This window comes from Rhincodon typus, chromosome 6 (assembly GCF_021869965.1).
Source record: "Rhincodon typus isolate 14 chromosome 6, sRhiTyp1.1, whole genome shotgun sequence".
In the NCBI taxonomy this organism is placed as follows: Eukaryota; Metazoa; Chordata; class Chondrichthyes; order Orectolobiformes; family Rhincodontidae; genus Rhincodon; species Rhincodon typus.
The window spans coordinates 48,988,878-49,054,326 of NC_063337.1; the positions used below are offsets into that span (position 1 = coordinate 48,988,878).

The window sequence follows — 65,449 nt, forward strand, 5'->3', positions numbered from 1 at the left end:
ATCAAAAGATAAGCATTTTCACTTGATATTTTAGATTTAACCATATCATTTCTTTACTCTGTTTGGCCACAGTGTGATTATATTTTATGCAGTTACTCTGAGGCAGTCCAGAAAGGGAATGCTAAATACAGGGTTGGTATCAGTCTGCATTCCATTGTGCCTTAACTAATTTCCCTTGTCTCTCGCCCATACACATCACACAATAGCTGGCAAAACAAGTTATACAAAGGTGTGCAACTTTTCTATCCCCAGGTTTCAAGTCAACAAGTAATTCCATTTTCTATTACGTTGACAAACAGCAAAGGACTCAATGGGCTGAATTTTACCACAAATTGACACAGTGTCTTTTTTGTGACATTTCATGAAGGGTTTCTCTTTGTAAAGCTGAGCGGGTTTTGCGAAACTCATCCTATTACCTGTACACCATGCCCATCTGGTGCCCCCCCTTCATATGTTTCCTCTTATCCCAGGCAGGCGGTCTCGCCACTGCCAGAACCTCCCAGGTTTTTGGCACTGATGCCATATTTAAAATGTACGTGAGCTGTTGTTCTGGAGCTGCTCTGCAAGGTTTGTGTGAATTGTTCAGATTATGGTGGATAGAGTAAAATTAGCACCCCGCTTTGCCAACAGGGACTTGGGGGGCTGTTGTAGAGGAGGGCTATCCTCTTCTGTCAGGACCGAGAGAGCAATTCACACCATCAGACTGCGTCAGCGTGCTTCAAGGCTGATCTGGGTCAGTGCTGTTTCCACGGTCCAGTGGAACAACGAATAATGCTGGAAGAAATCAAGAAATATTTCTGTTCCTTGGGAGCAAGGTCCTCCACCTTCTGTCTGGTACCAAACACTTACTCCATCCCTGCACCCATCTCCCACCAAGACTCATTGCTGGACCACTTTCCCTGTCACATTGCAACATCTTCCCTCACCCACCCAATCTGCCTACAATACCAACCCTGCACAGTGTCTGGTCACCTGCCCACTCACGAACTTTGCCCCATCTCCACCAGCGCTATCGGATGTGCCTGCCACTTTCATCTCACTTAATCCCTCCTTTTGTGTCATTCCAAGTGAAAAAGGCCTACAATAGAGCTGAGAGAGCCAAGAACGTCCAACATTCAGCTTCTCACACCCCTATATCCTGGCTGAAGACCACTACCATTCGTGGTGATGCCAAAATATTTATGTCCTGGAAGCGGAGTGAAAATGCTTGTTGAATGCTGTGCTGCTTTCATTTTATTACCATTGTGAATGTACCCTTAACTTGAATCCTGAGGGAGAGGATTTAGAGATAGCAGGAACTGCAGATGCTGCAGAATCTGAGATAACAACGTGTAGAGCTGGATGAACACAGCAGGCCAAGCAGCATCAGAGGAGTAGGAAGGCTGACATTTCGGGCCTAGACCCTTCTTCAGAAAAGAAGGATTTACGTGTATTTAGAAAAACAAGAACTGATTAGAGATAGTTAACATGGCTTTGTGCATGGGAAATCGTGTCTCGCTAACTTGATTGAGTTTTTAGAAGAAGAGACAAAGAGGATTGATAAAGGCAGAGCAGTGGACGTTGTCTGTGTGGACTTCCATAAGGCATTTGACAAGGTTCCACATGGTATGCTGGTTAACAATGTTGTATCACATTGAATAGAGGGAGGAAGGGTGGTGTGGTGGCTCAGTGGTTAGCACTGCTGCCTCACAGCACCAGGGACCCGCATTCAATTCCACCCTCAGGCAACTGTCTGTGTAGAGTTTGCACATTTCCCCCACGTCTGCATAGTTTCTGCCAAGTGCTCCAGTTTCCTCCCACAGTCCAAAGATGTGCAGGCTAGGTGAATTGGCCATGCTAAATTGCCCCCGGTGTTCAGGGATGTGTAGGTTAGGTGTGTTAACCATGGGAAATGCAGGAATACAGGGAGAGCATATGGGTATGGTTCTGGGTGGGATGCTCTTCAGAGGTTAGTGTGGACTTGTTGGGCCAGATGGCCTGTTTCCACATTGTAGGGATTCCATGATTCTAACTAGCCATTTGGAATCAAAATTGGCTCAAGGGTAGGAGACAGACGGTAGTGGTGAAGGGTTGCTTTTCAGATTGGAGGTCTGTGACCAGCAGTGTGCTGCAAGGATCAGTGATCGGTCCACTGCTTTTTGTCATTTACATAAATGATTTGGAAATGAATATATAAGGTATGGTTAGTAAGTTTGCAGATGACACCAATATCAGTGGTGTAGTGGACAGTGAAGAAGGTTAAATCAGAGTATAACGGGACCTTAAGCAAATGGGCCAATGGGCCGAGGAGTGGCAGATGGAGTTTAATTTAGATTATTGTGAGATTCTACATTTTGGTAAGGCAAATCAGGGCAGGACTTATACACTTCATGCTAAGGTCCTGGGAGTGATGCCAAACAAAGAAACCTTGGAGTGTAGGTTCATAGTTCCTTGAAAGTGAAGTTGCAGGTAGTCAGGTTGGTGAAGAAGGCATTTGGTACGCTTGCCTTTATTGGTCAGTGCATTGAATATAGGGGTCGGTATGTCATATTGCGGCTATACAGAACATTGGTTCGGCCACTTTTAGAATACTGCATTAAATTCTGCTCTCCCTGCTGTCGGAAAAATGTGGTTTAACTTGAAAGGGTTGAGAAAAGATTTACAAGGATGTTCCCAGGGTTGGACGGTTTCAGCTATAGGAAGAAGCTGAATAGCTGTAGCTATTTTCCTTGGAATGTCAGAGCCTGAGGGGTGACCTTAAAGAACTTTGTAAAATCATGAGGGGCATAGATAGGATGAATAGCCAAGGTCTTTTCCTCAGGATAGGGGAGTCCAAAACTAGAGGGCATAGGTTTAAGACGAGGGCAACAATTTAAAAGGGACCTAAGAGGCATCATTTTTCATGCGGAGGGTGGTACATGTATGGAATGAGCTGCCAGAGGAAGTGGTGGAGGTTGGTACAATGACAACATGTGAATGTCTGCCTCCATGGACAGTTTGGTAGTTGCCATGGACAGCCGGCTCCAGCATACTCAGTGCCTGCCGGATATATACTCAGATCTGCACTACATCACTCCAGCAATTAGTTCTCAGTCCCAACAGCAAGGTGACAGTTTGATGAGGGATTTTGACCTCACTCCAGGTCACCCTTCTTCTCGAGGAGTTGTCCTCCTTCACAATTGTTATCCTCTCCGAATCTCAGTAAGCTGCAAGTAATCCCCACAGCTGAGCTCCCCAGCTTCCCTCCCACAGCAACACCTTTGATAAACCTCTGCCGACATTTAGTTTTGGACACCAGGACTGCCTGTAGCCCATTTCCTTGACTAATTTGGACGGACAGCTCCAATTGATGGGTGTCCAGACCCTGACTGATTTCTATGCAGATTCCCAGTTAATGTATGTGACTCACCAGACTGATGGCACTGCCCCTACAGTGCTGACCAAGGCCTACGCCATGCACTGTAGAGTTTCAGACCCCTGACTTTGGACAGCCTAAACAGCTGACTGACTTGTGCTCAAGCCCCTGGACTGATAGCAAGGCTACCCTTAACTTACTGTACTGAGACCCCCCTGACTGACAGATGTCTCCCTTCACTAGACTGAGGACTACTCAGAATCATAGAAATATTGCAGAGCAGATAGAGGCCATTTGGCAAATTGCTTTTCTCTTGCAAATTACTTTAAATCTGTGCCTTCACGTTCTTGTTCCTTTTACAAGTGGAACATTTTCTCCCTATCTACTCTATCCAGCCCACTTATGATTTTATAAACTCTGCTCTTAGTCTTTGTCTTTCCAAGGAGAATAATCCCAACCTCTCCAACCTATCCTCATAACGGAATTTTCTCATCCCTGGAACCACTCTTGTAAATCTCTTCTGAACACTCTGCATTGTGGGAGCAAGGCTTTACCCTGAAGTGTGTGTGAGTCATTAATTTTTAGAGTAGACGTCAATGCTCATGAACAGTGGATAAGGTTTGAGGAACTGTCAAGTTGTTTGAACAGAACAAGAACTGCAGATGCTGGAGTCAGAGTCAATGCAGTGTGGAGCTGGAGGAACACAACAGGTCAGGCAGCATCAGACGAGCAGGAAAGTCAATGTTTCAGGTTTACATCCTTCACCAATCCTGAAACACTGACTTTCCTGCTCCTCCGATGCTGCCTGACCTGCTGTGTTCTTCCAGCTCCACACTGCATTGACAAAGTTGTTTGAATAGCCTGCCCTTCAAAAATTAAAGAATATACACACAGCTTGCCTGTACCACAATTGAAAAAGTCTATTCTGACCATTTCAAGCAGTGTTTGTTGGCTACCTTTGATGCATGGTGGCTCAGTGGTTAGCACTGCTGCCTCAGAGCACTAGGGACCTGGATTCAATTCCAGCTCTGTGTAACTGTCTGTGTGGACTTTGCAATTTCTCTTTGTGTCTGCATGGGTTTCCTCTGGGTGTTCCACTTTCTTCCCACAGTCCAGAGATGTGCAGGTCTGGCAGACTCGCCATGCTAAATTGCCCATAGTGTCCAAGGATGTGCAGGTCAGGTGGGATTGCCATGGGAAATACAAGGTTATGGAGGGGTTCTGAGGGGCACTCTCTTCAGAGACTCAATGGACTGAATGGCCTGTTTCCACAATGTAGGGATTCTATGAAGGGTAAAAGTATGAATGTTTGTTTTTCATATAGATTATGTACTTGAGTAGATTTAAATATATTGTGGAGGCTTTTATGAATGAGAGCATTTTCGACAGTGAAGTCTAAAACAAATATTTAGAACTTTATTTAACTTTGGAATGGCATCCTGAAGCTTGCCCATGGAAGATGAGTTGATATGGAAGTTGGAAGGGCAAAGGAGGAATGAGTTCACAAGATTATCACTAATTTGGCATGTGCTGTAAGGGACTTTGGTTCTGGGGAAGAGGTGGGGAGTGGTTGGTTATGAATTGGCATAGATTTGCATATATGCACGTTGACTGGGTGGAGGGAGGATGACAGGGGGGAGACCTTGAGGGTCTAATGTTTAAAAATCAGCTGTGTCAACGAACCAAGTTGGAAATTTTGACCCAGCTGATTTTTAAAGTGGCACTGTTTTGGCACTTAGGAACCCCTGAAGCTGCCTCCTATCTATATCTTGGGTCTGGCATCTTCATCCTGATCTACATAGCCACCCAACCCCTTCAGAACAAACACTTTGGTGCACTTTTCCCAAGAAAGATTTCCCAGCTCTGCACTCCCAACTTAGGAGTGAAAATCCAGACCCCAGAGGACTACTCATCCTTGCAATTCAGAAAGGCAGTACAATAATAGCCATAGGCTCGTAAAATTATTGCTTATATATTTGGCTAGTGTGTTAACTAGATTTCAGGCAGTAGTAAATACTACAAAATCATCCCCAGAAGGGCTAACATTGCTTAGAGCCCTGCAACTAGCTGACTTGACTCATTATGACACATTTTCTCATTTCACATCACTGTACCAGTCCTGTTAACCAGAAAACCTACCCTTTGAAATATTGCTTCAGATATTCCGTCCATCCAATAATCATTGGAGAAGCGTGGATTTTAGTTAAGCATTGGGATCAGGCAGAATCTTCTGATGAAACTGACTCTGTGGGAATTGCCTAATAAATTGAAACTTAAGTTGGTTAATTCCCCTGCATCTGTAATCCTCCATAAAAACCTCTTTTAGTCTGAGACCTCCAAGGTTGCTCACTCACTTAAGATTAATTGTTATTCAGAATAAGTGAGAGGGTTAAAACGTTACTCTAACTCTTAGGTAACGATTAAACTGAACTCTGAATTGCCACTGAACCACAAATATACACTTCCTGACCCCTGACACCCACATAGTCAAAACCAACCCTCACCCTGACTTGGTGCGACCCAATTCCCACTCACCAACCCTTGACCCAAACCACCCTTGCCCAACCCAACAGGTGAACCCTCCCCCCATGACCTAAACTGACGGCATCCAACAACAAAACCTCCTCCCACCAGCAGGACAGGTGCACCCCCAGATCCTAAACAGACCACACCAGAGCATTTATATCCCTCCACCAGCCTCAATGCCACACCCCCAGCCTTACCACCCCGTCACGCACATGGAATCGTGGCAACTTCACCCACAGGACACCCTTTCCATCTCACCCACCTAACAGACAATTCCCTTGCCTACCAACCTGCCACCCTGTCCCTTGCTTAGCATGCATGCTCAGCTCTCCTCAGATACCGTCAAATAGCTTTTGGGATCTTGAACTGCTGAAGCATGGCAACAAGTTAAAAAGCTGTGTCCTTAGTTGTAGTGCCGCTCCTGTGCTAAGTGGATTTCAGGCTGCTTTCCTCTGATTGATCTACTCTGGTCAGTTCAGACTCAGAATGTTAGTCTCAAAAGTTGCCCATAGGTAAGTGGGTAACTTTAAAGAGGATTACCATTGGCCAAACAATTCTAAAAGTAACGGGAGAACATAGGAATGTTATAACTGTTTCCATTCCAAAGGGTATAGGGCCATAACATTGAGTAGTTCCCATACAGACAACGTTCTAAAACTGCTGTGAGTGTCATACTTTGAATTATGGACTGCAGCTTGTTGTGACTTGTTTATTCATGCAAGTTGACACTTGAGCAGACATGGTTGCTTAAAATACTTTGGGGAGTGAGTTTGTACAAAACTTTGCATTGCATTTGAAATGATTTGCAAATTTCAACTGTTCTTAATAACTTTAATCAAAGAAACTAAGCTCTAAATAAATCAAATTGTGAAATGATAACACCATAGCATTAAAACAAGCATTCCTACTCAAAAAAGTGAACCTTTCATTTTACTCCATGCTTAAACAAACATACATTTCTGCAAGTTTCTTTGATAATCTGAGCGTTATCCATTAACTTGCTTATTTTTCCAACCATTGCAAAAGATGGTTACAATTTGACATGGATGGTACATTATAGTTTATTTTTGTTTCTACAAATTACACAAGAAGTTCCCCTTAGAAACAAAGACATCAAAATTATAAGCAATTCAACTTGGATCTGAAATCTTTCTCTTAAACAGTCCACTGTTTCTTGATTTTAAGTTTTGGAACTAGTGGATAATGTCTATTTGTCAAAATGCTATGCTGACAGGTCCTCGGAATCAATCTGTTTTTTCCTTCTTCCTGGGCCGACTCATTTATCAGTTATTTTCCAATTTATACCTCGTTTTATTCTCTTCAGGATTTTCAAAGTCTCATGGTGATTTTTTAAATTTCTCTCATTTATGTCTTCAAATGTATTATTAATACCACTCCAACCATCTTTCTCTTCATTGACTACTTTATAAATTAATTTATTTAGTTGTGTTTATTGTTGATTGTGAAATGTGAAACATTGTGAAAGTTGTAAAACACTGCCTGTTCCTCCCACAAATGTTTAATGATTTGCTGACCCCTTTCAGCAGTTTCACAGCATTGCTTGATGGGGCGGGGAATGAGCTATGTTGTGGAGATATTTGGGGGCAGGAATGATGGTAGGGAACTGCTAGATAATTAATTATTTTCAATCATTAACAAACATGTCACAGAAAGCTCTGTTCAACATCAATCGCTTCCCACACTGTTGAGTTGATGGACAGTGGACAGACCAGGAAACACGATGCAACAGCTGAAGAAAATTAATGACTGGGAAAGCTACCTCAGCACAAACAACACATTGATCTGAGAATGAAGCACCCAACATTAACCGTATCTTAGCCATGTCTCTAGGAGACAGTGACGCAATTGGAAATTTGCATTGTAATAGCTCTTTTTGCGAAAAATAACTACTTCAGTTGAACAGGATTTACAGCTAAACATCTACAAACTAAGGATTGATTTCCTGCTGTTAGTTTTGATTTGTTTAAGAGTGAAATAAGAATGAACATTCTAAATGTGAATGTTTAATAAAGGCATTTTACATTTAACATCTCTTTTACATAAAACATGCGTGTGCAAGTAGCACAGAGAAATTGTAACTCACTGACCTGTTCGAAATCCACTTCTGTGATATTTTCTGACTGAGTACAAGTTTCGGTTGCAAGCAGCCAGCAATTGGTGCAGAAAGTCAACAGAGAAAAAATAACCCCCAGAGTACCAAGTAACCTGGCAATAACTATAACTTTTGATGTTGAGGTTTTCATGGCTTTCTGAAGAGTTGAAGTAAACAAGTGAGAGTTTCCACTCAGTGTTTGCTCTTGGTGCGAACGAAAGTAACTGGATGGATCTTTGCCTAGCCCTGCCTATTTTTAGATCAATAATGATAGTCTGGAGATTGTTGACCTACATGGGGATTTTGGTGTTCAGCCTATTAATAATTATATCTCTAAAGTGCTGAGTTTATGTTTGACAACTTTAAAGGTTATTTCTGCTTTGGCAAGACTAGGAGGAAAAGCCATGCATCAACGTTGTGCATGAACTCGCTGACATTTAGAAATAGTGGAAATTGGGATTATTATTGACATCTTCTTCGACTAATCCGATTCCACTTTCCTACATTGAGATAGATGTTCAATTCCATCTATCCGACCTTTTCTCACCCTTCTCATAGATAAACATCCTTGTTTGCAGCTGGAATTCTCTTGATGTTGATAGGCCCTATAAACTCTGCACACGGCTTAAAAACCTGAGACTTCTTATTATCCCCTGTTTTAAATGTAGAAACTCCGATCAAGAAATTTTCTAATGCCCGGATCCCGTCACAATATTCTAAGTAGGTTGATCTTGGAAAATGCATTGAGCTTAACATTATCTTGCATTTAACTAGGTCACCTGGTGAAAATCCAGGGTCTAAACTCCATAAGTCCAGGGTGAAATTAGTTAACTGTTAAGCGAGGCATGGGCTGAAAAGAGAATAAGCATAGACCTGTGAAGGTCAGTTCATGTTTGACTAACGGATTTGAATTTCTAGAGGAATTAGAGCATATCTTTCAATGGAAGTGGGGTGAATATACTCATAATAAGACTCTCATAAATTGGTATTAGCCACAAGGAGAGAAAGAGATGGCTGACAACAGAAACAAGGCAGGATTTTGTATTTTTTCCATGTCCTGACTTCCCCAAAGAGGAAGTATAACTTTTCCCATGATGGCCATCTAATTGATTTGAGAGTGGTTTCCTCAAATAATTAGCAGTGTAAAACACAGGAGGAAGGATCTATAAAGGTAGGACCTGACTTTAAGATATGACAGCAATAATTTTGCACTGTTACAGAAGCCTAAGCTCAACGATGGTAGAGACAGAAACTACGACAGGACTATCCCATGGTTTTCGAATGTGACCCTGGTGATTCTGCTGAAGACTGTAAGAAAATAGCAAATCTTGTTTCCAGAGGATGTGTCAGTGGAAGGCACCCTGCGAGATTAAATAAATTTAGCTGAAGTCTTACAATAAGCCAGCAGCAAAAACACTGCTTAGAGGGTCTAGGCACAATGGCCTTTTTTGCTCTGAAATCTTCCTATGCAAATAGTCCTCTGGTATGGGTCAGAGGAGTCAACAGTGTCTTACCCTTTGTCCCTCTTCTATCCTTGGAGAAGAAGAAAGCATATAACCCTCAGGAAGAGGCTTGCATAGGAGTAGGAGTGCCCAAACTGATCACCCTGTAGCCATGGAGGAAATGTCAATACAAATCACTAGGGTGGCCTCACATGATGAAGTGGGTGATGGAGACATGAGAATCCTCACAGGAAGGTGTGAACAGATATTGAATTTTATAGGGGAAACGGTGGGAGAATTCTCCACATTTGGCAGCATATTTAACTCTCAGATGCATCGGAAAACCTTCACTCTGGAGAAGCATCTGCTGCCAAACACATGTTCTGCAGGGTTAGTCATGGAGAGAGACAGTGCAAATGCATTGACAGGGCCTCTTAAGAAACCAGACCAGCGGAGCCAACATTTGAACTGATGGAAAATTACTCAGCTTCGTGTGAATCATATTTACAGGAATGATAGAGATCAGTGGCTCACTTGAGAAATCTAGACTTGGTACTCTACATTTCATTAGTTTTATTATATTCTGTATAGTAGTCTCATAGGAAATAAGGAATCATGGGTGAGAGGTGACTTATATCTGATATGAAGTTGCTTTTTTATTATTTTTTCAAACCCTCCCAAATATATTGTATCTTAATATATGTCAGTCTTTCTGCCCTATTCTTGTTTCACACCAGTTAGGTTTTGACTCATGAATTACATAAGAAATAATGGGTCACCCTAAAACTGAAGTTAAATAAAGTTATTTATTAAAGTGGAGAGAAACAACATTAGGGATTTAAATGGCAATAGAATGCCTTTCTTAGACTACCTGGTACTAAAATCCCTTTATTTTCACTCTACTGTTCACAATAAGTAAGCTTAAGCAATACAAAGTCCAAATATGTTTAATCCTGAGAAGTGTAAGTTGATGCACTTTGGAAGAAGTAATAAGACAGGCAAGTATTCTATGAATGGCAGGACACTAGAATGCTCACAGAAACAGAGGAATCTGGGGGTGCTTTGTCCACAGACCCCTGAAGGCAGCAGGACAGATTAATGGTGTAGTTAAGAAGGCATACTTGACACTTCTCTTCTTCAGTTGTGGTATAGGTTATAAAAGGAGGAAGATTATGTTGGAGCTGTATAAAAAGCAGCTGCTCCCCTTAGTTGAAGATTTAATTTTTAGAAAGGGCATAGTTTTAAATGAAAGGCAGTTTTGAGGAAAACCAGTTATACCCAGAGGGTGATGGGTATCTGGAATGCATGGCCTGGGAGGTTAGTTGAGGTGAGAAACTTCACAGCCATTTAAAAAGTACTTGAGCACTTGAAATATCATAACATTCAAGGCAATGGGCCAAATGCTGGAAAGTCAGACAATTGTAGATTTAGAGTAGCTTAATGAATGCAAACTTGATGTGCTAAAGGGCCTACTCTATACTGTATGATTCTATAATTCTATGTTGTAAGTAAATGGTCACACTACATAGAACATAGAACATTACAGCGCAGTACAGGCCCTTTGGCCCTCGATGTTGCGCCGACCTGTGAAACCAATCTGAAGCCCATCTAACCTAAACTATTCCATTATCATCCATATGTTTATCCAATGACCATTTAAATGCCCTTAAAGTTGGCGAGTCTACTACTTTTGCAGGCAGGGCATTCCACGCCCTTACAACTCTCTGAGTAAAGAACCTACCTCTGACATCTGTCCTATATCTATCACCCCTCAATTTAAAGCTATGTCCCCTCGTGCTAGCCACCACCATCCGAGGAAAAAGGCTCCTACTGTCCACCTATCTAATCCTCTGATCATCTTGTATGTCTCTATTAAGTCACCTCTTAACCTTCTTCTCTCTAACGAAAACAGCCTCAAGTGCCTCAGCCTTTCCTCATAAGACCTTCCCCTCCATATCAGGCAACATCCTGGTAAATCTCCTCTGCACCCTTTCCAATGCTTCCACATCCTTCCTATAATGCGGTGACCAGGTGACACTGATAACAATCTGTCTATGTCAGCCTTGAATATACTTAAGGATCTAGTCTCAAACAGCCCTCTGCAGGAAAGAATGCCCCAGATTCACTGACACACCAAAAGATGAAATTCCTCCCAATTTCTTTCATAAATGGGTGAGCCCATACTCTATTATGCGCTACAGTCTCCCACAACGGGGAACAACATTTCTACAACAGCCCTTTCAAGACCCCTAAGAATCTTGCATGCTACAATAAGGAGCCTGTCACTCTTCTAAACTCCAATGAGTGCAGGCCTAACTCAGTGGTCAGCACTACTGCCTCACAGTGCCAGAGACCCAGGTTCAATTCCACCCTTGGGTGACTGTCTGTGTCGAGTCTCCCCATGTCTGCGTGGGTTTCCTCCGTGTGCTCCAGTTTCCTTCCACAGTCTAGAGATGTACAGGTCAGGTGGACTGGCCATGCTAATTTGCTCCATAGTGTCCAGAGATGTGTAGGTTAGGTGTGTTAGCCATGGAAAATGCAGGGTGACAGAGAAAGGGTAGGGGGATGGGTTTGGATGGGATGCTCTTTGGAGGGATGGTGTGACTTGTTGGGCCAAATGGCCTGTTTCCACACTGTAGGGATTCTATGATTCTACTCTAGCTGTCTTCATAAGACAGTCCCTCCGCACCCAGGATTTACCTAATGAACTTTCTCTGAACTACATCCAGTAATAGTATAACTTTCCTCACTTAAGGGGACCAAAACTGTTCATAGTATTCTATGTTGTTTCACTTGTGCATGGTTTAGTTTTAGCAAGACTTCCCCATTTTTATACTCCACTCTCTTTGAAATAAAGGCCAACATTTCATTTGCTTTCCCCATTTCCTGCTGAATATGCATGCTGGGTTTTTGTGATTAATGCACGAGGATTCCTAAATCCCTCTAATGCAGATTTATGTAATCCTTCTCTTCTTCAGTGAAATACAGCTGCTCTATCTTTCCTGCCAAAGGGCATATCCTCACATTTTCCATATTATATTCCATGTATTTTTTTCCCAATCACTTAACCTGTCTATATCCCTCTTTGTGTCATTCTCAACGTTTGTCTTTCTACCTATTTTTGTGTCATCCGCAAACTTAGTGATAGTACTGTCACTTTCCTCATCCAAATCATTGATATATATTGGTAAATAAATTGTCCCAGCAATGACTCCTGTGGCACTCAGTTATTTACAGTTTGCCATTCTCAGGATGCTCCCTTTATCTCAACTCTGTTTTCTGTTAGTTAGCTAATCTTCTCACCCATGCTAATATACTACATCAACACCATGAGCTCTTATCTTATTAAGTAGCTTTATGTGTGATATCTCAACAAATGCCTTCTGAAAATCCAAATATACTAAATCTGCTGGTTCCCCACCATCCATCCTGTGCGTTACCTCTTCAAAGAATTCTGATGAATTTGTCAGGCATGATTCAGCTTCATAAAGCTATGCTGACCCTGATTGATCATATTATGTATTTCCAAATTGTCTGCTCCTACATCCTTTATGAGACTAACATTTTCCTAACTGGCCCATTGTTATCTGCATTTTTTTTTCTCTTTCCCTGTTTGAATAAAGGTATTACATTGGTAGTTTTCCAAACCTCTGGAACCTTACTCAAATAAAAGGATTTTTGGAAGATAACTATCAGCACATACATAATATCAGTGACTACTTCCTCTAATATCATAGCCCCATTAGTTTCCTGAGCACTTTTTCTCTCGTGATAGTTAGTGTATTTATCGTCTCTCCCCATTTTGTCCCAATGTACACTCAAGAAATTTTGAAACATCTACAGTGTAACACTATATCATGGTGATCTAAACCAGTTGACATTGCATCCAACGGTATATATAGAACTCATGAAATGGACAACTCAAGTAGTTGCATTCAGTTTCAATGGCACCATGTATGCCCATATGGATAGTATTGCTATGGGAATCTTGCTTGACCCAGATCTTGCAAATATTGTTGTTGAATTCCATGAGAAATGTGTCTTCAATAAATGACACCCAACCTCCTACATTTTACGTATATCTCACATATGGATGATACCTTTGCTTTACTTGAATCCACAGCCGCATATAAAAATGTTCTTTTATGCCTTAATGAACATCAACCTGTGTTCAAATTCATGTTTGAAATGAAATCGTCAAATGTGCTCCCTTTCCTCAATGTCCTCATTGAGAAATTGGCTGGACATTCTATACTATTGTCTACCACAAAGCCAACTTTGCTGGTCAGTATATGCATTGTGATTCCTATTGTTCCATTTGCAATAAGATTAGCCTCGTTGGCAATCTAATAAATACAGCCAAAGTCATTTGTTCACCATAAAAATTTAATGTTGGAATAAAGCCGTCCTGTCGGATAATGGCTCCTCTGATCTTCTATATTTAATGCAAACTCTTGGAAGGCCCTAAGGCACTCTTGGTCCTGAAAAATGCCCTGTCTACTTCAGATTACAAAAACAGAAATTGCCGCAGAGACTCAGCAGGTCAAGAAGCATCTGTGGGGAGGAAGCAGAATTAATGGTTCGAGTCCAGTGAATCCTTCTTCAGAAGTGCCCTTGAAGTTTCAGCAATTGGTGAAGCTAGCTGTTTCAAGATGCTGCTACAAAGTAGTAAAGCAGACGATGTTTGACACTAACAGTTTATTGCTGTCAATCCAAAAAGACGTTCTATTATAACACAAATAAGTGATGCAATATACAAATTTTCACACCAGTGTGTTGCTTGATATGTAGGTTATGCATCCCAAAAACTGGTTGATTATATCAAATATATAGGAATATAGTTCCATGTTCAGCTAGTGTGTACCTAGCAGGAGAACTTGTATTTGGTAGTGTTCCCATGGATCTGCTTCCCTTGTCTTTCTACGCTGTAATGTTCGCACGTTTGGAAGGAGCTTTTGAACAAACCTTGGTGAATTATTGCAGTACTTTTTTTAGATGGAACACACCACTTTCACTGTGCATCCATGGTGAAGGGAGTGAATGTTGAAGGTTGTGGATAGAATGATAACCAAGTGGGTTGCTTTGTTCTGGATGGTGTCATCATTCTTCAGTGTTATTAGAGCTGCACACATCCAGGCAAGTGGGAAGTATTCCATCACACTCCTGACTTGAAGAGGCACTGGGGAGACTGAAGGTGAATTATTCACAGAATTACTCATTTCTAGCCTCTGGCCTGTTCTTACAAATACAATATTTATAGGGCTAGTCCTGTTTAGTTTCTGGTCAATGGTAATCCCTATGATGTTGGAAGCAAGAGACTCAACTACAATAATGGCACTGAATATCATGGATTAATGGTTAGATTCTCCCATGTTGGACTTAGTCATTGTCTGGAACTTGTATAGCATGAATGTGACTTGCCACTTATCAGCCCAAACCAATTCTGATGTTGTGATGAAGGGGAGGTCACTGATGAATGTAATGATAGTGATTGAGTTTAGGACACTTCCCTGAAGAACTCCTGCAGTCATGGGTCTGGGATGATTGATCTCCAACAGTCACAAAAATCTTCCTTTGTACTCGATATGATTCAGAGGAGCAGAGTTTTCCTCTATTCCCATTCACTCTAATTTTGCTGGGATTCCTTAATATCAAACTAGGTCTGCCTTATTGACAAGGATAGTTGCTCTCACTTCCCCTCTGGAGTTCTGCTCTTTTATTATGTTTGGACCAAGGCTGAAATGAGGTCAGGAGCTGAGTGGATCTGGTGGAACCTAAACTAAGTGTGACTGGTCAGGTTATTGTTCAATAAGTTTAACTTGATAACAGTATTAAAAACACCTTCACTCTGCCTTTGCATTGATGATTGATAGTTGACTAATGGGGCAGTAGTTGGCCATGTTGGATTTGTCTATTTTTTTATGCACAGGGCTTACTTGGGCAAAATCACTTAAATTCTTTGGTTTATGTCAGAAATGAGTTTGGATTAAATTTCCAACAATCCTTTACATCCTTTTTCATACGATCTTGCATAACGGAGGAAAGATTTTCCAAATGTAAATAAAAACACAAAAGAAAAATAGAAATTGGCTTTCTACCAAGCTTGATCACGTGTGGGTAACACAGTTCAACATTCTGACATCATCACATCATATGAAGCATTTTGGATTGGAGAATCTGTTCACATTAACTAAGGGTGAAATAGCAATGTTTTATTGAAATCCACTGTTTCATTCCCACTATGGGGTTAATTTCAAAGTACTGTGTTACCCACTGTATTAGAAAGCACTCACACAGTAATTACTGTCGCAGTAGCACAATTTAAAGTGTTTATTCCTGCTCAAAACCCGGTGAGTAACTTGGTGCATAAAAGCACAAGTGACCTATCAACTTTACCCTGTATTAGCAAAGTCTTGGAGTGGTCAAATATATCCTCAACTTGTAATAGTTCCAGCAATCATTCTTTAAACAAATTCAATGTCCTGGTCCAATAACTGCTTTGCATAGCAATTCACCATATATGTAACAATAACTGAAATATTGTTTTCAATGTAAACTTCAGTGATGCAAAACTTATCATTGTTTCAATATGAGCTGAAATGCTCCAGTTCTTACTGAACTTAAAATTCAAGGAACTTGAAACAAAGTTCTTGAGAGAGCTAACAGTCAAATGTGAATAAAAACTGCTCTAAATGTACAAATATAAATGTCCCCAACAGTAATCAAAGGAGACCTCCTTCTTAAGGGATGGCAGAGATCTGCTCTATTTCCTTGAAGTCAATGAGTTCTCACTGTAAGAACTTGAGGTCTTCTTTACACTGATTCTTCCACCAACACTTAAAAATAATCTAAGCTGCCTAATTAAAAAGGTCACCATCACCAAATGATAACTGCCAGAATGATCCTACCAGAATCATCACCAGGTGCCAAAAAATAATGGATTTCACTTGTGAAACTCATAAATTACACGCATAGAAAAGTTACGTAAAGCATTAAAATTGGGCAGAATGTTACAGTCCCTTGCAGGCAGGCTCACAGCCAGAGGGATGTAAAATTCAATGGCTTCTTTTCATGCCACCCACCTATCTGCCCACCTGCCTGCCTGCAATTAATGGCCACTTTAGAGTCACTACCCACCTGACTGTAATTATTTGCTGGTGGGAGGAGGTCAGCAACAGCTGGTAAGCCTGAGAGTTAAGACAGGCCTTCTTCACCAGTTAGAGACATCACCCCCACTTAGATATCTTGCCTTCTTGTCCATATTTTCCTTTCCCCTCCGTTTCCCTGCTAACCTGTGCATTCCAACCCCCTATTGCCTTTCTGTATCTCACCCTCCTTAATAGGAATTCCTTTCTTGAACCCACTGAACTCGTCCCCTATGTAGTTATCATTTGGTTCCAACTCATTGGGAATGGACCAGTTTTATTGTGACGTTTTCAGAGAAGGGATGGGAAAACTTGCCATTTGAACCATCGAATCCCTACAGTGCAGAAAGAGGCTATTCAGCTCATTGAGTCTGCACTGACCCTCCAAAGAGTATCCCACCCACACCCACAACCCCACGCTATCCTGTAACCCCACATCTATCATGGCTAATCCACCTAACTTGTAGAGCTCTGGACACTACAGGGCAATTTAGCATGGCCAATCCACCTAAGCTGCAAATCCTTGGACTGTGGGAGGAAACCGGAGCACCCAGTGAAAATCCATGCAGACAGGGGCAGAATGTGCAACCTCCACTCAGTAACCAAGGCTGGAATCAAACCCGGGTCCCTGGCACTATAAGGTAGCAGAGCTAACGACTGTAGAATCCTACTCGCTGCCTCTTATTTGCTCCATCTTTGATGTCACCCTTCTACTAGAAAACAACAAGTTCTAGCAATCAAAACAGTAACCACTATACTAAAAGGACAAAGTTAACTTGCCTTGCAACAACATTTATTGTACATAGCAATAATTATTTTCAAAATTATTTTGTGTTTTCTAATGATGTACAAGTTTATACGATAAGTTTGTTCTTTGAATTTTTTTTGCTTGGTGTAGGAAATTTCCCTTGCTTAAAAATGTAACCATCACTTATTCAGATCTTAAATCTGTTCTACCTGTTACACCAATAAGACAAAAAGTCCACTGCTCTGTCAGCTAGCTGAGTTTAGCAAATGGTTTATTCCACAGATTCCATGTACTTGTAGGTAACACCTGTACAAAAGAATTACATGATCAAAATGAGAAATACACCACATTTAGATTAACCTGACATCAGTCAATGAGCTTAATTGGTGCTTTCACAGCTGATGCATAGTATAATTACTGGCAACAGATACTTATGTTGGTAATTGGTAAACTCCATTTCCAATGGGTAACTGGTTCGATGTGCATATCAACACTGTTCCTGGAATCATTAGACATTGAAAACCACAGAAATGATCTGAATTCAGTTCCTAAAATTCATGAATTCTTTAAAACATTGTACTTACTATATCACACTATTCTTTAATATTTGTCTTAGGAGAAATCAAGAAAATTTTAATTCCTCAGAGTAGGTGTAAATGCATTGTAAATTGTTAAACAGAACAATACTGTCTTTCTAAGCATTAGATGGGATGGGATATTTAGTAGCTGTCAAAACCTAACTGCAAGACTTTAAAACATTTGGTTTGAGGCTACTATTAATTTTACTTTCCAGCGTACTTCCAAATAGTTAGCAGGACAAAAGCTATACAGTATAAGAAGAGAATAATCAAAAATGCTGTTTGGAAATATAGAGAAGTAAACTTTCATTTCCAATGTGTATATTTAGCAAACTGCTTGTATTAAAATAATTGATTTCTAATTCTGCAAAGCAAAACAAGAGCAGTCTCTTAATCATAATGAATGTGAATAGCGTGGCCTGCAAGGAGGAACAGCAAGCCTGAGAACAATGAGAAGAAAATCCCAATGGCTGCAACTATGAAGGACCATCCATATTGAATGTTTAGTGTAAAATCAGGACAGAGCTGAATTCTTTGCTTCTGAATGTATTCTTGAATATCAATCACAGTTTCGATCCAGATGACATACATAATAACAAGTACTGTAAATAAAATTCCTGGGAAGATAAAAAAGAAAAAAAAATCAAAACAACATTTTAAAACATCACCTATTTTCGGATGTTTTATTTTTAAGTAGTGTTTGCTATGAGTTCACCTTACCCTGCTAACAGCACTAGCTCAAACCAATTGATTGCTCTGCCTTCCTCTCCATCCAGGACAACTGAAGATTTTAATTAAAATTAATCACTGATGTTACACTCTAATCCAGACATAACTATTTTACTCCAGAACTAGACAGTGCAAGCAGTGTAAAATTATTTTTTGCACCAAATGCCTAATATTTTAAGGGAGAGACTGTGAGGGAATGGAGGAACATAGTAATCATGGGAGAGGGGTAAACTGCAAAATCCCAGAGATGCAAATCAAATGATAGGACCTCATTATTATTTCTTAGCTCAGTTCCTGTACCGTGATTAGCCAGGCTACCAGGTGGAATACCACCAATAGATGATGTGGCTAGCAATTATTACAATATATCCAATTAGTTATTTTTTTTATTCATTAATGGGACAAGGGCATCGCTGGCTAGGCAGCATTTATTGTCCATCCCTAATTGCCCAGAGGGCAGTTAAGAGTCAACCACATTGTCGTGGGTTTGGAGTCACATGTAGGCCAAACCAGGTAAGGATGGCAATTTTCTTCCCTAAAGGACATTCGTGAACCAGATGGTTTTTCTGACAATTGACAACAGATTCATGGTCATCATTAGATTCTTAATTCCAGATATTTATCGAATTCCACCATCTGCTGTGGCGGGATTTGAAGCTGGATCCCCAGAACATTACCTAGGTCTCTGGAATATCAGTCCAGCAATAATACCATTAGGCCATTGCCTCCCCAATAGGTAGACTAATTAGTAAAGTTAGGTCACATGGAATTCAGGGTGAGCCTGCCAATAGGATGCAAATTGGCTTAACAGAAGGAGACAGAGAGTGGTGGTGGAGGATTGCTTTTTGGACTGGAGGCCTGTCACCAGCAGTGTTCCACAAGAATCAGTTCTGGGTTTTTATGTGTTTGTCATTTATATAAATGATTTGGATCAGAATATACAAGGCATGATTAGTAAATTTGCGGACAACACCAAATTTGGTGGCATAGTAGACAGTGAAGAAAGTTTTCTATGATTATAAAGGGCTCTTGATCAAATGGGTCAAAGGGCTGAAAGTTGGCAGATGAAGTTCAATCTGGATAAATGCAAGGTATTGCATTTTGGTACAACAAACAAGGTTAGGGCTTATACAATTAATGGTAGGGCCCTTGGATAGTGTTGTAGAAAAGGGACCTAGAGGTTCAGGTGCATAATTCTTTGAAGTTTGTGTCACATATAGACAGGGTGGTTAAAAAGGCACCTGGTATGTTTGCCTTCATTGCTTAATTGTTTGAGTATAGGAGTTGGGATGTCACGTTGAGGTTGCACAGGACATTGGTGAGGCCTTGCTGAAATACTGTGTCCAGTTCTGGTCGCCCAGTTATAGGAAGGATATTATTAAGCTAAAGATGGTTCAGAAGAGATTTACCAGGATGTTGCCCGGTATGGAAGGTTTGAGTTATAAAGAAAGGCTGGATAGACTTGAACCTTTGTCACTGGAACATAGGAGGTTGAGAGGTGATCTTACAGAAGTTTATAAAATAATGAGGGGTATAGATAGAGTTAATGGTAGCTGTCTTTTCCCTAGGATGGTGTATTTCAAGTTTAGGGGACACATTTTTAAGGTCAGGGTAGAGAGAATTAAAAAAGACATGAGGGGCAATTTTTTTTACACTGAGCGTGGTTCGTGTGTGGAATAAACTTCCTGAGGAAGTGGTGGATGTCGATACAATTACAACGTTTAAAAGACATTTGGATAAGTACATGAATAAGAAAGGTTTGGAAGGATGTGGGCCAGGAGCAGGCAGGTGGGACCAGTTTAGTTTGGGATTACATTCAGCATTGACTGATTGGACCGAAGGGTCTGTTTCCACGCTGTATGACTCAATGAAAAGATCACGCTGGTCCAAAGTTGATATAGGTCCATATAAAGATCTGATAAACTTATGACTAAAAGCTTGATCGGACAGTTGATGTTAAGGAGCAACTCAAAGAAAGAAAGGGAGATAGAGCAGTGGAGATGATTACAAAGTGGACTTCCAGGACTTAATATATAGGCATGACCACCAATGGGGATCTGATGGAATTCAGGAATATGAAAGGCGTTGGAATTGCAGGAGCAGAGACAGCTTGGAAACTATTAGGATTGGAGGGGAGTTACAGATCCTGAAAGGAGTGGGATTTGAAAGCAATGAAGAACATTTTAAAATTGAGGTATTGCCACACCAGCACTTAATGTAGGTTGGCGAGTACAGGGCTGACAGACAAATGAGATGATGTAAGTTACAATATAGTTAGCAGTAATGCAGTGAGCTCAAATTTATCAAGGTTAGTAGGTGGCCAAGGGAGAATTGGAACATTGAAGAAGGAGGGATGTGAAATTAACAGCCATTTAACAATAACTGATCTTATGTACTATTACCCATAAAGTCTTTACATCAGTTTAGTTCAACAGTGTTTGATAAAAGAAAGGTTTAGGGTAGAATTTTGCCCATTAACTGTCAATTGAGAAATTCTTTGCAATATTATTTGCATGTGTAGTGAAGTATATGACCTGTAAAGGGCAATATTAAATCCTTTAAAAAAAATCACATTCATCAGAGATAGTAGGAACTGCAGATGCTGGAGAATCTGAGATAACAAGGTGTAGAGCTGGATGAACACAGCAGGCCAAGCAGCATCAGAGGAGCAGGAAGGCTGACGTTTCGGGCCTAGACCCTTCTTCAGAAATGCTCATCATTCATACACATTCATCAGCTCTTTGTCAAAGATGTGAATCAGTGGCCACTAGGGGGTATATGCCAACCACACTATCCTGGTCACGGGGGAGCAGTAAAAATGAAAAGTTACAAAACACGAGCTTAGACTACCACATATGATTCTCACACTATTTTTACAGCTGAAGGTTGCACAATACTCTGCGCTTTCAGAAATGGGACATTTCATTATGACATTGTTATTAGGCTCTCATAATCCAGTTGGGAGCCTGATTTAAGCTTAACAATTACTGCCTCTGTTTCTCAATATTCAGAAGCTGATAATTAAATGGAGTCAGGAGCAGCTAGCTGCAGAAGGAAAATGCTTTGATTTGATTACACTTTGCACTTTTTTTTTGCTTTGTGAGTTAGGAAGCCTGGGAGATCCTTCAGCAAATTTTCTGCCAATACAGGTTTCCTTTCACACTCACTCAATTGTCATTCCCACAGCAACTCAGCCTAGAAAGCCAAGACCACTGTCCTACATTCTCCTGACCACCCATCCTCTCAGCCAGAAATCCCAAGCCTCCTGTCAAACAATAAACTAACTCAGCTGTTAGAAATACTTGGAATAATTTTCTCTTGTCTATTCAAGCTTTGGCAAGTTCAGTCTTAAGAGATCTCAAATCGTAAAAACATGTAAGTTATGGCCAGTTTTCAATCTTAGCAAAGATGATTTGAGTGAGGTTTAGATGCCTCATCAGAGATATTAACATTTAGTTCTGTCACTCTCTATTCTTGTGTAGCTGTTGCTCAGTAGCCCTTCACTCTTCCCCTCCTAGAACATTTGGTCTAGTATTGTGTTTATAGAGCTGGTGTACAAACCCAATAGTAATGAGTTCAAATTTCACCATGACAAATTATGCAAATGCATTTACTAGCCATGTCAGCTCTGGTAGAAAGATTAACTATGAGAGCTGCTAGGACACTGTTAAATCAAACTAGTTAACTAATATTCTTTAAGGAATGGAAACCTATTCTATTCAACATTCATTCGCACACCAAGGACATAATTTAATCCTGCTCACAGGAATGGGTTCTGGAATTGTGAGGGAAAACAGGGGTGAATGCATATTGCCTTTTGGTGCTACGCAGTTAATGCATAGGTGAGAAGAGGGAAAATGGGATTTTGAGGACCTTAAGTCATTGATTAAGTGCCATTTAAGTTCTTTTGCACACTGCCACACTGCCAAAAGTGGGCCAACCCTCTGCCTTGTGGAAAGATCATGTAGTAAAAGCAGCTCTGCTCCCTGCAGGTTCGGGGGGGATGGTGGGTCGTCCTGTTTGATAGTTTCTGACCCATGGAAAGTTCTCCGTGTTGCAGGGGAGCCTCACTGACTGCTGCAGCAGGCCTGAAACAGAATGGTTGGCCAGGGAACTTCACTTCTGAAGTGGCAGGCAGCTGTGGACAGAACGTTGGTGTTCTGTAAAACAGTCACGTAGTCTGCATTTCATCTCCCAGTGAAGAGGACAGTATCAAAAACAGTCGACTAAATTGAGTGAAGTGCAGGAAATTGACTGGCTCATCTGGAAGGTAAGGCTGGAGCATTGGATAGTGAGGAGGGAGGAGGGAAATGGGCAAATGTCACACCTTCTGCGATTGCATGGGAAGGTGCTGTGGGGTATGGGGAGCTGTTAGAAATGGAGGGGGAGGAACATAGAACACAGAACAGTACAGCACAGTACAGGCCCTTTGGCCCATTATGTTGTGCCGACCTATTATCCTACTCTAAAATCAAACTACCCTGCATACCCGACATTTTACTATCATCCACGTGCCTATACAACAGTCGCTTAAATGTGCCTAATGTGTCTGACTCCCCTGCCACTGCCGGTAGCGCATTCCACGCGTCCACCACTCTCTGTGTAAAGAACCTACCTCAGACATCTCCCCTGTACCTTCCTCCAATCACCTTCAAATCATGCCCCTTTGTAATAGTCATTTCTGCCCTGGGAAAAGGTCTCTGACTATCCACTCTATCTATGCCTCTCATCATCTTGTAAACCTCTATCAAGTCACCTCTCATCCTTCTTCGCTCCAATGAGAAAAGCCCTGGCTCCCTCAACCTTTCTTCATAAAACCTGCCCTCCAGTCCAGGCAGCATCCTGGTAAATCTCCTCTGCACCCTCCCTAAAGCTTCCACATCCTTCCTATAATGAGGCGACCAGAACTGAACACAATATTCCAAGTGTGGTCTAACCAGGGATTTAAAGAGCTGCGGCATAACCTCATGGCTCTTATACTCAATTTCCCTGCCAATGAAAGCCAACACACCATACGCCTTCTTTACAAACCTATCAACTTGGGTGGCAATTTTGAGGGATCTATGGATGTGGACCCCAAGATCCTTCCGTTTCTCCACACTGCCAAGAATCCTGCCATTAACCCTGTATTCTACATTCAAATTCAACCTTCCAAAATGAATCACTTCACGCTTTTCCAGGTTGAATTCCATCTGCCACTTCTTTGCCCAGCTCTGCATCCTGTCAAAGTCCCACTGCAAACTATAACAGCCCTCCACACTATCCACAACTCCACCAACCTTTGTGTCATTGGCAAACTTATTTCTTCTACTTCCTCATCCAAGTCATTTATAAAGATCACAAAAAGCAAAGGTCCCAGAACAGATCCCTGCGGAACACCACTGGTCACCGAGCTCCAGGCTGAATACTTTCCATCTACTACCACCCTCTATTGGACAGCCAATTCTGTATTCAGACAGCCAAATTTCCCTGAATCCCATGCCTCTTTACTTTCTGAATGAGCCTACCATGGGGAACCTTATCAAATGCTTTGCTAAAATCCATATACGCCACACACACTGCTTGACCTTCATCAATGTGATTTGTCACATCCTCAAAGAATTCAATAAGGCTTGGGAGGCATGACCTGCCCCTCACAAAGCCATGCTAACTATTTCTAATCAAACTGTGCTTTTCCAAATAATCATAAATATTATCTCTCAGAATCCTCTCCAATGATTTGCCCACCACAGAAGTAACACTAACAGGTCTGTAATTCCCAGGATTATCCTATTCCCTTTCTTGAACAAGGGAATAACATTTGCCACCCCCCAATCATCTGGCACTACTCCAGTGGACAGTGAGGACACAAAGATCATTGCCAAAGGGGCAGCAATCTCTTCCCTCGCTTCCCGTAGAACCTTGGGTATATCCCATCTGGCCCAGGGGACTTATCTATCCTCACATTTTTCAAAATTTCTAGCATCCTCCTTCCTAACATCAACCTGTTCGAGCATACCAGCCTGTTTCACACTGTCCTCACAAACATCAAGGTCCCTCTCACTGGTGAATACTGAAGCAAACTATTCATTAAAGACCTCCCCTACCTCTGCTGACTCCACACACAAGTTCTCTCCATTATCCCTGATCAGCCCTAACCTGACTCTGGCCATCCTCTTGTTCCTCACATAAGTATAGAATGCCTTGGGGTTTTTCTTAATCCTACCCGCCAAGACTTTTTCATACCCTCTTCTAGCTCTCCTAAGTCCATTTTTCAGTTCCTTCCTGGCTACCTTGTAACCCTCTAGAGCCGTGTCCGATCCTTGCTTTCTCAACCTTAAGTAAGCTTCCTTCTTCTCCTGGAGTAGAGCAGGGTGTTTCAGAGGGAACAGTCCTTGCTAAATGCTGACAAAGGAGGGGACAGCAATATGTATCTGGTGGTGGCATCCCACTGAAGGTGGTGGAAATGGCAGCTAATAATCCTTTGGGTGTGGATGCTGGTGGGATGGAAAGTGAGGACAAGGGCGATCCTACTGGTGTTGTGGCTTCCTGTTGCTTCAACACACCACCATGTTCCCTGGCCAATATCTCTGTCTCCAGCCTGCTACAGTGCTCCAGTGAGGCTCAGCAGAAGATGGAAGAATAGCATCTCATCTTTCACTTGGGAACCCTGCAGCCTTCAGGACTCAATATCGAATTCAATAATTTTAAAACCTGAACACGTTCCTCATCGTCTTTTACCGCCCTCCCACCCCCCAGCCCCCACATGTCAGGCCCTGTCATAGCATGGGCTGTGTCAGCACAACCAACCCATTTTCACCCATTTATGGTGCCCATTAACATTTCTTTCTCCTTGGCATACCATTATCCCATCCCTTTGTCTGCCTAACTGTCTTTCCATCTCTCTCTGGGCTCCATCTCTACCTATTCCCACCCACCCGTCATTGGCTTATATACCAACATTTCCTAGTAACCATCAGTTCTGAAGAAGGGTCACTGGACTCAAAACGTTAAGTCTGATTTCTATCCACAGATGCTGCCAGACCTGCTGAGCTTCTCCAGCAACTTCTGTTCTTGGTTAAGATTTCGAGCACCCACAGTTCTTTTTTATTTCACTCTGATGTGTTTGACAATAATGCCTTCTCAAGTGTCCTAATCGACCCAATCACACATAAACAATTACTCGAAAATAGAAAGTACCTCCCTCCCCATTAACCATTGAAAGTAAAATAAGGTGGCATATAAGGGGAAATGCTGATCTCATTGTGTTAGTTGGCCATTGGGTGAGATAAATTGGGATTTTCAATTTAGGGTTTCGGTCCTCTTGTTATTTTTCTCTTTTTTTGTGTAATCGAACCAAATATTCGCAGGCAATTTGGAGAGTAACATCGCTATGTTTAATCCTACACCTAAATTTGTCACATGTATGAGACAGTGGGGAAATATTGGCACAGTGTTAATGTCAATGGATTACAATTTCTGGAGACCCCAGGCTCTGGGGCCAGGTTTCAAATCCCATATGGCAGCCAATAATCTTTAAATTTAAATATCCAATTTAAAACTAGCTGGCTCATGTGGTGTCACTACCTCGGAACCAGAAATCTCAGGTTCAAGACCCATCTGCTGTAGGTCTAGTAACTTCTCTGAGTAGGTTGATTTTAAAAGAAAATCTACAATATAAAACTAGTCCCTGAACAACAACAACAACAACAACAACAACAAAAATATAATTATTAATTGTATAGAAACCCATCTGATTTACCAAAGCTCTTTACGGAACAAAAACCTGCTGTCCTTCCTGGTCTGGCCAACATGGAATTCCAGATCCATGGTGATGTGATTGATTCGGAAATGCTCTACCCAACCAATTAGGTCAAGGGCAATTTGAGATTGGTAACAAATGTTGGCCATGCCAGTGATGCCCACATCCCATTAAAGAATTTAATACTCATTGCAGGGGGCTTGTTCTCTGGCTGGGAAATCAGTTACAGCCCCACTTTGGCCATTTTTGTGAGCCCAATAGGATTTAATTTAATTGAGTTGCCTACCTACCATCGGGTTTCCAAGCCTGCAAAGGAATTTCCCCACTGCCCCTGCCACCACCACTACCATCCAGAAATCTTGGTGCAGGGAAAATTTTGTGGGAACAGGCTAACAGCTTTCTAACATTAACAATGCCCCCTGAGCAGTGACCATTACCGCTGCCAGCACTCTGCAATGCTTAGAGCAGGGATCAGTGCAGCAGACCCAGGAAACAGGGGAGTACAGCAGCTTCCCCAGAGTCTGACAGGGAGACACCAGCTCCAGCACCCTAACTTTATTATCAAGCCTGCTGATAAAGGGAGTGCTATAATCATCTGGTGTGCTGACCTCTACTTGGCAGAGGCTGAGCACGAACTCCCAGTCACTTCCTTGTATCTAAATCATGGTCCCACCACTGAACATCAAGCTGTTACTTACAGGACTGTCACTGACCTCATCTCCTTTGGAGACCCTCTCACCATGAGCTTTGCACCACATTGTCCCCTAAGCACACACATCCCACTGCCTCCTCCTTCCCAAAGTCCATAAACAGGACTGCCCTGGAAGACCCACCTTTTCAGCCTGTTCATGCCCCACTGAACATACTTCTTCTTATCTTGACTCTACTTCTCCCTACTTCCTCAGTCTCTTCCTATTATATTCACCATTGTTCTAATGCTTTATACTGGTTCGACAATTTCCACTTTTCAGGCCATAACTGCTTCCTTTTCATCATAGACATGCAATCGCTCTACAAATCTATCCCCCCATCAGGATAGTCTGAAGACTCTCTGCTTTTTCCTGAACAGTTCCCATCCACCACAATCATCCCTCGCCTGACCGAGCTTGTTTTTACTTTAAACAATTTCTCTTTTAAGTTTTCTCACTTTCTCCAAGTCAAAAGTGTGGCCATGGGTACCCATATGGGTCCCAGTTATGCCTGTCACTTTGTCGGGAACATGGAATATTCCTAGTTCCAGTCCTACTCTGGGCCCACCCACAACTCTTACTCCAATACATTGATGATGTCATCATTGCTACTTCATGTTCTCAACAGTTATTGGAAAATTTAATCAATTTTGTTTCCAATTTCAAACCTTTTTGCACCGTTACCTGGTCTACCTCTAACTCTTTCCTTCACTTTCTTGACTTCTTTGTTTCAACTTCTGGGGATAGGCTGTCCACCAATATTCATTACAAACACACTGAGTCCCACAGTTGCCTTGACTACAATTCTTAATATCATACATCCTGTAAGGATTCCATTCCATTCTCCCAATTTCTCTGTCTCCATTACATCTGTCCAATGATGCCACCTTCCAACAGGGTGCCTCTGACATATCTCCGTTTTCCTCAACTGAGGATTTCCTCAGCATGATTGACAGGGCCCTCAAAGACATCTGACCCATCTCTTGCACTTCTAACCAGACCCTTTCTCTTTATTCCAGAACATCGATCTGGATTCTCTGCATCCTCACTTTCCACCTGACCAGTATCCACATGTAAAGGATCATTCGCTGCCACTTCCGCCAACTCCCACAGGATGCCACCACCAAACACATTTACACCTTCCCTCCCTTGTCAGCCTTTTGCAGGGAATGTTCCCTCCATGATATCCTGGTCCACTCCTCCATTTCTCCAAGCACTTCCTCATTCCTGCATGGCACCTGCCCATATAATCACAGAAGGTATAGTACTCACCGATTCCATCTCCTCCTTCCTCATTGTTCAAGGCCCCAAACACATCTTCCACATGAAGCAGAATTTTGCCTGTACTTCTTTCAACTTTGTCTACAGTATTTGCTGCTCACAATATGGCCTCCTTTATGTTAGTAAGACCAAATGCAGACTGGGTAATTGCTATGAAAAACATCTCCGCTCCATCCGTAGGAATCATCCCAAACTTTCAGTTGATTCCTCCTTTGCAAACATTTCTGTCCTGGGCCTACTACAGTGTTCAAGGAAGCACAACACAAGCAAGACCTCATTTTCCGCTTAGACATTTTACAGCCTCTAGGATTCAATATTGAATTCTACAACTTCAGAGCATGACTTCTGTGTCCTCAATTTGTCTTAGCTTCTCCAACATTCCTTCCCTTCCCCTCATTCTCTCTCTCTGTTTGAGCATCCTCACAATCTGTACTACTTGCTTCTCCTCCCCCTTTGTCTACAGCATAAAAAAACACTATTTTCCAACACCTTTCATTTCTGAAGAAGAAACATGTTGAACTTGAAACGTGAACTCTGTCTCTCTCAAGAGTGATTACATGGTTGCCATTAGGCTAGCTTTTAATTCCAATTTTGATTTTTGTTGAGGTCAAAATTCCTTATCTGCCATGATGGACTTGAAACCTATATTCCCAAAACATCGCCTTGAGCTCTGGGTTACCAGTCCAGTAATTGTTCTGATTCCTGATTCTCTGCTGCAAAAACAGGTATAAAAACTCTGTTCAATTTATCTGATATTTCTCTGTTTCTATAATTAATATCCCAGATTCACTCTCTAGGGGACAAGTGTTCACTTTACTTAATCTTTTCATCTTTAAATATCTATAGAAACTCTTACAATCTGTTATATTTCTAACTGGCTTTTTCCTGTACCTTGGTTTCTCCTTCCTTATTAATCTTTCAGCCATTCATTGCTGCTCTGTATACTTTAGATCTCCATGCCAAACTTTGCCACCTGATCTCATGCCACTTGGCATCCAAACCCACCTCCGGATTGGAAGCGGTGTAAATTTAATTCCACTTAATGACTTTGTGAGGTCTTTCTTCTTGCAAAATGTCTGAAACTGAAATGAGTTTATCCCATTGAATCCACTTGATATGAAAGACGTTCAGCACTGAGACTTAAACTCTATAATCAAATTTCAATGTTAGTGGCACAATTACACCCAGCTTTTGTCTTTATTGAACTTTAAACTCTGCTGTTGTCTAAGAGATATCAGTTAACTTTAATCAGTTTCCTTCTGGGTCATCTCCATGAGGTTGTTATGGAACTTATTGACTTTTTAATATTCAACTCAATTCCACTATATTTAAATCTTCATCTCCTACAGCTGCATTAAAAAAATCTTTGTCCGAGTCATGCTCAAGTAGTTACTGAATTTTGATCTAAATTAGGCATGGAAACGTGATAATATGTAGCTGGTATGTGGGGCAATTGCTAGTTCTAGTTTGGAGCTTCTACTATTATACAAGTTAAGATAAAATTCCATTAGTTTGGTACCATTTAAAATTTACAAATATTTTCTCTATGAATTTTGAAGTTGTAAAATCTGACAGTTGAAATGTGATAAGCGAAGTTCCAAAGAAGAAGGGAGACAACAATAACAATGTCTTGAGTCATTGGCTGTGCTCTTTCAAAATAGGTGCCAGAGTCCTCCATTTGGAGATCCCATCCCCATAATTGACACTATTTCCAACAATGGGGTATGGTGGTAGGTCAGACAGTACTGAAGAAGAGACAAACCAGACTCGAAACATTAGCTCTGTTTCTCTCTCCACAGATACTGATAAACCTGTTGACTTTCTCCAGTATTCTCTGTGCTTTTCTCAGATTACCAGCATCAGCAGTATTTTGCCTTTATTCAACACACTGGTGAACCTCCTCTGCACTCTCTGTAGTGCAATCACAACCGTCCTATTGTGTGACAACCAGAACTGCACCAGAATTCCAGCTGTGGCCTGACCAACATTATATACAGCTCCATCGTAATCGCCTTGCTCTTGTATTCAATGCCTTGACTAATAGAATCATAAGAGTCATACAGCACGGAAACAGACCCTTCAGTCCAACTCTTCCATGCTGACCAAGTTACCCAAACTAAACTAGTCCCACTTACCTGTATTTGGCCCATATCTCTCTAAACCTTTCTTATTCTTATATCTGTCCAAGTGTCTTCTAAATGTTATAACTGTACCAGCATCTACCACTTCTGCTGGCAGTTCATTCCATATATGAACCATCTCTGTGTGAAAAAGCTGCCCCTCAGATCCCTTTTAAATCCTTCTCCTCTCACCTTTAAAATGTGCCCTCTAGTTTTGAACTCCCCAACCCTAGGGACAAGATCTTTGCTATTCATCTTATTTATGCAAGGATTGGGGAGGTGGTGGCATAATCACTAGACTATTAACCAAGAGACCCAGTAAAGGTTCTGGGGGCCAGGTTTCAAATCCCACCATGGCAGATGGTGGAATTAAAACCAATAAAAATCTGGAATTAAGATCCTAATGATGACTACATTGTTAATTACCATGAAAAGCTCATCTTGGGTCATTAATGTCCTTTAAGGAAGGAAACTGCCATCTTTAACTGGCTGGCATACATGTGACTCCAGGCACACAGCAATGTGGTTGACTTTTAGCTACCCTCTGAGCAATTAGGGATAGGCAATAAATGCTAACCCAGCCAGTGATGTCCACATCTCATGAATGATTTAAAAAAACACCCAAATGCCTTTTAACCACCTTATCTATATGGCCAGCTGCCTTCAAGGATCTATGGACATGGATGTCCATACCAATGTCTTCCAAATCCTTTGACACCTACTCTTTCCCTGGTTATTCTCTTGACCATAATATACTTATTAAATTAATTTGAATTTTCCTTAGTCTTGCACACCATGTCCCTTCTTCACTCTCCTAATTTTTTTTTAAGTAATCCTTGCACTTTCTATACTCCTCTAGGGCATCCAATGTTTGAGCTCCCAGTATCTGCAATAAGCTTCCTTGTTTCCTTATTCATTCCTGTATGTCACTTGACATCGAGGGTACTCTTGACTTGTTGATTCACCCTTCACTTTTTTGGGAACATGTTGGTGCTGCACTTTCACCATTAATCTTTCAAATGACTCCCAGTGCTTTGATGTGTATTTTTAGAATCTTTGTCCTTATCCATAATTACCTTAAAACTAACTGAATGATTGTCTCTATTGATTTAATGGTCCTAAAATTAGATCCAACACTGCCAACTCTCTTGTAGGACTTTCTGTGTGCTGGTTTAAAAAGCTGAGCCCCTCCAAGCCTGACACTTTGTCTATCCCAGTTAATATTGAGTAAATTCAAATCCCCTGCTATTACTGTCCTATTATTTTACACTTCTATGAGATTTGATTACATATCTGTCTGTGCATCTACGTTGCCTTACTTAGTCTGGAGAAACAATTCAGTTTGGCCCTGCAAGGCTCGCCACAATATGACACAGCTCAGGGCCTTAAAGCCAGACAGTGAAGAAGCTAGCCCTTCAGATACAACATCTGAGGAGGAGAACAATAACAAACATGAAGAGGAAGAGCTGACACAGATGAAGATGGCACAATGGAAGACCACCTGAGGTGGAGGCCCAAGTAGCCATGACAGATTCTTTATAGGACGGAGTCATTGCTAGAAGCATATTAATTCAGAGCAAAATTTCTAGGCTCTTAAAAAGTTTATAATTTATATATGGAGATATATATATACATATGGAGATAGCAAGAACTGCAGCGCTGGAGTCAGAGTCAAAACAGTTTTTTTTTGGGTTTACACCCTTCATCAGGACTGGGGAGGGGGAAGAGAGCTTGGAAATAAATAGAGGGAGGGGGATGGGGCTGGGGGAAGGTAGTTAGAATGGTGATAGGTGGATGCAGGTAGGGGGTAGTGGAGATTGGACAGTGGGAAGGGTGGGGTGGATAGGTGGGAAAGAAGATGTACAGGTTGTATCAGGTCAAGGAGGCAGGGATAGGAGGGAGGGTTGGACGTAGGATGAGGCTGAGGGTGGAGAGCTTTTGTAACTGGTGAATTCTACATTAAGGCCATCAGGCTGTAAGCTCCTGAGGCGGAATATGAGGTGTTGTTCCTCCAGTTTGCGTGTGGCGTCATTGTGGCACTGGAGGAGGCTCAGGATGGACACCAAGGGCGTGGGAGGGGGAGTTAAATTGTTGGCAACCAGAAATTGTTGATTATAGCGTACGGTGCACAGATGCTCCGCGAATCAGTCACTGAGTCTGCGCTCGGTCTCACCGATATAGAGGAGACCGCATCGGGAGCATCGGGATACAGTAGACCAGGTTGAAGGAAGTACGGGTGAACCCCTATCGAATTTGGAAAGAGGTTTTGGGCCCTTGGATGGAGGTGAAAGGGGAGATGTAGGAGCAGGTGTAGCACTTCCTGCAGTTGCAGGGAAAGGTGCTGGGGTGGTGGGGCTAGTGGGAATGTGGAGCGGTTGAGGGAGTCGCAGAGAGAGCAGTCCCTATGAAAGGCAGATAGGGGTGGGGAGGGAAATATCTCTTTGGTGGTGGGGTTGGATTGTAGGTGGTGGAAGTGGCGGAGGATGATGCATTAAATGTGGAGTTTGGTGGCGTGGTATGTGAGGACCAGGGGACCTCTGTCCTTATTTTCGTTGAGTGAGAGAGTTTGAGGGTAGAAGTGCAGGAAATGCAAAAGATGCAGTTGAGGGCATTGTGGATCAACAGAGGGGGCAAGTTGTAGTCTTTGAAGTAGGAGGACATCTGGGATGTTCGGGAGTGGAACGCTCCATCTTGGGAGCTGATGTGGCGGAGGCAGAGGAATTGGGAGTAAGGGATCGCATTCTTGCAGGAGGGTGGGTGAGAGGAGGTGTAGTCAAGGTAGTTGTGGGAGTCGGTGGGTTTGAAATAGATGTTGGTGCTGAGACGGTTGCCGGAGATGGAGACGGAGAGGTCCAGGGAGGGGAGGGAGGTATCAACGATGATCCAGGAGAATTTGAGGTTGGGGAGAAAGATGTTAGTAAAGTTAATGAACTGTTCAAGCTCCTCATGGGAGTTTGAGGCAGCGCTGATACAGTCATCGATGTAGCAGAGGAAGAGGTGGGGGATAGTGCCAGTAAAACTGCGGAAGAGGGACTGTTCCACGTATCCTACAAAGAGGCAGGTATAGCTTAGGCCCTGCGGGCGCCCATAGCCATCCCTTTGGTTTGTAGGAAGTGGGATAAGTTAAAGGAAAAGTTGTTGAGGGTACGGAACAGTTCCGGTAAGCGGATGAGGGTGTCGATGGAGGGGGACTGGTTGGGCCTGCGGGACAGGAAGAAGCGGAGGGCTTTTAGGCCATCTGCGTGGGGGATACAAGTGTACAGGGATTGGATGTCCACAGTGAAGTTGAGGTGTTGGGGGCCAGGGAACTGAAATTCTCGGAGGAGGTGGAGGGAGGGGTAGTCTTGAACATAGGTGGGTTCCACAAAGACGCCACACGCAAACTGGAGGAACAATACCTCATATTCCACCTCGGGAGCCTACAGCCTGATTGACTCAACATATCATAGAAGTCACCAGTTTCAAAATCTCCCCACACCCAGCCTCATCCCACTCCCTACCTGCATCCACCTATCACTATCCCACCTACCTTTATTTATTTCCGTGCTTCCTTCCCCATCCCCAATCCTGATGAAGTGGTAAACCTGAAGTGTGGACTTTCCTGCTCTTCAGATGCTGCCTGACCTGCTGTGTTCCTCCAGGTTCACACTGTATTTACACAATTTATATATGTTATTCCCAGTGAGCAGTTTCCATATAATTAACTTTTAATATGGAAGCCACACTTCTTTAGGGAACTGCACATACCTGTTACAAAAGAAAATCAGCAGCATGCTTTATGTCTATGCCCTAAACATGGCTAAAACCATGACCATCATAACCATTGGTCTGAACATGGTGCACCATGCATCCTACTTTATGCAGCATCTATAGCATTTTGACATGTGGAAAATCCATTTTACACTGTGTAAAAATGAAGTGTAAATGACTGTCATTGGCAGTGCAGCCACAAAATATATGCCTTTCCCCTTGACTATTTTTTTTATAGCAATCATGGTAAAGATTCCAGCAATTTCCGTATGTGTACTCCCAATGGATAAGTCTCTGCATTGGGAGCACACATTTGGGAAATTCATCAAACAGGGAATACATCTATCTTTACAATGTTTATCATTCATTTTTTGTGGTAAAGAAAAGTACCCACATTATAAATGTGCTATCATAATTATATAGACAATTCATTTGGTCGGAAATTTATGATTTACTGAGGGCAAAATCATGAACGTTGCCATCATTATTCATCCAAAAATGACAGCAATTCCTGTAGATTGCACATGTGCAGTTGAACACAAATAAATAGTAAACCTACAATTCCCTGTCAGTGACAACACTGAAGTGTCCTCAGACTAGAAATCAGGGAACTAACTAAAATCTGCTTTTAAGCTATTGATTTTACCGTATGAACCCTTGAAAAGAGTGACACATTGTCGAATGATGTGTCAATGAAGTTCATAATTAATACAAAACAGTTCCACAGTCCCTGAAAAACTAATGTTATCACTGAGGAATGCCAAATTTCTCTTCTACAATTAAAAATGCAATTTTTAAAATTATTTAAAAGAATGTTTGTGATATTTCAGTTTCTATATTAACAGCATTTGAATGTTCCAATCATTTATTTCGCTTTCCCTAAAACTTTAACTAAAAATGAAATATTCAGTACACTTTACTTTCAACTTTAGAAAGTTAGAAAATTTGACCTGATTATTTCCAAGAATTATATCTATATGTACAAATATAATGCATAAACTGTCCCATATAGTGGATGTGACAAGACTTAGGCCAGCTACAAGAAACAAAATGCATATCTCTTTTAAGTGCCCATCTCCATGGCACCTATCCTAAGTACTTGATGGAAAACTTGCTCGAAAACTCTTCATGGGTCAGGGCCTGCTGCTTCTCTGCATGGTTTTCATTTGTTAGTTTCTGCTCTGAGCATCAATTCTCTATCCCCTTTTCCTCTACTTTATGTTTGGGAACAGAATACTCTCTACTTTAAACTAAATATTGGGAAAGGGGTGATTATAAAGATGGACAGTTCTTCTTTTTAATATACCATGATAAAAGCACCCATTATTCAAAAGTATCTGTAGGTATTTATGAATTAAGATTATATTAATGTAAAATGATTATGGCACATTTTGCTATCCAGGACCTGATTTAGTCATTGGTCATTAAAATTGCAAGAACTCATATAGCTCAAATTACTGTTAAATTAACTGCTGAACCAGTTAATTTTGAAGCAATCAACTAAATAAACAGTGAATTCATTAGCTGATAATTCATTCTGCTCCAAATATTAAGTAGTAAGGTATTGCAAAGTATTCACAAAGAATATCCCACTTACCAGCAGATAGAAATAGTCCCCCTCCTGCTTTGTAGAGCTTATGATTAGGAAATGGAACTGCACAGATGATGATAAAGCCTCCTACTGTGACGGCAACGATACCCAACATCATAAATACTGACCAGAAACCACGGTAAACTGAAAACACAGACAATAAAAGTTAAGTTTAGGGTCAGATTGTAAACACTAAAATGGTATAGTGTTATCTCACAAGAATTGTTTATTGTCTATATTAGCATGTTTATTACTCCATTTTTGTTTTGTGCATATTTATTTCTGTTTTTGTTTTGTGATTTATTTACTGATCATTATTCTGTAATTTATCTGTTTAAAATTCTCTGTACATCTGAAATGCATAATGATACATTTTTAAACTGCACATGGTGTAGCAACTCAAGTTCGATATAAACTGATGTGGTAGAAAATGACCAATTATAAGTAGCGTTTGTTCATCATATTAACAATAATGAACAAATAGGAGGGACTGTGATACTGTAAACTTCAGAACATTAATAACTTCATGAATTGAAAGAACTCTGTCTGGATTAAACTTGAAAGACAAGGACAAACTGTGATACAGCAATTGGAAGCAACTAGTCATCCCTGGAAAAAGGAGTCAAAGCTATATAAATAAAACTGCTTTAACAGCTGTTTGATAACTGACTTTCTTATGCCGCAAGAACAAATTATTACCCTGCAGAAGAATTTAAGGAATTAACTGCAGGGAAATTGTATCTTCAGACAGACAGTCAATGCCAAATGTAACAAGGAACAGGGAAGCTACTTCTGATAAGAAGCAAGCTGCAGACTCGATGTTTCCAGAGGAGTAGTCAATATTATGGATAAAAGAATCTAAAGGATCATCAATAATGTCACAATATAGATTTGAAAGACAGAAAATGCTAGAAGAATTCAACTCTAGGATTCTTCAGTAGCAGAACTTAGAAGAACAACACTGCACTAGGACTGAAGCCCAGATATCAGAGACAGAAGCTGTTGGTTGGAATTGTAGCTTGGTAATAGCCAAGTTGGGTTATGAGGCTTAACTTGCTTACTTAAGGGGTCTTATATTGGTTGCTATATGCAATAAAGTTTAAATTATTGTTTCAGTATTTGATTGTGAGTTTACTTAATAAGAAGCTGAATTAAATGTAGCTTGTGGTTATTTACACACAACATTATTTTGTCATAAATGTTATAATCTGAAAAACTATGCATTTATATCTTCAGTGGAATTCAATGGCTATTCATATAAATATGGCTGTAGATAGTGTTTAAAATTATTTAATGGGGGAGAGGGGTTAAATTGAAGGGAGGGTTAAAACATTGAAAGGAACCAAATGATCATGGGTGGAGGGTAATGAGGAGGCAAACAATAATCAAAGTGTGACATTAAGGTGCAGAAAATACATGCAGAGGTGGGCAATACAAATTCAAACCAGAGTAAAGTAATACTCGTAATAAGTCAATTTTAAGGCTCAATCTTAAGTGCTTACAGCACTTGTAATGAGATAGATTTGCAATGGCAATAATAGAGATAAATGAATATGATGCTTTTTAGAGAGACATCATGTGGAGTTTAATGTTAGAAAGTGTGGATCATTCACTCCAGTAAGAAAAATCAAAAGGCAGACTATAATGTATATGGAGAAGGACACCAATAAAGTACAATACGGAGGATCTGGGTGCCTTTGAGCAGAAAACACAAAATGTTAGTATGCAGATGCAGCAATTAATCAAGAAGGCAAATGAAACTTTGGCCTTTATTGCTAGAGGGTTGAAGTTTAAAAATAAGGACGTCTTACTAATACAGAATCCTGGTGAGGACTGTGCACAGTACCTGGAGGACTGTGCACAGTTTTGGTCCTTGTATTTAAGAAAGGATGTACTGGCTTTGGAAACAGTTCAAAGGAAATTCACCAGGCTGGTTACTGGGATGAAAGAGTTGAATTAATAAGAGCAGCGGAACAGGTTAGGCCTTTATTCCTTAGAGTTTACAAGAATAGTGGATGATCTTATTGAAACATACAACATTCCGAGAGACCTTGACAGGATAGATATTGAGAAGGTATTTCACTACTGGGAGGAATCTAATGGAATCTAATGGAATCATTGAACCTCTACAGTGCAGAAAGAGGTCATTCAGCCCATCAACTCTGTACTGACCTTCCAAACAGCATCCCACTCAGATTCTTACCCTATCCCTGTAACTCTGCAATCTTGAACTAGGGGGCATAGAAATTTGAATTCAGTTTTTAAAAATCAAGTTAAAAGCTTATCCTAATGGAAGTGGTGTAACCATTATTGGTTGTCATCAAAACCCATCTGGTTCACTCATGCCTTTTGGAGAAGAAAATCTGCCATCTTTACCTTATCTGACCCACATGTAACTCCAATGTGATTAACTCTTAACTGCCCTCTGAGCAAGTAGGGATGAGCACTAAATAATGATCTTGCCAGTGATGCCCACATCCCTTGATCGAATACAAATAACTGTGTGATTTTAGATAGGAGTGCCTGTGATCAGCACACAGAATTATGTGCGTAACAGGATGCAATCTTGCAATGTCAAGGAATGGCACATAGATTCATGCTGATGATCCTTGACATGCTGAATTCATGAAGTGTAGATACTAAAATATCATGGTGGCACAGTGGTTAGCACTGCTGCCTCACAGTGTCAGGAACCCCAGGGTTTCATTCCAGCTTCTGTGTGGAGTTTGCACATTCTCCCTGTGTCTGTGTGGGTTTCCTCCAGGTGCTCCAGTTTCCTCCCATAGTCCAAAGATGTGCAGGTTAGGTGAATTAGCCATGCTAAATTGTCCATTGTGTTCAGGGATGTGCAGGCTACATGGATTAGCCATGGGAAATGCAGAGTTAGGGTGGTGGGTCTGGGTGGGATGCTCTTTGGAGGATCAGTGTGGACTTGATGGGCTGAATGGTCTGCTTCCACACTGCAGGGATTCTATGATTTCCTTAAGGAGAGGAAGGGGGATATTTGCAGTCACTCTAAGCTGTTTTTCAGGTATGCATACCTGTTACAGCGGTGTTGAAAGAAGACATTGAGCATGTTAATCATTTTTCTCAGCTAGAAATGTTATGGAGTTACAAACAACAAATAATACCACAATTTAGGAACATGCCAAGTGGGACTATTACCCAAAAGAGAGGGATGATTTTCTATTAAGCAAAAGAAGTAAATCACAAGTTGTGAATACATTACTGACTTATATCTGATTTATAATTCAGATGACTTTTTTCTCCTGAATGAATGGTACCACAGGCAGTTGCAAAGGTGACTTACCACTGAATTAGACATAATTACTTATGGGAACAATGAGCTTTTAAAACAAACCTACTTGAACTGTGGCTGGTAAAGATATATTGAAACATGCAGAATCTAACCATGCAAAATAATATTAATGCCTGTATTTATACATTTTTGTACAAATAGTTTGAAATATTGCTTTTCAATTTAGATAATTCTGAGCATTAGAATTAAATAATTAGCAGGTCTGTGGCATTTTTTTCTAATAATTGATGTAAACTTATGGAAACAGACAAATTAGAAGTATTCATCAAAATATGTAAGGATTTGTTATAAAATATTTATTTGTGATCTTGTCTGATATTATTATAAAATTTATTTTTGATTATCTTAGTTTCTAACATACACTTGTTACCTTTTTGCGAATAACTTTAAATATGAAACCAAAATACATCAAAGACCTGATGGCTCCTGTTGATAAAAGGGCTCCTGTTGATATTACAATGGCATAACTCATGGTAAGTGTACTAACATCCTAGAGTGATCTTAAGATTGTAATCTCATTGTACTTTTGGTGACAGAAGTAAACAAGTGCATTATTCTTATGGTTTATAACTGCCCAATCCCTGATTCACTTATCATCGTTGACAAGTTGCCAATACCCACTAATTAATCAAGAAATTCCTATGATTCCATGTAAGGCTAACTGTTTACTTACTGATAGCTGTCTCATAAGCAGTGGAGTTGTATGAATCTGTTGTCAGAGGGAACGGGAGGAGATAGGCGTGCATACAATATTTCAAAGGAGGTTGGTTAGCTGTGTAATAAAGAAGTAAATAGTGTGAGAAGCATTTGTTAATCATAAAAATCCTCCCAAAAAGCTCAGCAACTATTGTTGGTAAACAGATCTGCATGTTATGATTTGTAGCTATCGAATTAATGTGTCAGATTATAACATAAACTTAATACATTGATCAAATTTCCACAGTATTACTTTAGCAGAGGTTTTAATCTATTTAAAACTTGCATCATATGAACAGGTTAAACATTTGTAAAATTATATCCCGAAACATAAGTGATACAAGTGATAAACCAAGAAATTTATTCATTAAAGATTCTTTAATTATGTTTAGCATACATGAAATATATTCAGAGGCTTGCATACTTGTTTGCAAAATAAACAAAAATATATTTTACCTGGAGTTATAGAAGTTAAAATATCTTCCCAGACTCAGCAAATAGTAGATCTACATTATAATCTTATAGTAATACTGTTTCTAAATTGTGTGACATTAAGAACTGATTTCCCCATAAACACTGTCGCAGTATTTTAAACGATAAGCATACCTATTATTGGCTACTTGGTGTTATATATAGGTCTTACTAACATTTTAATTTTTTAGCAAATTCTGTGCTTCTTGAAGAAGGAAGCACATAAATGGGAGAGAAACTACACACTAGAGCAGTCCCATTGCAAGTCTTCTCATCCCATCTGAGGAAACAGCTCAGGAAAATACTGGGAAAAGAATCAGTAAATAAGGAATAGAAGTAGGAGGAATAGCCAGCATTCATACTTAAATCAGGCTTCTCCTACTTTGTTTATCAGCCTACTCACTCTTTCATTGGTACTGAACCATCTACTGAAGATCAAGAAAAGTCCAGTTACTTATTCGTCAGAAAGCCAAAACCAAAGGACGAAATTACAATACACTTCTTTTCTCGTCCTCTTGTTTTGTGCCAGAATAGGTACAGTGAGCACCTAATGACAGGGATCAAAGCAGTGCCTCACTTAACTAACAATGTAAATTTGTGTACTTCTATGCTACGAGATTTCAGGATTGAGATGGAAGAAAGTGCTCTGGTTGATATATAGAGCATTGATGAGTAAAAGGAAACCTGCTATCCAGAAGGCCCATGGAACCATGGATTTGGACTTCAGAAAACCCCAAATGTGGCATGCCAACTTAGGTTAAAGTATCTTTATTGCTATCAATATTCAGCAAATTTTATAACCTCCATGTGTGATTCAATTTTACTGCTAGGTTTGGGAACTTGTATTCTAAAGTAGAGTTAATTAGGTTTTGGGCTTTAGTTCTATACAAGTGACTTTATTGTTTTAAGAAAGTTTCAGAAAGTAATTTGGAAGAGTAAGCTGAAGACAGACTTTCCAAGAAAGCATGTGATTTAAGTAAAATGACCAACAAGCTATCTGGGAAGATAATTGCTGCAATTTCTACTAAATATAACATTTTACGGATACAGTTTATCAGAGGCCACAAGCTGGTTGGCTTCAGAAAGAAAGGATTAATTCCTTCATTTGTGAATGTCTTCAGGCTATCAAAGTTGAAAGGAGGTCTTAAGTTGTCTTATCAGCTTCAAAGTTGGAAAAATCAGAGATTATCCTGTCTCTGTGTCTTGGGCATAGATAATAATGGACAGGATAACATCTAGTGAATGTACAGAGATTTAATGAAAAGAAATTATGAGAACTTCATCAGTCTAGTAAAATATTTTACAGTGAAGATCGGAGTTAAACTACAATGGAGTTGAGTGTCTGTAAATGATATTGCTGGGAAATAGTGTTGAATCTTCCATTTTCATTGTTTAGGATGGGATCTTTCTAATTTTCTTTCATGACTAACAAATGTTTGTTCTTTTGTTAAAAGTACATTAACAGCCTTGTGTGGATGTATTCAATGACTGGCAACCATTGCAAACAAAGTACAAATTTAAAACAGATGGCTAACCAACCCAGATTTCATCTTGGAATCTGACTTGCCCAATTTTAGTAGCTCACTCACATGGGTTTAAAATAATCAAAGCTCCAGTAATACTGACAAGCCACTCATTAAAACCCCTCATAGCCAATGCCACATGCCCAAAATTCAAACACTAAAATAAATGATGTTAAAATTTATATGATCACACATCATCATCATGCTGTTTCAATTCCATGAACTCTAAATTTGCTCACAAGTTATACTTAATCAGATGCCTTTTGGAGGTCATATACATTACATCAACAACATTAGCCTCATCTACACTCTGTTACATCACCAAAAAAAATCAAATAAGTCTGTTAAACTTGATTTGCTGTTAGTAAATCTGCACTGGCTTTCCTAACTTAACCCACACTTAAGTGACTATTAATTTTGTCCTATGATCTCTAAAAGTTTCCCACTATTGAGGATAAGATGAAAGCTTGTCCTTATTTTTTTAACAAGGATATAAAAGTTGAAATTCTCTAGTCCTCTGACAATACCCTTGTATATAAGGTGAATTGAAAAACTATGGCCAGTGTCTCCACAAGTTCCACTCACACTTTTCTTCAGTACCCTTCGATGTATTTCATTTAGTCCTGGTGACTTATCAAAATCAGCTTTGTACGGTCAGCATTTCTAATACCACTGATTTATCAATTTCTACCCCATAAAATGTCTCACCTACCTCCTCAATCAATTAAGTTGAGTAGCATTTCCTTCCCTGGTAAAGTCAGATGAAATTACCATCTGCAATATTTTTTGAAAATCAAAATCTATCACATCCATTAGTTCTTCCTCCTACAATCAGCTAGTTCCACTCTCAAGATATATAAATGATTGGTCAAACATAATTTCTCCTAACTAAAACCTTGTCACTTATGCCTAACCTTATTGTCATCTTCTAAATGCCCAGTTGCCACGTCCTCACTAAAGACCTTAGAATTTTCCCTACTCCTAATGTAAAGCTAACCAGTCTGTTGACATTAGTTTCAACCATAAGACCAAATGACATAGGAGCAGAAGTACGTCATTCAGTCAATTGAGACTGCTCCACCATTCAAAGAAATCATGGGTGATCTGATAATCCTTAAATCCAGTTTTTTGCCCTTTCCCATAATTCAAGATTCCCTTACTGATGAAAAGCCTGTCCAAGTTTGCCTTGATATTCTGCTGTGATAGAGAATTCCAAACAAAAAACAAAAACAGAAAGTGCTGGAGAAATTCAGTAGGTCTGGCAGCATCTGCGGAGAGAAGACAGAGTCAATGTTTCAAATCCATTGCTCTAAACCCGAAACATTGACCCTGTTTTGCCCCTATAGGAGCGGCTAGACCTGCTGAGTTTCTCCAGCAATTTCAATTTCTGTCCCAAATATTCTCTACCCTCTGAGAAAAGAAATTCTTCCTCATTTCTGTCTAAAATGTGCGCCCCCTGATTATGCTTTAGGGTCTGCGATTCTCCCACAAGGAGAAAAAACTTTTGTTTTCTCCTCGGTCAAGTTCCCTAAGAATCTGATATGTTTCAGATTGCCAGTGAGTACAGACTCAATTTATTCAACCTCTTCTCATAAGACAGTCCCTCTATATCTGGTATCAGCCAAATGAAACTTCTTTGGACTGCCTCCAGTCCCAAAACAGTTCACAGTATTACAGTTGTGTCTAACTAGTGCCTTGTATAGTTTTGGCAAGACTTCCCTACCTGTCTATTCCATTCCCTCTGAAATAAACATCAACATTCCATGTGCCTTCCCTATTACCTGCTGAACTTGCACACTAGATTTTTTATCAGGGATGAAGACTCCCAAATCCTTCTGTTCTATAGCTTTCTGTAGTATTTCTCCAATTAAATAAGATTTAGCCAGTCGATTGTTCCTAACAAAGTACATAACCCTTATATTTCCCCAAATCATACTTCAGCTGCCAGGTTTTTGCCCAGTTGCTTAACATGTCTATATCTCTCTGCACACCTATTGCATCATCCTCAACACTTGCCTTGCCACCTATTTTTGTGCCATTTGCAAATTTGGCTATGGTACATTTACTTCCCTTATCCAAATTATCTATGTATTACACATAAATGTGGCCCCAGCACTGATCCCTGCGGCAATCCACTAGTACAGACTGCCATTCTCAGAACAAACCCCCCCCCCAATACCAAATCCTAACTCCTTGTCTTCCGTTAGTTAATCAATCCTCTTTTCATGCTGATAAAGTACCTCCAACACCATAGGCTTTTACCTTATTTTTAATAACTTTACATGTGGGACCTTTTCAAACACCTCAAAATTCAAATATATTACAGTCACTGCTTCCCTTTATCAACCTGCTTGTTATCTCTTTAAAAAATTCTCACAAATTTTTTAGGTATAATTTCCCCTTTAAAAGCCATGCTGACTCTGCTTGATCATAGGGTCATGGATTATACAGAACAGAAACAAATCCTTCAGTCCAACTCATCCAGGCCAACCAGATATCCAAAACTGATCCCAGTCAGCATATGCCAGCATTTGGCCCATATTCCTCTAAATCTTCCTATTCACGTACCCATCAGATGTCTTTTAAATGTCATAATTGTACCCACCTCCACCATTTCCTCTGGCTGCTTGTTCCATATACACTCCACCATGGCTTAAACCTATGTCCTCTAGTTTTGGACTCCCCTATCCAGGGGAAAAGACCTTGGCCATTCACCCCATCCATGCCCCTCATGATTTTCAAAACCTCTATAAGGTCACCCCTTAGTCTCCAAAGCTCCAGAGAAAATAGCCCCAGCCTATTCAGTCTTTTCCTATAGTTCAAACCATCCAATCCCGGCAACATCTTTGTAAATCTTTTCTGAATCCCCTCAAGTGTAACAACATCCTTCCTATAGTAAGGAGACCAGAAATGAACGCAGTATTCTGAAAATGGCCTAATCAATGTCCTATACAGTTGCAATATGACATCCCAACACCTATGCTCAATGATTTGACCAATGAAGGCAAGCATACCAAACACTTTTTTTTACCAACTTGTCTACCTGTGAGTCTACCTTCAAGGAACTATACACCTGCACCCCATGGTCTCTTTGTTTAACAACACTCCCCAGGGCCCCACTATTAACTGTTTAAGTTCTGCCCTAATTTGCCTTGCCAAAATGTAACACCTCACATTTACCTAAATTAAACTCCATCTGCCACTCCTCGGCCCATCAGCCCATCTGATCAATGTCCTGTTATACTCTGAGGTAATCTTATTTACTGTCCACTACATTACCTACTTTGGTGTCATCTGCAAACTTACTAACCGTACCTCCTATGTTCACATCCAAATCATTTATATAAATAACAAAAAGCAGTAGACCTAGCACTGATCCTTGTGGCACACCGCTGGCCACAGGCCTCCAGATCGGAAAACCACCAACCACCTTCTGTCTTCTACCTTCAAGCCAATTTTGTATCCAGTTGGCTAGCGCCCCTGGATTCCATATGATCTCACTTTATTAACCAGTCTATTATGCAGAACCTTGTTGAAACCTTGCTGAAATCCATATAGACAATGTCTACTGCTCTGTCTTCATCAATCTTCTTTGTCACTTGTTCAAAAACTCAATCAACTTAGTGAGACACAATTTCCCACACACAAAGCCATGTTGAGTATCCTTAGTCAAACTTTGCCTTTCCAAATGCATGTAAATCCTTTCCCTCAGAATCCCCTCCAAAAACTTACCCACCACTGACCTCAGCATCACCAGTCTATCGTTCCCTGGCTTTACCTTACCACCTTTCTTAAATAATGGCACCGCATTAGCCACCCTCCAGTATTCCAGAAACTCACCCGTGGCTATCAGTGATACAGATATTTCAGCAAGGGGCCCAGCAATCTCTTCCTTAGCTTCCACGAAGTTCTGGGAAACACCTGATTAGGTCCTGGGGATTTATCCACCTTTATGCATTTTAAGATGTCCAGCACTCCCTCTTCTGTAATATGGATACTTTTCAAGCTATCACTATTTATTTCCCCATGTTCTCTTGCATACATGTCCTTCTCCACAGTAAACACTGATTGAGGTTGTTGAAGTTGGTTGGCTCACCAAGCTGGTTTCTTGTTTCGCAGACGTTTCGTTACCATGCTTGGTAACATCCTCAGTGCAGCCTCCGATGAAGCATCGGTGTGTTTGCCTGCCTGGTTTTTAAACTCTGGGGTCCGTTGAGATGGATTGCCTCACTTCCGGGTTTCCTCCGTAGTGGAATGTATAATGGGGTCGAGTTCAATGTGTTTATTAACAGCATGCTTTGTGGAGTGCCATGCTTCCAGGAATTCTCGTGCCTGTCTCTGCCTAGCCTGTCGCAGGATCTTGGTGTTGTCCCAGTTGAAGTGGTGGTTCTCCTTGTCCATGTGGATTGAGATACTCATTTCCACAACCTCAACACCCACAACCCGAGCTACAAATCTACTCCAAAACCTTAGTAAACACTGATGCAAAATGCTCATTTAGGATCTCACCCATCTCCTGTGGTTCTGCACATAGACAGCCTTGTTTCATCTTCTCTCCCTAGTTACTTTTTTGCACCTAATGTATTTGTAGAATCCCTTTGGATTCTCCTTAAACCTATTTGCCCAAGATATCTCATGTCCCCTTTTTGCCTTCCTGATTTCCCTCTTAAGTATTCTCCTACTATCCTTATAGTCATCCAGGGATTCACTTAATCCAGTTGTCTTTGGTCCCTGGTGCTGTGAGGCAGCAGTGCTAACCACTGAGTCACTGTGCCGCCTAATGTTAAGCTAACTGGCCTATAGTTACCTGTTTTTGTCTCCTTCACGTTTTAAATAAAGTTGTTAAATGACAGGGTCTATGGTGTGGGGGTGGGTAAACGGCATGGAAGGTGTCCAGTTTCTAAAATTATTGAACTTGATATTGAGTCCGAAAGGCTGCTGGATCACAAGGCGGAAATGAGATGCCATTCTTCCAGCTTGCACTGGGCCCTGCTGCGGTGCTGCCATAGGTCTAGGACAGTGATGTTGGCCAGGGAACACGGTGATGCACTGAAGTGGCAAGCTACCGGAAGCTTGGGTTCATTTTTGTCAGGCAGAAGATAGGTGTTCAGCAAAGCAGACGCCCAGTCTACATGTCATCTACCCAGTGTAGAGGAGACCACATTACGAGCAGTGGATACAGTAGACTAGTTTGAATGAAGTGCAGGTATATTGCTGCTTCAACTGGAGGGTGTGGCTGGAGCCTTGGATAGTGAAGAGAGGGCGAGTAAATGGGCAGGCGTTGCACCTTCTGCGATTGCTTGGAAGGGTGCCATGGAGGTGTGAGGATGTGTTGGGAGTGGAGGAGGAGTGGACTAGAAGGAATGGTCCCTGTGAAATGCTGACAAGGGAGGGGAGGGGATTGTGTATCTGGTGGAGGCATCCTGTTGGAGGTGGTGAAAATGGCAGTAAAGATCCTTTGGATGTGGATTCCGACGAGGCGGAAAGTGAGGACCTGGGGAACCTTATCAGTGTTGTGAGAGGGAAGTGAAGGGGTGAGGGTAGAAGTGCAGGAGATGGAACAGACATGGCTGAGAGCCTTGTTAACAATGGTGGTGGGGAATCTTTGGTCAAGGAAAAGGATGAACCTTCCTGAGGCACCCCTGCAGCTTTTGGCATCATCAGAACAGATGCGATGAAGATGGAGAAACTTGGAGAATGGAATAGAGTCTTTAATGGAAACAGGGTGTGAGGTTGTATAGTTCAAGTAACTGTGGGAGTCAGTGGGTTTGTAGTGAATATCAGCAGCCAATCCACTTTCCAGAAATGAATACAGAAATGTCAAGGAAGGGAAGGGAGGGGTCAGAGATGGGACAGGCGAAGGTGAGAACAGGTGGAAATTGGAAACGAAATTGATTAATTTTTCCAATTCCAGACAAGAGAGGGAAGCAGCATCGATGGTGTCATTGATATACCGGCGAAAGAGTTGTGGGGAGGGACCCAAGTAGAATTGAAACAAGGAATGTTCCACGTACCCTAAAAACAAAGTCATAAATGGGGCCAATGCAAGTACATATGGCCACACTTTTGATCTGAAGAAATTGACAGAAGTCAAAGGAGAAGTTGTTAAGTGTGAGGACAAGCTTGGCCAGTGGAGGGTGGTGGTGGATAGCTTGATCCCTGGTTGGATCCACACATATTATTCTAGGAAAATGTCCCAAATACATTCTGTGAATTCTTCCTCATGGCTACCTCTGCCAATCTGACTAACCCAATCTACATGAAGAACATGATTAAGTAATTTAATTAATTAATCCATGGTTAATATATTGACTTTGTTACATGCCCTCATTATCTCCTGATTTATTCTCTGTCCCACATTTTACTGCTATTAGGGGGTTTAAGACTATTCTTAGTAGTGATTTCTTTCCTTTTTTATTTCTTACCTCCACACATATGGATTCTCATCTTTCAAGACAAGATACTGTCTTGCTATCGTATTTCTTCCATGTCAACAATGTTACCACAGAACCCTTTCCTTCCTGATCATCTTTTGGAAAAGTCTTGTATCCCTGAGTATTTAGTTCCTGGCTTTGATCTCTTTCCTTAGAATCCCTACAGTGCGGAAACAGGCCCTTTGACCCAACAAGTCCATATCAACCCTCAGAGCATCCCACCCAGACCCATCCCCCTATGACCCACCTAAACTACACATCCCTGAACATTATGGGCAATTTAGCATGGCCAATCCACCTAACCTGCACATCTTTGGACTGTGGGAGGAAACTGGAGCACCTGGAGGAAACCCACACAGATAAGAGGAGAACGTGCGAACTCCACACAGACGGTTGCCTGAGGGTGGAATTGAACCTAGGTCCCTGGCGCTGTGAGGCAGCAGTGCTAACCACTGAGCCATCATGCCGCCCCAAACTGTATCAATGTCTCTGAAATGGCTGTAAGATCATACCCGTTAACCTGTATTTCAGCCATGAATTGATTTATTTTGTTCTGCTTACTATGCATATTCAAATAAAAACTATTAAATTTGCTGTTTAACCAGTTTTTTCTCCTTTTGATTTGACTTTCTGCTTTCTTTTCATGTTTGTATACACTGCACCTTTGTTCTACCCTGAGTGTCGTTATATCAGATGGTTGCCGTGTAACATAGCCATATCCACTTGCTTTGTAAGCCTATATTTCCCCTCTCCCAAACCCTCCATTCCTCTATTTAGTTTAAAGCGCTCTCCACCGCCCTGGTTATTCAAAAATGTTGAAAGTTTTCCACATGGAACTATTGTTAGTTTTTCTTAATTTCTAAATGAAAAGGTAATCTTACTCACTGAACCAGAATTTCCAGATGTTGTCATCAACCACAGCTTCATTAAACCAACATCTCCAGAAGAAGCCCTCATGGTGAAAAATGGGACCAGCTCTATGGGAAGGCACAATGATATCTCCCTTCTAAACATGAAAGGAAACACTTCATTATTTCATCACTTGCAGTATTGCAATATAATAAAACATATAACTTGAAATGCCATCACTATTGTTTTAAAGTTTTATGCTGTTGAATTTCTTTTGATGTTCCTATTAAGTTCCCTGATCACAAAAAGCTGCCAAAATCAGCTTTAGCATTATAAGTTTTTCTCAAATACACATCTGCACCACTTTCTATTGAAATGGAACCTTTCATGTATGTTTTTAAATCAAATTGTATTTGAATTAATGAACTTGTATGAAAACATCTATTACATATTAACTGGCGACCAAAAAATTGCAATTTAAAATGTATTGTAGACTATTCTAACAACCAGTAACTATGAAAACACTCACATATGATGCATTTAATTGTGGGTTTATCATTGATTTCTACATGATCTTTGCTAATCTTAGTGCCACCATTATTCCTTATTTCAGGAAGAAACCGCAGAAATCATCACTAGTTCAACTTTGGAGCTTGCGTACTGGTTTGTATACAGTCTGTTCATATGAATGACATTTATTTATCACATCAGTAAACAATTAGAACATTTCGTTTATTCATTTGTGGGACCTTTAATGCAGTGAAGCATCCTAAAGCACTTCACAGGAATGATGAACAGACAAACATTTAAAATTGAACCTGGACTCATCCTTGACCACTCCTTTACCTTTCCTGGAAAGATTCTATTCCACTTGCAGATTCACCAGAGTTGATGACACATTGTTAGGGAGTTACCATTACAGTGCTTAACATTGGCCATTGAGTTTTATGGCATCAGGTCAAATATGGGTAAGAAAATGTCTGTGGATTACCACCTACCATTGTACTTCAGCTAATGAAACAATATATTTCCATTATGAAGATCGTTTAGAAGAAGCAGTGAGGGTAGCAAAGGTATTCTAGGTATTTTTGGTGGAAGATTTCAATGCCCATCACCAAAAGTAGTTCAGTGGTATCACCAGCAACCAAGCTGATTATGTTCTGAAAGTCAAAGCCTCAAAGATTAGACCTATAGTAGGTGGTAGTAGGTCAAATTACCCGTCGTAAGTGCATCATTCCATAGCAAAATTGATCAAAGTCACCATTGCGTAGTACTTACAGAGACAAAAGCCTCTTTTTCTTATTGAACATGCCACCATGATGTTGTGTGACACTGCCATCATGCTAAATAGGATGGATTCAAAACAGATCCAGCAGCTCAAACTTAGGCCTCCGAGGGCCACCAACTGCAGAACAGTTTTCCACCAGAATATCTGCTCTATGGCCTGACCTACTTCTCTCCCTGACCTTATAATCATACCAGGGGACTTACCCCAGTTCCATAAGGCGTGTGAAAGAGGAGCAATGTCAGGCATTCTTAAAAACAAGGTGTCAAGTTGGTGAATCTGGAACACAGGACAACATGCATGCTAAACAATGGAAGTGGCATACTATACACAGAGCTAAACAATCCCATATCTAAAAGGTCAGATCTAAGCTCTGCAGTCCCACTACATTTGATCGTGAATGGTATTACAGAATCATTAAACATGGAAACAGTCCCTTTGGTCCAGCTCGTCTTCGCCGACCAGACATCCCAATCTGACCTATTCCCATTTGCCAGTATGTAGCCCATATCGCTCTAAACCCTTCCTATTCATATATCCATCCATATGTCTCTTAAATGTTGTAATTGTACCAGCCTCCACCATTTCTCTGACAGCTCATTCCATAAACGCACCACCCTCTTTGTGAAAATGTTATCCCTCAGGTCCTTTCTAAATTTTCCCTTCTCACCTTAAATCTACACCCTCTAATTTTGGACTCCCCCACCCTAGGAAAAAGATCTTGGATATTCATCCTATCCAAGCCCCTCTTGATTTTATAAACCTTTATAAGGTGATCCCTCAGCCTCCGACACTCCAGCAAAAAAAGCCCCAGCTAGTTCTGCGTCTCCCCAAAACTCAAACCCTCTAATCCCAGCCACATCCTTGCAAATCTTTTTTGCGCCATCTCAAGGTTAATGTGCTGTTAGTCACATTAGATTTTGCAGGGATTAAGTAACTGTTTTATTTGAATTTCCTACATCACTCTCTTACATCTCATGTAGGAGATGAGTTATTAGTTGCTTGACAATATTTGACAGTGCTGATCTGTTATTGGCTAATGAAAGTAGCTAACTGTTCAAATTCTATGGATAATGTCCAACGACTTCACAAATCATTTGGACTTCATTGATGTAGATTATGAAGCATCAAGGTCCACTCTTAAATGTTTAGCCCTGCTTTCCATCAAATTGTTTTGCATCTAAAACAGTGCGAGTTGCCTGAGCTTTGATCATGAGATTTTTGGGTCTTAGCCAGCATTTAGTCCACAGTAGTCTGTTTTGATGCAAGTAACAAAGAGTTTAGTTTTGTAGTTAATAAATATATTTCTGGCATTAAATGATACAGTGCTAAAGGCTGGGTGGACCATTTTGTTCATTGTGCTGTACAATTGTACAAAGACAAAGAGATGTTGCGAACATCTTCATCCCAATGAAGGCACAGCACAGCATGAGAGTGCAAAACAGTAAAGTTGAAGAATTGCAATGATCTTTATCCAGGACTGCCAGTTGATTCATTCTATCTGATATCAAGAAGCTGGCAAGCACATAGATGCAACGAAGGCTGTAGGCTGCAACAACATCCTAGTTGTAATGCTAAAGATATGTTCCAGAGCTAGATGCACCCGTAGCCATCCTGTTCCAGTTTAGCTACAACACCAACATTTACCTGACAATGTGGAATATGGCTGAAGATTATCCTTTTCAGGAAAAATTCAATCCAACCATCATCCCATCTGCCTACTGTAAATCAGCAACAAAACCTGCTCACTGATGGTCAGATTGGGCTCTGTCAGGACCACTCTTTTTCTGGACATCATTTTAGCCTTGGTCCAAATATGGACAAAAGAGCTGAAATATTTGGTGAAATATCAGTTTTAGAGTGGGCAAAAAGTCAGAAAATAAAGACATACCTAAAATAATTCCTTCTTCTCAAGTCTTTAACCTGCTTCATTATTGGCTGCTGAATTGCTAAAAATCACACACTGAGGTATGAACTTCATTGGAAAGGCTTGAAAGAATAATCTTCTTGCTGATGTAAGACTGTTAACCACGATAAAGTCCGGTGTGGACCAGGTGATGTCAGATCCCAAAGCTAATGACAGATGTCGCTACTTAAAGACACTTCTGTCCCATTACAGATGTCCAACAATTTTCGCCACAGGGTTGGCACACTTTAAGGCAGATGGGAGTTTCACCAAATGTGATTAGGACCCCATCACTGTTCCACTACAACCAATCAAGCAATCAAGTCCAGAGCGGGAATACACACTTATGGTCCTCACCCCTCCATGGCCAGAGTTGGGGAGCTCATAATGCAAAACCCTGCTAGGTTTGCTTGCAGACTTCCAACAAGATGGTTGATTGTGGGAGAAAAGGGGATCCCTCATTCAAAGACACTCAGTGCCTGATGAAGGGACAATGCACACAGACACACACACACACACACACACACGCACACACGCACACACACACACACACACTCTCTCTTTATCTCTCTCTCTCTCTCACACACATACAAACACATACACACACAGACCAACAACAGACAGGTCTCTGACATTGTACAATGCTTACAGCAAACAGACCGGAGTGAAAATTCAGAATGGAAAATCCTTCAACCAGACATTAAACATCCATTCCACACTGTGAATGTCACACTTTGTGTGAAGTCAAACAATTAAAAGCTTCTGCCACTTTTAACATCATATGCCTGAAGAAAATTGGTAAAGGCAAGCTCAATACCAGTGCAAATATCCTACTGTCTTGAATTGTGTTGACTATATCTGGCTCATTGGAAGTTAATAATACAACTTGCAACAGTGATAATGACAGATATTGACATTATGGCTCATTCATTCCTTCCAGATATTTTTGAAAATCAGCTTTTTCAGGTATGTTATACCCACCTATGGAGACGGTGGGACTTAAATCCAGGCGTCCTGGCTCAGAAGCAGGGGCACTACCATGGTCCCACAAGAGCCATTCATCCATTTGTGCCATTGGTAGATTGGTAATGAAATGTACCTGTGGCAATTCCATATGGAAACCACAAGCATTCCACCTAGTAGATACAAATAGGTCAGGAATAATGGGACTATTTGCATATTGCACAACAATTTGACCATTCAAAAAAATCACCAAGATATCAATCACAACGAAAAGATCAAGAATACTCACAGTGAGTTCATCCAGGACTTAGAACAAATATATCCAGGAGAATTCGTTGCAATATGAAACTTCAAAGATGATACTGTAATACACCTCAGAGAAGATGCAATTCCATCAATTGACCTTCCCAGAATGTGGGATATTCACATACAAGAGAATCTTAAAAGCAGGCTAGACAATGCAGCATGTAATGATATTACAGGTCATGGAAATCAGCACATGTACTGGTACAATACTATCATGTCCATGCTAAAGAAAGGTGGCACAATCAGGGTATGTTGGTTCCAAGACATCTAAATATTTCTCTAAAGACATGCCTGCAGAAAATTCCAAGCTTAGAAGCTATTATAGAACATAATCCCAATTTTACAGGATCAATATTATTTTTCAAGCTGGATGGCAAGTTGGTTGGTTCACTTGGCAAAGAAATCTCAAGAAATCAATGCATTCAGAATGCCATTTGGAAAATATTGCTTTCAGATACTGCATAATCTTCTGTCAGTTTATCTGTCAGTTAGAATCAGTTCCATCAACATATTGTGTGATTCATATGATATAATGTATATATATATTTTTGACATAACATTGCAATTTTGGGTTCTTGGATTCTGGATTAGTAAAATACACAGTTTGAAGTCAATAATTAGCCTGTGAGTATTTCTGTAGCAATGTGGATATCTTTTAAAACAGCTTTTGAGGCGTAGCTCTAGATTGATTTTTTTATGTACATTGATAGCATTTTAAGAATGAACAAGATAAAAAAGCTCCAGTTTAGAAGGTCAGGAGCGGGTTTTTCAAACTTAAAGGAAACACCAACTGTTCCTTTGATGTTTCATGTTGAGCTTTGAGCAGTTCTGTGAAGTCTTTGGATGAAGATGGTTGCCTACACCAGTGCTCTTGAGAAAGGAAGGATATAGTAAAAGAGACATAGGTTTTGAGATAAAACCCTAAAGAGATCACTTAAAGCTGGGTGTGTTTAAGCTCAGATGTTTCACAGCTCTGGGAAGGAGTTATCTGCAGTTCCAGTCTATAAATTAAAATCACAAGTAATTTAAACCTACTGAGGCGTTTGAATCAGCAACTCTGGTGTAAATATCACAAAAGGCATCTTTGGACAAAATGCAAATTTTGTTTTTGATTCCTGTATGAGGGATGTGTTTTGGATACAATACAAAAACTATCTTTTTCTTTCTAATTTATAAAGGTGTGTTTTGGGATTAATGGGATTATACTTTTACCGTGTGTTTAAAAAATCTTTGAGTTTGTGCTATAAGTAAAAGGCTTGGGTTGTTATCTTAATTTCTTTTGTAAATAAACTCATTTTATTCCTAAAGCAAAATCTGCAGCACTGCATACTCATATTTCAGTAAAAGGTCACTTTGTTAAAACCAAATTAAGTGCACCAACAAGACTATAACAACTTCAAAGGATAGGCATATGACTTTGATGTCTGCTACAAACCTGCTGTCAAAATAGTTTGACACATTGAACAGATTACTGAATTTGAATACAAATATATAAATTCCACTAAACTTACAAATAGATTGTTTGGCTATCAAAGTAAAAGATGAGCTTAAGGTCAACTTGATGCATTTTGGCCAGCAAAATGGAAACCAACTTCACGAGGAAACAGTTAATGATCCATGACTGAAGGCATAATGGAACATTATTATAGAACAGAGATACTAGGAACTGCAGATGCTGGAAAATCTGAGATAACAAGGTGTAGAGCTGGATGAACACAGCAGGCCAAGCAGCATCATAGGAGCAGGAAGGCTGATGTTTCGGGCCTAGACTCTTCATCAGGGATGAAGGGTCTAGGCCTGAAACGTCAGCCTTCCTGCTTCTGTTATTATAGAACAATGGCCTTAAACAATACAAATGTGCCACACTCTCAAGTGCTTTTGGCTACAAAGAGATAAATTAGGTGTCTCAGAAGCCTATTTTTTAGGGGGAAGCAAGTACTTGCACCTGAGGCTTTTCACCAAGACATACTGTCACTCAGGGCATACAGACACAGAGTGAACAAGACACTGAGCATAGGATACTCAGTATTGACCAGAGATCAACAATAATGTTGACAAGCATTTAAGGATGCTTAAGAGTGCCAGAGTCACCAACCATAATAATACAAAGAACCTGTACACCCTTATAAAATTCCATCAGTCCCTTCATCCAAAATCACAACCGATTTATTCAGCAAACAAGGTGACAATTTTCTCCTTGTCACCAACTATGTTTCCAAATTTCCAACTGTCAGGCTGTTAAAGGACTCTTCAGGTGTGTCCATGGCCAACACTATGAGTGTATTACTCAGTCTATTCCGTGTATCTGAAGAAATCACACCTGACAATGGGCCACAATATACAGGCAGACCTTTTTGGCACATTTGTACCAAATGGGGCACAAACCACTTGAAAGCCTCAGCAGATTACCCCAAATCCAAAGGTATCACTGAATGAATGATTTGGTCTGTCAATTATTTTATTATGAAGTGCATTTATTATGAAGTGCAGGGCAACAAAACAAAATGTTTGTATGGCTATGCAACATTCAGGAGCTACAACTCTGGATATGGGTTTATTATCGCCAACTGAGATCATCTTGGAAGGCAAGTTAAGAAAACCGGGACAGCTATCTCCTCTCCAAGTTCTCAGAAATGAAGCATAAACTTCTCAAAAAAACAAGGGTGAATGAAGATGGTAGGTAATTAACATAAATAGGAGTAGAACTACTTGATCTGTGAATAGTATATAAGGTTAGAGTCATATATTCTATCCAAGGAATGTCAAAACTCACAGAGGTATCCAAAGTATGCTGAGCGCCTAGTTCCTACAAAGTCACAACACCAAATCGAGCAACATTTAGGAGAAACAGAAACCAACTCCGGGAACTGTTCAGAACTCAAGCTGTGCACAGAACACACAGTCAGATAATGAAGATGCAGAAGGTCAACATGACAACAATCAACACTCTAATAACACACAAAAGACCAACACCATCCAGATCAAGAAACACTAAGTGCAAAGTCTAGATCTCCAGACAGTAACATCATCACAAGATACAAACAAGATTGCCAAATCACTGCTAGACGATATTAACTCTTAGACTTGTACGTATTTCAGTTCTTGTTTCTGTACAAATGGCTTTGCAACTATCTAAGGTACATATATTTTCACTCAGTGCATGTAATTTTGTCTTGGGAAAGCAGGGTAGTGTTATTGCTTTAAGAGCTGAGTACGTTAATGAGCCAAATGCCAGGAAGTCATCACATGACTAACAGTCATGTGGAGTCCAAGCTGCAGCATGCTGGACTAAGGATGTGAACTTAATTTGGTCTGCAACTGCAAGCTATGGGGGTTTGTCTATTCAGGAAACATGTTTGAGATTTTCAAGTAAACTCACTCTATGCTACTGACCAATCTAGTGTGAAAGTGGTGATTCTATGTTCAGGAACAGAACACAAGAATACAACACAGTCTGTTAAATAGCATCCACCACAGAAGCATCCAAGCCTCCTTAATATAGAAAGGATATCATTAAACTAGAAAGAGTGCAGAAATAATTTACTAGGATGCTACCTGGACTGAAGGTTTGACTTATAAGGAGAGATTGGATAGGCTGGGTCTTTTTTTCCCTGGAACGTGGGAGACTCAGGGGTGACCTTATAGAGGTCTATAAAATCATGAGAGGCATAGGTAAGTTAGAAAGCCATGGTAGGGGAGTCCAAAATGAGAGAGCATAGATTTAAGATCAGAGGGGAGAGATACAAAAGGGTTCAGAGGGGCAGAGGTAGTGATGAAAGCAAGCAGAATTTCATCATATAAGAAACATTTAGACAGGTACATGGATGGGATAGGTATGGAAGGATAAGGACCAAATGCAAGAAAATGGAACTAGTTTAATTGTGAAAACTGGGTTACTTGGGCAAGTTGGACCGAAGGGCCTGTTTCCATGCTGTAGACATCTTTCACTCGATGACTCTATAACTGTGCAAACAAAGCTTTTGAAATGTAAGTAATACACAATAATGCACCAGTTATTCACTTGTCTTTTTTAGGGTTATCTGCCAACTTTCTGCTAAACTAACAGGAAATCACTTTTCAGGAACTTTGAGAAAATTCTCAGCATTGTCCTTTATGATGTTTCCTTGACCTTTCTGCAGTCTTTAGCAAAGTTCACCAGACCATACTCTTCCAAGCCTACTGGTCCACTGGCCCAGCTCAGTGCAACTTCACTCACATGCTTCCACTCTTGTGTATCTGATGGTAGCTAGAACATCTTTAACAATTGTTTCTCTTCCTAACACTGCATCATTTAGAGTCAACATGAATTTATTTTGTCCCCTTCCTCATCCACATGGTCCCTTGCAACACTACCCATCAATATGGAGTGAGATTCCATAGGAAATCTGATAACACCCAGCTCCATCACTCCACCGGTCCTCCCTATTTCCACGGTTTTCATGTTGGCACACTTCTGGTCCAACATACAAACATGAATATGCTACACATTCCTGCAGTTGATTATTAGGAAGGCCTGTCTTTGGTTCTTCCCACCTTGTCTGTTCTTTTGCAAAGTTCATATCCTGTGCAGCCATCGTCTCAGTCTGAACCCCGTTATTTCCAATACCAATCACAGTAGAATCTGGATGCTAGAAATCTGAAACAAAATCAGAAATTGCTGGAGAAACTAAACAGATCTGATGGGTCCCTAGAAGGATGACAGAACTCGAAAAAGCCATCTCTGCTTTCTCTCCATAGACGCTGCCAGATCTGCTGAATTTCTCCAGGTGAACCTGAACTGAGCTTCCAAAGGCACATTTGCAATCCCCTTTTTGTTCTACAATTTCAAACTTTCAGACCTTCAACTATTTCATTAGGATGTGGGTAATATATACCTCTCTTCATTTACTTTTCACTTCATCAATCTTAACATAATTCTGACAAATTAGAAGACATTCCCACACTGCAGGAGAGTACACAATGGAATTTTGATTGCTATTGACTAAGAATCCTGCAATTGTAGTGATACATGACTCCCGCTTCTCACCAGATGTGGCTGAGGAAACGAGTTCGTTTTCCCAATGTACGATTAAAGTCGATTACATAATTAGTGTAATATTTACTGTTGTTTTGTCCAACATAATAATACACGCAACAAGGAGTGTAATTTACAGTTGGTAACGTCATGCATTTATATAAGTATAAAAAAAGTGTAGAAATGGTGAGTTGTTATATGATTCAGTCCGCATTATTGTTAATGCATAGCTTTAGCACGGCAGCTGTCAGTATCTGTAAGAAACTGAACGGCATATTGTGGGTGAAAAAAGAAAGAACTGCGGATGCCGGAAATCTGAATCAAAAACAGAAATTGCTGGAAAAACTCAGCAGGTCTGGCAGCAACTGTAGAGAGAAATCAGAGTTGAGGTTTCGGGTCTAGTGACCCTTCCTCAGACTCAGACTGTGAAGTTCAAAGTTTAAAGCATGTTACACTCTAATCTTTCTTTTAAATCGGTGAGAAGCGCTTTGGATCTGTACTGACCAAAATTCAATACATGCTCTCCAGCTTTGCGTGTAGATAATGCACAAATGAAACAGTGCAAGGCGTTTTGAATTTTGTGGGTTGCAATTATAATACACTTAGCTGTGTGGACGGTTTTATTCTGTGCTTCTCCACTAGTTCTGGTTGCAGGAGCCTGCAAAGTAACGGAGATTGACACTAACCTCTGCGGGGATTGAATCCGTGCTATTTCGGACAGAAGGACATGTTTCAGTGGCCAGCAGCCAGTAATCTGTGCCGAAAGCAACTAAAAAGAGTAGAACCCCGAGAGCTCCAAACAGCCCGGCGATGAAGAGGAGCACGCTGAGTTTCATAGTTTTTCTATATTCTTCACTGTTGTATAATTGACCGAAGGAAGTTCTTCAGCAAGATCCCTCTTTCTCTCTCCCCCTCTCTCTCTGTCTATGCTCTGTTTTAGGAATCTGATCTCTCTCACTCCTCTTTGCACACGGGTGCGGCGTTTCAAAAATAACCGACCTCCTTGTAACTATGAGTGGGACATATTGTAATTCCCATGTGCATATCAGTTGAGGAAAGGCCTCGCTGGCTTCTCCCTTTTCGTATGGATCGCGAAAGTCCTGGAATCCTGGAGAATGGAATTCACTGAAGAAATGACATCGCCACGCTGCAAATAGCTACAGCTTATACAACCCACCGATGTGACAGGCCTTCTTCGCTCTGTGCTGAAATGCAGCACAAGTATTTCGCTGTTCCTCGCGTCTGACCCGCTTGCCTTTCGGGTGGATTGTTCATGTTTCGCGAAGGTCCTGGTCATGAAAGGACGAAAAGCATCAATAACATATTTGTACAGCGTCATGAAACCTCCCAATGCAACTCCAACAGGAGCGTTAGAAAACAAAGAATGACACAGAAGGTGATAATAGGTCGGATGACGAAAGGCTTGGTGAAATGGGTACTTTTAGGAAGTATCTGAAGGAGAAATGTGAACTGTGGTGGTATTGGAGCAGGAGAAGGCTACACAGTCATTCAAGTGTGCTCTGCCATTCTAGATCCTAGCTGATCATTTACCTCTTCCTCATTTTCCTGCTGCAAACTCATATCCTGAGATGTCATTCGTGTCTGGAAATCTCAAATTTAAATGATTGAGCTCCAATGACCGACCTTTCACAACCCTAAAAGATATATAGTTCAGAGAATTGACTAACCACTGATGGTAGAAATTCCTCCTCATCTTAGTTCTAATTGGCTTGCTCTTTATCTTGAAACTCTGATCCTGGGTTGTAGAAGCCTCCACCTCCCAAACAGGGAACTGCATCCAACCTGTGGAGGCCTCTAAGAATTTTGTGTTTCAGTCAGCTGCCTCTCATTCTATGAAACTCCAGAGAATTCAGGCACATTATGCACAATACCTCTTGCTGGGATAGCACGGACATCCCAGGAATCAACCTGTAGCACTCCCTGGATGACAAGTATAAACTTCCTCACCCAAGGGAACCAGAACTGCACACAATATTCCAGATGCAATTTCACCATTGTTCTAGACAACTTAAGTAAAGACATCTTTATTCCTGTACTCATGATTGGCTAGCAAGAGAAAGGCAATGGCCTAGCAGGTATTATTGCTAGACTATTAATCTGCAGACCCAGCTAACATCCTGGCAGATGGTGAAATTCGAATTCAATGAAAAGAATCTGCTATTAAGGGTCTAACGATGACCATGAATCCGTTGTTGATTGTAATGAAAAACCCATCCGGTTAACTAATTTCCTTTAGAGGAGGAAACTGCTGGCCTACATGTGACTCCAGACCCACAGCTGTCCTCTGGATAATTAGGGAAGGGCAATAAATGCTGGCCCAGCGAGTGACACCCTCATCCTGTGAATAAGTAAAAGTAAAGCTCTCAAGAGTGGAACTGATAATGGAATAGTTTAGGTTAGATGGGCTTCAGATTGGTTTCACAGGTCGGCGCAACATCGAGGGCCGAAGGGCCTGTACTGCGCTGTAATGTTCTATGTTCTATGTACTGTTCACTGAGGGACAGAGATCTAACCTTTAGTCTGTTTAGCCCCACTCCCCAAGCACGTTACCATTGTTAGACAGTCCTTTCAAAAGGGGGTCTGTGGGTGGAATAACTTTTCTTTTGGTAGTGGGGTGGCCTAGCAATGTATACGCCGACACCCTTAAACAAATTCAGTGCAGTTCTTTTTTCCCCAGATTTTAAAATATGTTAAACTTCATCTCCACGAACAGAGTTTCCCAAACTGTGGGTCATCAGTTGAGATTCTGGGTCATGAGCTCTGAGCTAGCAATGGTTGCAGGTTTTACCTGCTGCAAGGTCCTTTAAATCCCAATGTTTTTATTATCTGGTGGGTGTGGCCTAATTGACCAACTCTTGAGTCCTGATACCTGCTCCAAAAAGCCAATATAAAGGTTGGTGTTGAAAATTTTTTGTCATGATTAAATACTTTGTCTCCACCTTAGGTCTCACAGCACCCACCATGTTTCCCCCCACGCTGACACTCCCCTTCAGTCTCACAGCTCCTCAACCAACTCCATCCCACCCCCTCCAATTCTCACTGAGGAAAGCAAGGGAGTGCTCAAGTTTTGAAATGGGGTCAGTGTGGGAAATAATTTAAGAAGCACTGCACTGGGAATTAAATGACTGTCAGCCTGTGGGCTCTGGGCTGTTCAATCTTTGAGGCCTAAAGCTGACATCTTCTTTGTGCCTGTTTTGGGCAGGTAGCTGGTAATAAAAAAGAACCACGATGCCCCACATGGAGCTAAAATTCCTCCTTCAGTTTTTTTTTTATTTCTTTGAATCCTCCCATTTATGCATTTATCACATCTGCCCTTTTGCCATTTTTGATCCACACTTGTACAGACCACTCTGTCATTTCCTGTGCTTGTTGACTTTGCACACTTTCTTCACTTCTTTCTGCTTCTTAAATGCTGGTTATTGCAATATCTTTGGGTTCTGACTCAGGTTTTCTTATTGGATGCTGATTGAACAAATGAGTTTCAAATATATTCTGACTTATTTGCAATACGTGCCTTTTTCTTAAATTGACACTGCAAGCAGTGATATAGTGTAATTCATTACATTATTCCTCACGCACAGTAGAATGGATAGGGTTAACAGCCAGGTCTTTTTCTGAGGGTCGGGGAGTCCGAAACTAGAAGACATAGGTTTAAGGTTTAAAAATAGAGGGACAAGATTTAAAAAGGACTTAAGGGATAACTTTTTCGTGCAGAAGGTGGTGCGTGTATAGAATGAGCTGCTAGAAGAAGTGGTGAAGGCAGGTACAATTACAACATTTAAAAAGCTGGATGGGAATATGAATAGGAAGGACTGAGAGGTATACGGGCTAAATGCTGGCAAATGGGGCTAGATTGATTTAGGATATCTGTTCAGCATAGACAAGTTGGACCGAAGGGTCTGTTTCCATACTATGAATCTGAATGGGACTAGGTCAGATTGGAATGTCTGGTCAGCGCGGATGAATTGGATCGAAGGGTCTGTTTCCATGCTGTATGATTTATGACTCGATGACTATTTTGCTTGTCACTTTATGAACAATTTCTGTGAATAACAGCCCATCTTGATTCCTCCATACTACTCAAGTGTATTAATGTATGCTGTCAGTTTGCAAAGGCAATAAATATGACATAATTGCTCATTCATTTTGAATTGAACTCCACACCCCATTATGACACACAAATAATGAAATATTTTATTTCAAAGTCAATAATGTGGAATAAAATTAATGATTGCAGATATCAGAATTTCAAGATATTTGGATTCATTTCTCACAAGTGTGTTACATTTTACACAAGATAGCCACTGTACATCTTAATAAACTAACAGTGATATTGCAATTAGCAGGAACATGTTTTAATCTCCCTCAGTAACTACCCCATGTGAACTTGTGGACTCTTTAAAAGGCACATTTGAATATCAGTACATCCAGTTCCATTGTGAATGTGGCTGCCCTTGCAGTAAATTATAAATGTATTACTGTCATGATGAATTAGGAGACATCTCTATGATTGAAGTTGAGCTTACAATAGCAACAGCTTAAAATATGTACTTTATTTACAAAATTCAATATTTGCAATGATATCAATTTAGTATCTTAGTTGATGTTTTATTCCTGTTAGCATTGAGATAGGAATTTCACAGTTACTACTTTCCAGTTCTTAAATTCCAATCATACTTGACAAGAATTGATGATATTAATATTAGTAAGTTAAAAAAATGGATATAAATAAAATGTGATCTAAAATGTTTAATCATCATCACAGAAAATGTGGAATAATACTGTTTCTTGATGTGGAAATCAAAGCAAGCCAATTTAACAAATTGCAATTACAGTTACAATTTCTGTCAATTCTCAGTTATGGAAGACAAGTAAGGTCAGTAAGTTTAACTGCTATAGTTGCTCATCACTTTGTTTTTAGCCAAGTAACATTGAAAAAAGACATATTTTGTCGAAGCTTTTTGTCTTACACTCATCGGGACAATTTACAAGAATAACAATTCATGGGGAAAACCCAACATCCATGCTGCATGGAGAAACAGCATTGATCGGTAGACAAGTGGAGTCTGATTGAGAGAGGTATTGTCATGGAGAATGCAACTATTACTGCTGATTGACAGTTAACAGCCAGGCTTTGTTTTAATTTTAAACCAGGTAGATTAACTCTGAAATAGTTAGGCCATTGCCTTGAAAAATGAACTCGCAAATGGCTGTCATATATTTTGTGGAATTAAAACAGACACAATGTGTGTACACAACGACAGCTTTCCTGCTCCTCTGATGCTGCTTGGTCTGCTGTGTTCATCCAGCTCTACACCTTGTTGTCTCAGATTCTCCTGCATCAGCAGTTCCTACTATCTCTGTAACAATGTGTGAACATGTTTTTTTCTGTCTGTAAAGGAAAGGGCCCTGTGTATTCAAATACATCACATGAAGGCTTGACTGATAATCCTAAATTGGTAACAAAAACAGAAATTGCTGGAGAAACTCAGCAGCGTCCATGGAGAGAAAGCAGAATTCACATTTCAAATCCAATGATTCTTCTTCAGAATGCCACCCAGATTTGAAACGTTACCTCTGCTTTCTCTTCACAGATCCTACCAGACATGCTGAATTTCTCCAGCAATTTCTGTACTTTTTTTATAGATTTCCAGCATCTGCAGTTCTTTGTTTTATTATAACCCTAGATTGGTTGTAAATGTATTTCCTCACACTTCCAGCATTATCCAGTAAATGCTATCCAATTGCATTTTGCAAGTGTAGACCATTGCCCAAACAAGACAGATGTGGAGAAGCAATTTGCTTGTTAGAATTTGTTTTGTTTTGTTTGAAACAAAGAGTACAGAACATGTGGGACTTCTAGAGATTGAAGGATTAAGGAGGTACAAGGTAGGTCTTGCTGGTAAAAGTCAGTGTAGAGGATGGTAACTGAGTGCATGACTTTTAAAGGAAACTGGAAGTTGCAACCGAGTGTGAGGAGAAGGAAGCTTGCTGGAGAACTGAGAACGCATCTTCCAGAAGTGTGATAAAAGGGTTCTAAGATGAATCAGGGTTGCATTAATTAATCTGAAAGTTCTTTCTTAGATTGGTTTCTTAACTGTGTGTTAACTAATGCTTGATTTAGGTTAATTTTGCTTTGCCTTTTACAGCAAAAGTCTTAAACTGTGAAATCGCATCCTTTGATTATTTCTGGTGCTTGTTTGGAAAAGTCCGTTTTTTTCAAAGTTATATATCTTTACAGTGATCTTAATGCATTAAGATGCTTTATCAATATGTATGCTTCTGCTAAATATTTATCCCTATCAGATTTTCCTGTTCAGATACTTGTTGTTAGGCCTTCAAGTGTCATTTCATAATCCAGAAAAATCCAAAATACAGAAAGGACCTGATTGGAGGCATTCTGGACTGGTGAGGTATTTACTAATCCTAATGTTAATGAGCAAAGGCTCTCACGTGGTCCTCCTACCCTTTCAGAAATGTCCAGATTCCCAAAGGATAAAAGCTGTTGTTACACCAAATGGTAGCATTCCATGAAATCCACACCTATGCCTGAACTGCCTCTATTTTTTGTGATTATTGTAAAAGCAGGTTGTCATCATTTTTCCTCAAACCTAGTTCTACACACACAATACTGTCAATGAATAGGGTCAGCTCTTAGCTATGAAAGGTGGTTTGTTGTCACTGAGATGCCTATTTTTACTGTTACTGAGACTTTTTATCAACATCCAAGTCACCATGCAGCAGACCACGCCAAATGCTATTCGTTACATAACATTGCACAATCCAAATCACATGCCACAGAAATAATTAAATAAAATAAAGTTTGAGAGGAAAACCAAACACAAAAAAGAGGCTATGGGTTAGAATAAGGTGTA

General features: G+C 40.5%; 2 protein-coding genes across 2 annotated transcripts in view; both read right to left on the bottom strand.

Annotated features, from left to right (window-relative positions):
* Positions 1-8,175, bottom strand: part of LOC109913881 (transmembrane protein 182-like) — a 57,395-nt gene extending 49,220 nt beyond the window's left edge. The window contains exon 1 of the mRNA XM_048597952.1: positions 7,969-8,175. Coding sequence (XP_048453909.1) covers positions 7,969-8,124 — 156 coding nt within the window. The 5' untranslated portion in view covers positions 8,125-8,175. The remainder of the gene's footprint in view (positions 1-7,968) is intronic.
* Positions 8,176-18,165: 9,990 nt separating this feature from the next.
* On the bottom strand, positions 18,166-59,389 carry LOC109922531 (transmembrane protein 182-like). The gene is made up of 5 exons (XM_048598285.1): positions 59,240-59,389; positions 49,116-49,236; positions 39,780-39,878; positions 35,794-35,931; positions 18,166-18,503 (listed from the first exon to the last, which is right to left on the bottom strand). Exons 1-5 carry the CDS (start codon positions 59,387-59,389, stop codon positions 18,277-18,279), a joined length of 735 nt encoding a protein of 244 aa, XP_048454242.1. The 3' UTR covers positions 18,166-18,276.
* Between the last annotated feature and the right edge of the window lie 6,060 nt (positions 59,390-65,449).

Bases quoted from the DNA above. Each gene is read 5' to 3' on its own strand.
- LOC109922531 (XM_048598285.1), bottom strand. From the start codon at position 59,389: ATGAAACTCAGCGTGCTCCTCTTCATCGCCGGGCTGTTTGGAGCTCTC. The intron at 35,932-39,779 runs GTAAGTAAACAG...CTGTGTTTTCAG, and splicing joins TGCTTATGAGACAGCTATCA to TTTACCGTGGTTTCTGGTCA. The intron at 18,504-35,793 runs GTAAGTGGGATA...TTATCTTCCCAG, and splicing joins GGGACTATTTCTATCTGCTG to GAATTTTATTTACAGTACTT.